Source organism: Ambystoma mexicanum, chromosome 14 (assembly GCF_040938575.1).
Source record: "Ambystoma mexicanum isolate Mex_15411 chromosome 14, UKY_AmexF1_1, whole genome shotgun sequence".
Classification (NCBI taxonomy): domain Eukaryota; kingdom Metazoa; phylum Chordata; class Amphibia; order Caudata; family Ambystomatidae; genus Ambystoma; species Ambystoma mexicanum.
Window position 1 is genome coordinate 237,899,709 of NC_090940.1, and position 72,089 is coordinate 237,971,797.

The 72,089-nt window shown below is 46.3% G+C and overlaps 1 long non-coding RNA gene across 1 annotated transcript; it reads right to left on the reverse strand.

Annotated features, from left to right (window-relative positions):
• Window positions 1-15,577: 15,577 nt before the first annotated feature.
• Window positions 15,578-36,697, reverse strand: LOC138527282 (uncharacterized). Its single transcript, XR_011283854.1, has 4 exons — window positions 36,614-36,697; window positions 31,364-31,449; window positions 30,062-30,246; window positions 15,578-15,926 (listed from the first exon to the last, which is right to left on the reverse strand). It is a non-coding gene; the product is annotated as an uncharacterized lncRNA (long non-coding RNA).
• Window positions 36,698-72,089: the final 35,392 nt, after the last annotated feature.

The following is a 72,089-nucleotide window of genomic DNA, read 5'->3' on the forward strand; positions in this document are numbered from 1 at the left end:
TGAGCTCTTGCTCCCTGTTTTAGTTTGTTTTATTATTGCATCTTTTAAAGACCATCTAATACCAGACTCATTGATAAATGTATTAGGGACACCGCTTATTAAAATAAACAGGATTGGATCCTAAGGTATGTACGAATTATAGGCTCATTACAAATGTGTCTTTCTTGATGAAAATCGTTGATAAGATGGCTAGGATTCAACTTCAAGAACATTTGGAAAGGACTGACGTATATCATCCTAGGCAATCAGGGTTCAGGTCTTTCCATGGGACAGAAAGTGCATTACTGGACCTGCAAACTGAAATGCTGAAAATCATGGACAATAGCAAGGCGGGGCTGCTGATACTATTAGATCTTTCGGCAGCCTTCGACCTTGTGGACCATGATAGGCTCTTGGATAGAATCAAGGATGTTGGCAATTGCTCTGGTGATGCAGTCTCTTGGTTTAAAACCTTTCTTCAAAATAGAATGTCCAAAGTTGTTTGGGGAGAAGATGGTTCTCAACCAGAGCGATTGGGATACGGAGTGCCGCGGGGTGCATGCCTATCACCGTCTCTTTTTAATATTGCTGTCCACTATGTGACCTCTTGACTAAACTGGGAGAGCGTTTTTCTAACTACGCTGATGACACCCAGCTCGTCATCGACCTAAGTGGCGATTATGAAAGTGATGACAAGAGGATCTCTCTGATCTACAAATCCATCCAAAATTGGATGACAAGTACTGGCATGGGCCTGAATACTGCAAAGACAGAGCTTTTAACACAAGCACGCTTAAAATAAGGCAGCATGCACTCTGGATTTCTCATTGTCAACCATTGCATTAGCACAGTTGCTAAAGTGAAAACCTTAGGGGTAGTTCTCGAAGCATCTCTGAGCTCAGATGCTCATGTGCCTAATGTCACCAGCAAAACTCAATATTACTTGAGATTACTCTGGTTGGTGAAACCTTACATTTCCGAAGCCAACTGCACCACACTAGTTTGTGCTTTAATCATGCCTAGGATCGATTATTGCACCACGTTGTTAGCTGGTGCAAGTAAGGGTATTCTGGGGAAACTTCAGATTGTGCAAAAAGATGCTGTACGCATCATGAAAAATGTACCCAGGGACGAGCCTATATCGATCCACAGGAAAAACCTGCATTGGTTCCCTGTTCAGGCAAGAGTTTGCTACGGGGTTAGCACTATTGTACACAAATGTCTTCATCGGCATGTACCTAGATATTTACAAGATGCTATTAATGTGTCCAAACCCAATAGAACCACCACGTCTACCGATGCTATACGGCTGATTGTCCCTAATAACAAATGGGTTAGAGGCATGGGTAGGTCCTTCGTGACATAGGCAGCTCTGGTACAGAATAATCTCTCGAATGAAGACAGTTTTGTTTGTTTAAAGAAATTCATGTTAGACTTTTCTTTCTGACATTAGATTCGCCCCCTTCCTTCTTCTCAGTGCCCTGATGCCTGTGGGCTCCGGCGCATTACAAACAAAGCAATAAATAGCCTGCCCTGTGCCTGCACTACCCTCTGAAGCAAACCGTTATGGTTGGTATCACTGCTTGTCTTATTAGTCATGGAGGGCTGAGCAGGAGATGTAGCCATTACTCATCCCTGTACTCCTGCACAGCAGTAGTCATTTTGTCACAATGATAACAGCGTTTTTGATAGATTGCTCATCTAGTTAGCCACTCAGCTCAAGTACAGGGCATGCCTGAAGTTTGCAAGTTGGAATCCAGACATGGCCACCTCAGCCCCCCTTTCTTCCAAGGTTGTAAAAACTGAGTACCATTAAATTGGGTAATCTTACAGTAACACCTATTATTACAGAGCTTAAAGGAAGCAGTAATCCAGCAATATACTTGTAATACCTTTATTATTAGCACCCGGGGCAGGGCTCGTTGGCAATCAGGTTGCTCTGATCACGTGCTGAATCCCATGGTTCAAGCCCATGTTCTGAACAACTTGTTGGTTGCTTCCCCCACCCCGCCATCTTCCCCCCCACACTTCCTTCCCTTAATATAATTTTTCCCATCCCTCCCAACCACACTTACCTAATGGCTGTGGCGGTGGCAGCCAGCCACCGCTGCTGCTCCGACTTCCTTCTTCCTGCTGCCATGGAAATGGAAAAGCGGCTCTGCTTGGAGCCCCTTCTTCCAGCTCTGTGGCGGGCATCTCTACACAGTGTTTTCTTTGAATGAACGGGACCCTGCAAGGGGTCCTGTACATTCATAGAAAAGACACCGCTATCAGCAACCCGGGTTACCGGATTGGCAACCTGGGGTGCTAATGGCATTAATAACTGGTTCCACAAGCTATAACGGGGTGTAACGTCCCGGAGGCCTCGTTAAAAGCCCTCGATTCGCTCAGGCATTTAACTCAGGCTGCTGGACCGTTATCCCACACTATAGCCTGTGAAATGGGTTACTAATGCCATATTAGTCCTGTTGTTTATATGTGAATGAGTGAATATGAGTGTGTATAGACACAATAATGTACATTTCTCCATTATTGTTATGTTATGTTATATAAATGTATAAAGTGCAAGTCCGCCCAAAGGCATCTTGACAATATGCAGAGTCCACCCAATCAACTCATACCCTCTGTTGCCCCTTAGACAAACAAAATCGTCTTTAGTGGTCTCCCAAAGGCAAACTGGAAGGGAATTACAACACCTAGTTGCAGCGACAGAGAATGTGCGCTCCCCCCCCAATTCGAGAGAGACATACACATTGAACTAAAATAGTGTATGACTAAAGGGAACGAAGCGGCCGATTGGGGATGTAAGGGTGAAAGGTACTCTGCAGATATTCTGCACCATGGTCATAGAAGCCTCGGTGCACAATGCACATGGGTTTAAATTTAACTCTCTGAGCCACAGAGAGCCAGTGAAGCTGCCGTAGAGCTGGAGAGATGGACATACGATAGAGAATGCCTACCACCTGTCTGGCTGGCACATTCTGCAATACTTGCAGGTGGTGGATAAAATATGATGGCTGAGCTAAATATAGTGAATTACAATAGTCCAGCAAACACAGTCCAGTGCAGCCACCTCCGGTGCATGGACTTCAAGGGGAGAAATCCCAACACCCTATGCAAAACGATCAACTTATAATGACCAGACTGACAAACAGAGGCCACCTGAGCCTCCAAGGAGAGCAAGGCAGAGATGTTTACCCCCAGATCCTTCACAACGGAAACCAGAGTGGGACAGGGACCAAGAGAAGATGGCCAAAAAGTGGAAGTCCACACAGAAGGTGTAGACAAGGGACCCAAGACCAGGATCTAAGTTTTGTCCCCATTCAGTTTAAACCTATTGCAGGTCATCCAACTCCCCATGTCTTCCAAGCAACTCTGTAGCTGAGACACAGATCAGGATTGGAGAGATCAAGCCACAAAATAATCTGGGTGTCATCAGCATAGGAGTAGCACTGGAGGCTGTGGGAGTGAATGAGCCTAACCAGCTGCTGGATGTAGACATTGAATAACATAAGGGACAGAGCTGAGCTCTGGGGGACCCCGTAAATCAAAGGAACAGACAGTGAGTGAAAAGGTAGAAGAGAAAGAGTTTGTGTGCCATCAGCAAGAAAAAGCAGAGAACCAAGACAATACTTGTCTGGATATCCCCGCCTTGGCCAGGCGAGCAAGCAGGATGGGGTGGTCAACAGTGTCAAACGCTGCTGCTAGATCTAATAAGACCAACACCCCCACTCACCCCTGATCGGAGAGACGTGCAAGGTCATCCACCACTGAAACCAGTATGCTCTCCATGCCCCGACCGGGACGGGAATCGGACTGAAAGGGATCAATGAAAGCAGAAGATTCCAGAAAAGAGCTAAGAAGAGGAGCAATTAAAGACTCTAGAAGCTTCATAAAGAAGGGGAGCAGAGATATAGGATGGAAATTAGAGGGACGGGCAAGATCCAGTAAAGGTTTTTTCAGAAGGGGGTTACCAGTACATGTTTCAGCTGCAAAGGAATAGTCCCCGACTGACAGGAATGATTAATAGGCTGGGCCACCCACAGAGTGATGGCCGGAATTATATCCTTGCACACCGCTAATTTAATAGCATCCAAAGCTGATGAAGATTTTAGCCCGAGATGTGGCCTTTAAGATCTCCTCCACTGAAAACACAGGAAAAGTAGGCCATGTCCTCAAGGAGGGGCAGCCAGATGCCACCAAGGAACCTCCAGCAGACCCCAGGTGAGATAACGCAATAGAGTTGCAAATGTTTACAATTTTCTCTGAGAAGAAGCTCGATAAGAATTACACAGCTCATGTGATGCTGCAGGGGAGGATAAAGAGCGTGTAAGTTCAAATAGCTCTCTAGGCTGATAAAGAGCATCTTCAACCTTGCCTGAATAGAACCAACTCTTAGCGGCCACAACATCATTAAGAAATGCAGCCGTGGCCTGGCACACAAACGCCGGTCAGACTGAGAGTACGCGCATCTCCATTTTTCCGCTCAGCCTGTCACCGCTTAAGGCGTAGAAGTTTTAAGGCATCATCAAACCCTGGTTTGAATTGCCGGGAACTCTGACTGGACAGTCAATTCACAAATGTATTTTTGGCAACTCGCAATCCAGGTGCTGCTAGTAGACAAAACAAGGTATTTGTACTTGACAGTGAAAAGAGAGGGGGTTTCAAATGATTATAGGAACACAGCAATAGTGCACCTACTGGAAGATAAACTCCCATACTCAGCAAGGGCAGACCTTTGACAGTTTAACAGGAATGGAATCTGTGATGAGTGCTTTGCCATGCCATGTACAGTAATTCTTCTGAAGTGTCCTACTGAATAATACGCATACATGATCATGAAGTGTTGGGTCACTTAGTATGCTTAATTGCCATTTTTCAAACAACACTGGTCCTTGTACACATCTGATAAACATGTGATCCTGTAGGCATGCCCAAACAGGAGGGTATGGTTCCCTTTCTCCTTCTCTAATATTGCTATTGTCACATTGTAACCATATTGCTATAATCTCAGTACTGCCATCAAGGGAGCAGGTATATGTGTCCCATGACCTTATCACTCCAGGGCCACAGAGTAACATATTGTCTGATGCCTGAAAGTGTACAAGAGTTTTTCCTATTCTAGTGCTCATTCAAGTGGGAAGAGGTATGTCAGTCTCTAGATTGTAGGTACTCCCAAAATGGGAGAATTAGTTCCTAGGACTTTGCTCACATGTGCAGTGGCCTTGAAAGTGGTGCGGAGTCAGGTGCAGAGTCCAGTCTGCCTCCAGTATTGCTGCTACCGGTGCTCTGTTTTCTGTGTGTTGAGGAGCTGCGCTACAGGATCAGTCCTCTTTCTATTACCATTGGCCTTACTTTCAAAAACTCTCCCAGCGCGCGGAGCGCGGCGCTGAGTCCGGTGCAGAGTCCAGTCTGTCTCCAGTATTGCTGCTACCGGTGCTCTGTTTTCTGTGTGTTGAGGAGCTGCACTACGGGATCAGTCCTCTTTCTATTACCATTGGCCTTACTTTCAAAAACTCTCCCAGCGCGCGGAGCACAGCACGGAGTCCGCTGCAGAGTCCAGTCTGCCTCCAGTATTGCTGCTACCGGTGCTCTGTTTTCTGTGTGTTGAGGAGCTGCTCTACGGGATCAGTCCTCTTTCTATTACCATTGGCCTTACTTTCAAAAACTCTCCCAGCGCGTGGAGCGCAGCGTGGAGTCCGGTGCAGAGTCCAGTCTGCCTCCAGGATTGCTACTACCGGTGCTCTGTTTTCTGTGTGTTGAGGAGCTGCACTACGGGATGAGTCCTCTTTCTATTACTATTGGCCTTACTTTCAAAAACTCTCCCAGCCCGCGGAGCGCGGCGCAGAGTCCGGTGCAGAGTCGAGTCTGCCTCCAGTCTGCCTTCGCCGCCGAGGCCACTGAAGCCGCAGAAGAATAAGAGCTTGTTGTGGGTAGCTGGTAAGAGATAAACATGGTAATTGACTCACATCCTCAAACTCGTCAAACGACAATGAACGCTCGCAATCGCGGCAAACTGTTAGCCATAATTGAGCCTGTAGCGGCAGGAGTGAATGTCCCCATTGAAACTTTTCCTCCCGCTCCTCCGGCTGTCTTCTTTGTTTCTGTTCCTGTACCTCCCTCCTCCCTTCTTTCCTCCCTTCCCCCAGTCCAAGATGTTGATGTTAGATTAGCCACCAGTCTGCCATTATCTGGTTTCGGCGATGAGGTTGGAAAAGTAACAAATATCTTAGCACTAACAATCGCCGTGTTGCCGTCCGATGTACACGTGCCGAATATGTTAAACCTAGTATCGACAAATGAAATGTGCACTAAGCGGGCGTCCTCGGCTGCGACTGCAATGTTAAATTGCAATAAAGGAACAGATTCATTGGCCGCACCATCAAGTGCTATTCAAACGTCAGCTGATGTGTGTATTGTAGAAACTGAAATGAGTGACACGGTTGACTGCATGACTGAGATCTCACAAATAAAGGTGTCTTCTAAAGCTGATATTGATACTTTAAAGGAGACGGAATCCATTTTACCATTACTTCAAATTGCAACGCATATACCTGTTACTAAGATAATTGGAGCTCAGATATTGGACTCAAGTGCGATGGTGGATATTGACACTGCATCTTTTTTATCGCCTTTCGATGTAACTGACGTTGAACTTTTGGCGTTAAAATTACCAAATGGAATAGGAGATCAGACGAACTTCTTCTTTGTGCCTCCAATAACAATTAGCAAAAAACAAACATCACTGAATGTAAATGGTAATTCATTGCAGCCGCCCATTCAAACGAGTTTTTTATCAGCAAGTTCAGGAGGGTGCTTATCTATAACACTAGCAATGGAAAAAGACAATCCCCTTCAAAGTCAATTTAGAATTGACACCGGATCTACTATGAACAATGAAGTAATTATATCTGACCCTCCAATTAGAAATGATGTTGTTGAAGGCACGGCCTTTGGAGATGTGTCAGATTTGAGCAGCAGAAATGCATTATGTTCATTACAAATCTCTGCAGCTCAGCCATCCATATTAACAAATGCTTGTAAACAAAATCTTAGAGTAGATTTAGCAGGGCGAGAAGCGCAGCTGACGGAGCGACTGACTGCTGACTACCAAATTGTGAAAAATAAACTGATTAACAGCTTCACAAAGACCACACAAAGTATGATTGTTACCGAAGAACCTCTACCCTACAATAATGAGAAAGGAGTAAAGTATCTGCAAAAACCAAGGAACGATATTTTTAAATCATGGACTAGCACACTTCATAAAAAGAAGTGCAGGGTCAGCAAAGCATGGTCAATACCCCAACAGCAATTTCCAATTCTAGTTCCACAAAGGAGCAAATTGGACATCATCGGAGCAATCGTAATTTAAAATCAGAGAACAACCTTTAACAAATGAACAGTCCTCAAGTCAACAAGATGAACCATCTATTCAGGATCTTGAGTCTGAAACTCTATATAAAGAGAATCTATCAGTGGCAGCCGGGATACAGATTCATAATAATGTATTAGCTGCCACCTCGTTAGCCCTGATACCGTTCATTAAGCTCTATGAAACATTAAGTGAAACTGTAAAGGACCAAAATGCCCTGCTGCATAACTTGACAACTAAAGTTTCGTCACTCGTAGCAAATAATACTCACTTATTAGCAAGAGTTGAACGTGAAGCCGAGATTTCTTTTCAGTGGCAAAATCGGCTGGGAGATCTGGCGATGAGAGACCATAAGGATAAAACTGATCAAATGGAAGCCATTCTAGATTTAATGAAGTGGTGCCGGCACTCTATTCCAGTGAGTTTAGTACCCAATGATGGCGTACTAAATGAAAGACATCTACAGCTTTCAGAAAGACAAGGTGTTAAAACAAAAAAATAAATCAAACAGTGGAAAACAATATTTCACTCAGGAGTAATATCGTTCATGACAAGTCAAATGGTAAACATCAAATTACTGAAGCAAGCAGCACGGCTATTGACACACCAGATCCAAAACTTGCAGTAACTGTTGACAACTCTTCTGAAAATACTCACCTAAATGAAGTTCAACTGTCAACTAACTATCTTTTACGATCAAATAAAGCGTTGATTGCCGTGCCTGTGAAAAAATTTAAAAAAGATGAGGTTGTTGATCCCTTTGCCAAAGGAAGTTTAAATACTTTTGGCATCTTTTTGGGGTCTGCAAAATCAATCATTCCTACGCTTCAGACTAAACAGTGTGGGAAAAACAAAAAAGCTTCTAGCAACACACAAATTTCGGACAAGAAGAAATCGAGTATGAATAAATCTCGAACAAAAACCAAACAGTTTATTAGGAATTTTTTGACTCCGCAAAAGCTTGGTCTTTTCTCTCGCTGAACAGGTAAGGCTCAGCAGGGTGATTCCAAAATTGCGACAGTAACTGAACCAACGACGAAAGTAATTACTAAAATAAACGTTGCGGAAAAAGCAAATCCAAACAAAAGACGAAGAATTGAGTCTGACTCTGGTTCAGAAAAAAGCGATTTAAGTATTACTGATTTATGTGATCTATCCACATATTCTGTGGAATCCGATGAGTTGATGCAGCCTGCACAGGTTGATGATAGTTCATGTCATGCTACGAAGAAGACTCAAGATGTGAAACAAATCCTCCAAGACACGAAACAATCACACCAAGCACAAAAAGCTAGACTATGCTCTTCAAACAATGGAGTACTGAGTGCGAAGAAAAGTCTTCCATGTGAAAAAGCAGAAAGCCATAAAGTGATGATGGACGATGTTAGTGATCCAAAAAAAATAAGATTGATCTCTGCAAAGCTAAATCCTAAGATGACAGCGGCTCAATGGAAAAAACAGAAATCAACAAATTTAAAAGAGCCACTGACTTCTCAACCGATACAGGCTTACAAGTTTTGGAGAATTAGGCTAGAGAATATTTTCTCAGATGAGAATGATGTTAACTTAAATTGTAGAAATGTGATGTGTCTGCTGCACAATTTTCCATCCCTAAGAACTATTAACTTCAAATGATATAGCCATTGTTGAATACATCACTGAAGACTCACTGGACAAGGTTTATTTGCACACAAACTCCCAGACAGTCGAAAATACATTAATTACAGCAAAATAGGAACTGCTGGCATATGGTTTCGACTTGCCAGTGGAACCTAAACAAATTGAAGAAGTAAGTGCAAAAGGAGTGCCAGAAGACCCATGAACAGAGACGAGAAGCTCTTAGGAAACAATTTAACATAAAGGAGAGAACAGATGTCGGGCGAAAAGCACTCCTTAAATCTGCTTCACATAATTGTTTACAAAGTGCTTAGCTACCCCAAACCATCAGAGATTAAGTAAATGTGCTAATATCATGGAATACTAGAGGTTTTTGAGATCTGTTTCAAAACTTTGAAGCATGCCTGGAAAACAATTTTGCAGTATGCCTCCAAGAAACGTGGCTGCGAGATGTGCCCTTAAGAGATGGTTACTCTATGATTTTGAATCCGGCAGGGAAAAATCAGTTTGGTCGGCCTTTTTCTGGGCTATTGACAATGATAAATAATGCAAATGGTTGGGAAATTCTGCAGTCCTTTTCTCCAAATTTGTTTGTGCAGGGGATAATTCTACAACATAAAATTGATGCTAACACAACACCAAAACATCTGCTTTTGATTAATACAGATTGGAATACAGCGATGATTTCCTCACGCACCTTCATACAATCAATAACAAAATTGATTGATGACAGCATGGAACTATACTTAGAGATCAAAGTGATCTTGTGTGGCGATTTGAGTTTTTCATGGTTTTCAGAAGCTCACTGTCTCTCGAGCCCTGGTTCTCTCGAAGCTTGACTACTGTAACAGCCTCTATCTAAATCTGCCTGTCTATACACTCCGCCCTTTACAACTCATCCAGAACAGGACTGCGAGACTTGTCCTTGGCCTCAAGCCCAGGGACCGTATCTCTCCAGGACTGTAATCGCTACACTGGCTCCCAGTGACTGCAAGGATCAAGTTCAAAACTCTCTGCATTGTCCACAAGGCCTTTTGGGGCCTTGGGCCAAAATATCTCCAACTCTCTCTTCCTAAATATCTTCCTTCTCAAGCTCTTCGCTCATCCGCTCATCCGCCTCCAACTCCCTCAGGGTCAGCCGCTTCTCCAAACAACAAGTTGGTGGCAGATCTCTCTCTGTTGCAGGGGCCTCCCTCTGGAACAGCCTTCCTGCCTCCCTGAAACTTGAGGAGAACCATCTCCGGTTCCGGAAGCACCTCAAAACCTTCCTCTTCGCCTCCGCTTTCTCTCCCCCTCTCCCTTGCTAAAGTTATTGAAACTGCACTGAATCTGCAACTGGGCCACTCGCCGTTCTCGGTCCTTGGCCCAGCCACTCTCCCCTGCACTGCCTCCCTGGCACCCCCTGCACTACGGGACTGTGTCTGTATCCCACAGCCCCCCCATCCCAGCACTTATCTGCACTTACTCGCACTGCCACTAGTTGGCCCTTGTTTTTTTTCTTCCTGTATGCTATTAACCCTGTAATGCACTTTCCCCTCTCCCTCCCCCCCTGCACTTCTCCCTTTCCCCTCTACCCTTGCACGATCTGAATGACACCTGGCCTAGTAGGATCGTTGTCTGTCTCCCCTTGTTTCCCCCCCTTGCCTCGTCGCGCCTTGAAACACTTGTGTATAGGCGCGTTACAAATGCCATATCATATCATATCATATCATAGGATTAGGACAAAACATAAGTATCAAACAAATATCTCCTGCAGAGGCTATCAATTTCAAGCAGCTATGATTGCCAGAAATTGTAAGATGTTGAATGGTCAAAAAACAGGTGGCTGTCCTCCGAGTCACACATGGCAGCGTGATAACAGTAAGAAAATGATTGACTATTTCTGGGCTTCTAACAGTTTGTCAACCGAGATTGTGTCTCTGAAGATCTTGAAATCTATGCTAAGCAACCATAATCCACTGGAATTAACTCTGAAGGCTCATCCGACAAGGTCTGTGGATGGATTGTGATTCAATCATCCTGTGGAAGTAAATCAAAGAGGCAACAGACTTAAAATAAACAGCAAACAAATGAGGATTCTAAAGAAAAGATGTCGTCGGAAGCAATTGCGGGAAAAAACAAATTAAACTATACTGCTCTGCTGATAGACTTTACTTTCAAAGAAAATCTAACTATCCAAACAACTGCACATATACAATAAAATATGAATTCAGTGCGCTGATGTCTCAAAAAAAACCAACAATTGCATCGAGAACTGAGAAAACTAAAAAAAAGCTCAGTTCCCAATATGCCAGCGCAAATGAAACCTCTTAAGATGAAGTATCATAACTGGCTGAAATGCTTTACAACCATGAGGGATCAGGAACGTGGAGAGTGAATCCTAAAGTTAATCACTGGTCATCAGTCAAAAGAAACATGGAATATAATAAACAACAAAGCTGTCTTCCAGAAAGTAAAGATTCATCATGGTATTTCAAAAGCCAGCTGGCAACAACATTTCGCAAAGGTTTTTAATACCAATGAAAATCGAACGACTGATGAAACGTCCACACCTATCCATTCGTGGGATGTAATCGAATCGAGAGAGGATATAATTAACAGCAATTAAACATCTAAAAAACTCTCAAGCTGCTGGACCCGATGGTCTTACAAATGTGATGCTAAAATCAAATAACGAACAATGGGCAACTTTTATGTATCACTTGTTTAGAGTGATAGCTATTACAAAGTTGATCCCGGAATCTTGGAACTCGGCCATAATAGTTCTGATTTTTAAAAAGGGCAGGGGGGATGATCCGTCAAACTATCGTCCCATTGCCCTTTTGGACACGTTGGTAAGATATTTGCAACGTTCTTACAGCAGAAGCTTTCAAAGTGGGCCACTACTGCGGGTAATTTCGATATACATCAGACTGGTTTTACCAAGGGTGTTGGAACTGAACTGAACTTGACCGAACTGAATCTGCTAAAATTAGAAGCCTTACAACATGGCAAAAATGTGTTTATCACATTCTTAGACATGAAACAAGCATTTGATTCACTTGACCGACCAAAATTATGGGAAAAATTGAAGAATTGGTCTTGTCCGCTTGAATTATTGCAGCCAATAATGGCCTTACACAAAGAAACTTCAATCAGAGTGTGAATAAACGAAGCCGGTGAACTCACTGATGAGATAATGAGTAATAAGTGAGTTAAACAGGGATGTCCCCTAGCTGCCCTTCTTTTCAAACTATTCATATCAGATGTCTCAGAAGCGCACCAATTGGCCTTCAAAGACTCTTACTGGCAGTAGAAAAGTATTTAAGTGATAATTTCCTCCAAATTAATGTAGAGAAGACAAAGATTATGTCAATTGGAAACTCTGCTAAAAGAATAATTCAAAACTTCCGATGGAAATTTGCCGATGTGCAGAGACAACATGTCTCGACGGTTCGATACCTAGGCATTCAATTTAATGCCTCAATTAGAGAACTCGAATGGATATGTTATCTGAAACAACGTATGGTGACTTTTTCTTTGCAAGGGGCAAAGCTCCACGCTGAATACAGGAAATTCACCCTGAAACCCGTATTCATTTTTTACACTCAAAAAGTGATTCCCTCGATCACATTTGGTGCTGAGGCTGGATGGAATTTAAACTATCATCTATGGTCAACCCTCGAAGGACTGTTTTGGAGACGTATTCTTAAGCTTCCAAAGGGTGTCTCAATGATTTTAATAAGACATGAACTAGGACTGGAATCCATGTACAACATAGTTGTTTGGAAATCGCTGGCTATGCTACGGAAGATGTCGTTAGAAGATCAGGCCCCTGCATATCACATCTTTTCAGCAGCTTGTCCAGACCAATATTGTGGTATTCTGTTAAAAAGGAGCACTAAATTAAAAGTGATCCTTGAATATGCAGATATAAAATGGGAAACACTTATAGCAATGCCTCAAATTGCGAAACAGAAACTAAGGCAATGTTATTGGATACAAGACTTGGAACAAAGAAATCTTTTGACTTCGGCGATTGATCTGGGGCCAGCAGTAAACAGTTTGGATAGACTACCCAGATAGCTTCAAAAATTCCCTTCGAGGAAACATTGCAACCAATTTATGAGACTGCGGTTGAATATATATAAAATAAAAGAGACTCAATGGAGGCGAAAGGATACTAACATCAGTAATAACCTGTGCAGGTTCTGTGAACAATCAGTTGAATCAGTGAAACATCTAATTACAGAATGTCACATATTAACGCAATCAAGAAATTGTCTCCTTGGAACTTTTGCTCCAGTAGACCGGGACATGGACAAATGGTGGCATTGGATACTGTCCAGTAATAATGTAGCTCTTACATGTACAGTATGTGATTTCTTGGAAAATAACTTGAAAGATGAAATGTTCTAGTTTCCAGATGTCATTGAGGTACATGATGATGCCATGTAAGGTTTGGATCGGCAAGTAATGTCTTGACTGTAGCTGTGCAATATTTTTGTGAAAAGTTAAGTTTTTTTGTAATTGAAGTTTGAATACAAGCTAATTGTTACAAATAAAATAAAAATAAATAAATAAATAAAGAAAGAAAGTGACCTCAACTCCCCTAAAATAAAGGGAATATTCATATTAGGGTATGCCAAGTTGCAGGACTTCGCATTTGTACACTTCATGAAGTAAAGTGTCAAACTTTGCAAACTTCACGAAATTGCAAATGTTTATGCTAGGGACATATTTCCAAAATTGGGTTGTGTGGGTATTTCAGTGTACATATGTTGTATGATCTGGTGCCGCTCCAGATTGAAAAGGCTGTTTTCTTCCTTCTCAAACAGTTTTAACCAAAGATAATCTCCACTACGCATGGTCACTCTTTTCATCGGATTTACATGAAAACATCGAGTTTTTTTCTGGAATAAGAAAGCTTTTATGACAAAAAATGTTTTAACACATTCTGCTGAAAATATATTCGTGTGGAACCTCCCTGCCCCCACATACTTCCTCCCAACATCCCACCTTCATGAAAACCAAAACACAACCATAAATATGTTCACCAAAAATCAATTTGATGTGATCTACCAATCTTTTCATCAGGAGATCTGTGTGGAGAATTATTCCCGCAAAACAATGCGTGCTGATATTTTTTTAAAGTTATTATCAATTGCTTCCAGGTCAAAAGGATAATAGAGGTGGGCATTGCATTCACTGCAGGAAGTGACCTGTCTACAGAATATATCACTTCCTCTTCTTGTTTATTTCTCGCCGCTGGATGGAACACCGTTAAGCAGGATTCATGGCAAGATCCCTGGAATCAGCCTTTGTCCTGCTGTGTGCACCACACATTTTTCATACTTAAAAACAGATACTTGCTCATTACGAGTATGGTGGTGCAGGAAAAAATTGGTAGTAATGGAATTACCACCACTTTTCCCACTCTGCCATACTATGAGTATGGCCCTGCAGTGGGGGCAATCCTTCCATTTTCTGCCATAAATTGGTGAAATAACTGCAGCAGTAATTCCGCCAAAAAAAATGCCCCATCGAGCCCAATGGACTCTCAAACAATGGGGTTTAAGTCCGCCACTGCCACTTGTCATCAAGCGGTAATTCCACCGGACCAAGTGGCGGTGACGCTAATCACGTTGGGTGGTATTCTGCCAGATTGACTGCCAGAATACCGCTCAACTCGTAATGAGCCTCGTGAACACTGTTACATTTTTCAGAAATATGTTGCAAAGGGAGCACCAAATTATTATTTTATTTTAAGTTCTCTTTAGAATATTTGATGTGTGTGTGAGTGAATGTTTAGCCAAAATCTTGCAAATGGTGTTATCCGTGTTTCATGCAACTTTGGCTGCAATGATGATAGGAGGGAGATTTAATCTTCTAAAAGCGTTTTTTTGTATGTCCTCTCACCATAATGGAAAAATAACCTTCTCAAATTAGCATATCTAGGAAGACAAGAACTTTTTGCAATGCCATGGGTGGGAAAATATGCCTACTGCTGGATAGATGGTCCCGAGCGTGGTTCTTCCAGGGAAAAAAAAAACAAACTTGACACCTCCTTTCCCATTGGCAAATGCATTCACTGATGTTGACTCCCACAAAGAAACCAGGGATGTCATTTATGGGTCGCCAGAGGTTGCAACTGCGACCTCTGATGTCTCCCTTGCGACCTCTGTGGTCCCCCTTGCGACCTCTACATTTTCTGTGTGTGTAATGCAAGCTCCTGGGCTGTGGCCAGCACTATGTGGCTCTTTACTTCTGGAGTGGCTGCCTTTCTTGTTCAGGCCCATTAAAAAAAAGAACAGGAGTGCCACAAGTCTAACACTTTCAGCAGTGACCCTAAATAACAAAGAATAGGAATACCAAATAATGTGTCTTTCTGGAATTCTATACAATAATTGCTAGACTCATTAAAGGTTTATTTCAGGCACACTTCAGGGGATGAGTCAGTGATTTAGTCTGTTCTTAAACACCTCAACTCAGCCTTTGATCCTTCTGAGGTCGATAAATGAGTACCAACACAGATTGGGTGATATTGGGTGCATGTTTCTTCTATATAAAGCCCTTAAGCGTAAGTGATATATTTTATTAACACATCATTATCATTTGGTCATGGACGCCTGCTTGCATTTACAGTAATTTGGTAATATGGGCCTATACACACTGATCTGAACGATACATATGGTGATCCATTCTTGTATGAAATGTACATCACATTATAATGATATCGTAACCATATTTTTCGTAGTATACAATGCTATGTGATGCCACTTCCTGTTTTATCAACGGGTGAAAGGTTGTGTTCCATCGCTTCCCGCGATATCACTTTGGGGTGGGGTCAAATGGCATCACTTCCTGTGATGTCACCAGGGGGTCAAGGGTCGTGTGATGTCACTTCCGCTACCCCTGGCATTTTGGTGAAATGACGTCCCTGAAAGAAACGTCGGCTTGTGTTCCTCGGTGCCATCTAGTACATAAAAGAAGAAAGGTTAAGGAACGTTGAGTCACTTGAAGTCATTCCAAATATTGTGAATCACAGACATTATACGATTTTGAACAACTTTGCATGTAAACTGGACGGGTTCATGGTGTATGGTATTGCAATGTTCACAAATACTGACACATATTACATTATTTGCTGCTGAAGAAAACGCTATTTTTATATCACGGGCAGATACAGAATGAACTGAAACATATGAGTGATGATTGCGTCTTATGGGGGAAGGAACACGTGACCAGCAGGCAATCTGTCATTCATAAGCCTTACAAAAGATGACAAAAAATACATTTCTGCATTGCTATTTATTTTTAGAAAGATTGCAATGAGATCCATGTGTTACGTTTCCTGCGGGATTAACTTGGTTGTCTTTAATCAGGGGGCTGGTGAAGCCTTTGTTCATAGAGGTAACCCAGATCCTTTGCTTGGCTCAACTTTGCATCGGGTGTTGCTAGGTCGGGAAAAGATCAGGGGCTAAGCTAATGTCGGGACTGGTGGGACTCGGGGCTAGCTAGCATTTTGGTTGTAGCACCTGAGCTTCCATCCGGGGCTACAACCAAAAGATCCGGGGCTATAGCCCCCTTAGCCCCCCCCCCAGCAACGCCTCTGACTGAACCATACGATTGGTCCATCTGAGAGCAGGAGTGAGTCCTCTTTCCGAAAACCATCCGCCCTCTATATCTAAATTACCTGCATAATAAACCCACATCAGAGGACTCTCAGGATCAAGTCCTTAAAATACAGGTACTATGTGAAAACGACGAAAGAAATGCGTTGAGTCCCAAAACATTTTGTTTCCCCGGATTTCAGCACAAAACGTAAATAAATGAAGGTGGTCCCCGCCTGCAACTCTCCCCTCTTCCCTCCACTTTAATGAATACCCCAGCCCAACCCCCATCTATATTTTAGTTATGTGCTAACATTCATTGAAAAAAGTCCCATGTTATGGGATTCGCAGTGTTTGTGTTGGATGCTTTGTAGCAATACCAATATACCTAAAGGTTCTGATCTGGACTTGATCTGACTGTTAAGCAGCACTCCTCACCCACCTGCTTTAGCTCTCTCAGTCCCCCGATGTCTGCCAGCGCTCTCATCTTCCTAAAGACCCTCAGCATTTCTGGCGTCTGCACCTGGTACTCGCTGTCCTGACGGGGATTGATTCTGGTGAAGCGGGCAATTGCAATGGACTGGAAATCGACTAGGCCCCCCTCTCTTTGACTCCTGGACAAGAGTAGTGAGGAAATGGGGCAAAGCAAAGGTAGACAGGCGGGAACATGTGCTAAGACTTGTTGCGGGGGTGGGGGGAGGGCCCGCTAGCGTGTATGGCATGACATCTGGGACACGTTGCACAGACATCTTCAGATCTAATGCCCGCCGAGGCAGGGGTAAGGGCAATGGGTTAATGGTGAGATAGGAACGCTGTCAGGGTCGGATAGTGGTAGGGACGCATGACTGGTGATGAGCTAGTGGGTGGAGGAGGGGCTAAAGGCTGTGCCAGGGGCTCTGAGTATATGGAAACGCATTGTCTTATGAAAGTGTCGCTCCCAGTTGACATTTATACTCTGTACCTCAAATGTATACAAAAGGAAGGGATTTTTGTATATCCAACATTGCACAAAGTGTGTGTATGAAAACCAAATAAACACATTTTAAAAAACAATTCTTCTCCCACAGTTCAAAATGAAATCTTCTCTTCACCGTCACCAGAAGACACAACTCACCAGGTTTTGACACAGCACCAGCCCTTTGGTATCAGAGTGATGCTGCACCCCTGCAAGGAATTCTTCATGATGAAACGAGGACCAGAAAAGATGGAAAGCGGAGTGTGGATTACTAAATCAAAATGCCAGCACCTTGGACTAAAAAAAGGGGCGGGGCGGTGCGATGGCTGCAGGATGGTGAAGTGCAGTGTGTTGTCGGTGACAGACATGGATTTGGGGGCTGCGAGATATCAACGACTTTCCAATAAGACTGGAATCTCTAATGTGCAGTCTCTCTGGCCTCTTGCCATATAAAAGTTTCAGGGACATGTCCTTACTTGTGCCACATGCAATAATGGGATCAGGTCAAAAACAGCCACGCTTTATTCATCCAGATTTTAAGGGCTGTCATTCCAAGGGTAGAGAGGGGCTCTGAGGGATTAGCATATGCATCAGGTGTGAGCTGTTTTCCCCACGGGTCTCCTGGAGCCAGAGAGACACTGCATCACCCAATTACAGCTATTTACACTGCAGGAGGGAGGAATGAGGAGAGAGGCTATTGGGCTGTCATTCCAAGGGTAGAGAGGGGCTCTGAGGGATTAGCATATGCATCAGGTGTGAGCTGTTTTCCCCACGGGTCTCCTGGAGCCAGAGAGACACTGCATCACCCAATTACAGCTATTTACACTGCAGGAGGGAGGAATGAGGAGAGAGGCTTTTGGGCTGTCATTCCAAGGGTAGAGAGGGGCTCTGAGGGATTAGCATATGCATCAGGTGTGAGCTGTTTTCCCCACGGGTCTCCTGGAGCCAGAGAGACACTGCATCACCCAATTACAGCTATTTACACTGCAGGAGGGAGGAATGAGGAGAGAGGCTTTTGGGCTGTCATTCCAAGGGTAGAGAGGGGCTCTGAGGGATTAGCATATGCATCAGGTGTGAGCTGTTTTCCCCACGGGTCTCCTGGAGCCAGAGAGACACTGCATCACCCAATTACAGCTATTTACACTGCAGGAGGGAGGAATGAGGAGAGAGGCTTTTGGGCTGTCATTCCAAGGGTAGAGAGGGGCTCTGAGGGATTAGCATATGCATCAGGTGTGAGCTGTTTTCCCCACGGGTCTCCTGGAGCCAGAGAGACACTGCATCACCCAATTACAGCTATTTACACTGCAGGAGGGAGGAATGAGGAGAGAGGCTATTGGGCTGTCATTCCAAGGGTAGAGAGGGGCTCTGAGGGATTAGCATATGCATCAGGTGTGAGCTGTTTTCCCCACGGGTCTCCTGGAGCCAGAGAGACACTGCATCACCCAATTACAGCTATTTACACTGCAGGAGGGAGGAATGAGGAGAGAGGCTATTGGGCTGTCATTCCAAGGGTAGAGAGGGGCTCTGAGGGATTAGCATATGCATCAGGTGTGAGCTGTTTTCCCCACGGGTCTCCTGGAGCCAGAGAGATACTGCATCACCCAATTACAGCTATTTACACTGCAGGAGGGAGGAATGAGGAGAGAGGCTTTTGGGCTGTCTCTCTGAAGTACAGGGGGTGTTGACTGAAAGGCGCTCATTTAATATATAATGTTTACACAAGTTTGTACGGTGTTATGTTATATTATGTTTCATGATTTTTGTATAACACCTACTACCATTGTTGTGGCTTCGAAGCGCTGTGGTGGAAGAAGGCCCTTCAGAAGAGCAGAGTCTGTACAAACATGAAAATAAAATAGTTTTACATTGCATGCCAATAGAAATGAGAAATATGGCGACTATTCAATTACTAGCAGATATGGCTAGTTTAAAACAAATATAAAAACCATGCAGCGCAGCGTGCTCATGTGCAGAGATGACTGCTATGCCAGTGACTATGTGACAGCTGGACCACATTTTTCATGGGACTCATCTGTATTCTACAGGTTGAAGCACAAAAGTAGGGAAGGACATGTATTATGAAATAGTCATTCAAACCCCAGGACAACTGTCTACAGTTGAGGGCTGTGCTGTATTTTTAAATGCAGAACACATGGACATTGAATAGCATGCAGTCACATGCAAGTTACATGCACAATGGTCAGATATATTAAAGATACTTTCAACTCATGTCCTCTTGGCTGAACCATCTGGTTAATGCAGTACAAATGCATTATGTTGCATACAATGCTGCAGAGTGGAATGAAGTGAAAAAAGCCAATTTTAGTAATGACGGTAATACATAGCCATCTATTGAGAAAATATAGCTTGAGCTATGCCTGCAGGCTGAGTTTATAGAATGTGCAAAAGGAGTTGTCTCCTAAGAAGTCTGAGGAAAATGTGAGAGAAGGCAGCAGAAGTATCTCACACCCGCTGCAAACTGGGCAGCTCCTGTGTGTGCCCTTTGTGACCACCACAGCAAGCAACAGTAAATTGCCCTCACCTTAGTCTATACTATGCCATCTGTGAAATGTAAACAGCAACATAAAGAAGAATCTTGCAGGTCCCTGAACATTTTGTAAAACGGCATCTGTGTGTATAGGATCAGCCATTTTATAAATGCCTGTGTTTACTCTGTAAACTGTGTCTCGAGTTGTGGAATGATGTCTATAAGATCTCCTTTAGTCTACACTGCCTAGTGTATAACCTACATACACATACACACATGTAACACAGAGAGGAAGCTTGTAGGGCCCTGAAAATTGAGAACAACTGCATGTATGTGGATAGGACCAGCCATTTTGTGAATGCCTAAGCTGCTGTGTAAGCTCGCCTAGGGGTGTAGAATGATGCTCTAAGAGCTCCTTTAGTCTACCCTGATAGGTGTATAGATTCCCACACGTGCGTGTGCGTGCACGTGCGCGCACACACATACACACACAAATAGGGAATTGTGAAGCAATGACATCACATCCCGAATAGTCGGTGCCGGAGTAATGATTTTCTTTCACACAGATGCAGTTATGCAGGGACATATGTATTGAATTAGGGGTGTAGCATAACGCATATTTAGTATTCAGACAAATAGCTACTAGTTTCTCAAGTGTACAGCTGAATAATGGTTTTATTGAATAAATCATCATACATACTTCAAAGATATACTTTTTTTTAAACGTTTCTCTATTTCAAAACTTTTCCAAAGTGTACTTTATTTAATTGAACAGATCAACCTTATTTAAATAATATAATTCAGAAACGAACTCATTTTAAAAAAGTAGGGACCAAATTTAAGCAAGGATGTTGCATATGCAAAGCAGTAATACTGAAAGTGGCAGATTTCAGGGATGTAAAGTGCTAGGTTGCAATGAGCAAAATGGATACTGCTATTTGCAAAAACCACTGTGAATCTCACACGTTGCAGTCTCTTGCGAGTTGTAAGTTCACTTAGATGGGAAGTGAGTTTCAAACCTAGGGTAATCACAGGATGAAAAGCTTGACAAGTGACTGAATCTTCCCAAACTCCAAAACCTCTAAAAAGGCACTTACCTGTTGGGCAGTCATGCAACTCTGCCAAATCTCAATCTATGCCCCCTTAGCCGACTCCTTCCCACCACACACGAGGATGAAAGGCTCTATGGCTTTTTCTATGCCTCTCATTCTTCAACCCTCCACCCCACAACAAAATCAGATGTCCACATGGAAGAATGCTCTCATCTCTGAACACTTATAGCAAGTTCGCGATCAATCGGAAATCAGACATATTTGAAAAATCACCCATGCTAGCATCAGTTTTTAAAAGAAAAAAACTGATTTTTTTTCAAAAATAAGTCAAGCTAAGAGGGAGAGACAGGAGGGAAAGGGAGAGAGTGGCTGATGGCTCAGAGAACAGAGAAGGAGTGGTTGCCAGAGAGCAGAGATGAAGCAGTGGGTGAGAGAGGGTGCACTGGTGGGCCAGAAAGGGAGCGAGTAGCAGATTCACTGGGATGAAGCAGACTAGATGCAGAAGGAGTGAGGGATTGAGGGAAATATATGCTGAGGAAGAATGAAGGACTGTACATTGCATGAAGTAACTGGAGAGTATAATGTGTGAGTTGGTAGCACAGTTGGAAGTTTGGTAGACGTTGAAGAGCGTGAGCTGCGACTTGGCCGTGTTGGTACTAAGGAGTGTGGACATGACTGCCAGGCTGAGAGTTTTGGGACTGCAAGTTGAGATAGAGAATTAGTGAGTGTGAGGGGGTATTGGTGAGTAGGAAGTGACTGGGGGATCGGAGAATGAAGCACAAGAATATTGTCACCATTACCAGTGATAATGATCAATAAAGATAACTAGCTGATATACCTGGCATTGGTCGGGCTTTCATTCCCTCATAGATATAGGTAACTGTGCAGAATGTGGTGCAGTTTGGTGAAACAGTGTGGAATTATATAAGGAACAAAGATTTGCCAAGCCACAAACCTACAAACAAATTTGGACTTTTGCTGAAAACCAGGGAAAGGGGTGGGCTGTCTAAATGTCATGTAGCCAGTAATGTCCGGAGGGACCTAACAGGTAACTGTGCACAATTTGGTGCAGATTGGTGAAACGGTGTAGAATTGTATAAGGAGCATATACAAAGCCGCAAAGCCACACACCCACACCCACACTTTCTCTTTTGCTGAAATCCAGGGAATGGGGTGGGATGTGAAAAATAACAAAATTTTGTCTTCTCAATTGAGAGCAGTGTAACACTCAAAGAGGCAAATCTGCACCAAATTCTGCATAGTCACCTGTAAGGACCCTCCGGACATTACTTGCTACATGACATATGGACACCCTACCCCTTTCCCTGGATTTCAACAAAAGTGAACATATGGGTGTGGGTTTGTGGCTTTGCGTATATGCCCTATACAATCCCACACCGTTTCACCAATCTGCACCAAATTTTGAACAGTCACCAGTTAGGACCCTCCGGACATTACTCACATAGTTACCCAAAGCAGAATTTTGGTACACCCCTAATTTGAATTAATGAACACTTAACACACACCACAATTATCCCGCTACAACGCTACAATTACATTTGGCCTGTACATGACAGGATCAACTTGTGTTATCAGACGCTGCCCGCCAGAAAGCCTCACCCTCACTCTCCTCCACAACAGTCAATAGCCTCCTTCTAAATCACCTTTTTCATTCACAGATTGGACTTGGAAACTCTGGCAATGACAAAATACACAAACCCTCGGACAAGCCTGGGTACTTTGAGAACACTACAGTGTTGATTTTGAAAAGTATAAAATCTCTATCTAAAACATATCATAGCATAACATAACATAAGAAGACACAATGTTTGGACTATGGCTGTCTTAACGAGGCACCTTAGAAAAAATATATTACAACGGATGCAAAAACGTGTATGTAGCTGTCCATCTCAGACAATTAGTATTTAAATACATGCTGTATTTTATTTTGCTGACATATCCTATTTCTCCACAGTAAATATGCGGTGGAGAGTTTGGGGGAAAGGACATAATCCAAATTATTGGCTGGCCTCATAGTTAATATCGTTTCACCTATTGAAGTTGGTACAGGAGCCCCACCTGATGTTGTCATTTGTAATGTTGGATAAAGGTAAGCACATTTCTGACCAGTTAGCCAATTAACCTTTGAAACCATGAACTTTAGATCTTTAAGTACTGGGTTGTTGAGCACTATGTCCTCTTCAACCACCAGACTGGTGATCCGTGTTGAATTGCCAAGATAAATAGCACATGTACACTTTTCTTGCTGATACATCTTTGCAAGGCAAATAAACATCAATTACCCTCTAGAAATTGTCTGCATGCAATCCAGAGTACTCAGGACCTCATTACGAGTTGGACACTGATGATGGCGGTAATTTTGTCAGACAGAATTACCACTATCTTCATGGTGTCCGGCAGAATTACCGCTGCATTACAATGTGACAGGAACATGCACACACCATCTGCAATAACAGAAAATCTGTCTGGCGGCATTAAAGCCGTAAATGGCTGAATTAGTGGAATTACCATTACTGCCGCCCAACTCAGTACTATTTCCACTGACGGTTTTACCGCGAGGCAGAAATAGCATCATTGCATGAACGGGAAGCCTGGCAGTGACCATCTTTAAAAATCGAATCCACCATGACTCTGCCATTTCCTAGTGCCATCTCAAACCAAAAGTCTTGTGGAACATGTCACAGGTAAAGGGGAAAGGTAAGGCGCCAGAGATGAGGCTGCGAAAGCAGACATTCAGCGAGGGGGACCTGCAGGTCCTGGCAGATGAGGCGGTTGCTCATGCAAATGAGCTGTATTGCTCCAGACAGTGGAGGTCCTCTGACCAAACGAAGGCAGACATCTGGGCCAGGATCTGGGACAAGGTCGTGGCAGTGGGCATTGTTCCAGAGAGGACTGCTGCAAAAGATGGAACGATCTCAAGGTCAGGGTCCGCTGCCTCATTGTCAACCACAGCCGTGAGAGTTCTGCTCAGGAGGCGGCACCGTCGAGCCACTCGTCCTGACCCCATGGGCGGAAAAGGCCAGCAGAATCCTCCCCATGGAAGGGATAGAGGGTGTTGGCAGTGCCGAAGTGGGAGCAAGCAGCCAAGGAGATGCTGGCGGGCCTTTATGTTCCCTCTTCCATGAGAATGCACAGTGCAATAGCATATGTCCCCCAGCAAAGATGGGCCCAGTGGTCAAGGGCATGGACAACTACATGACTGTTACATCCGCCCTGCGCCCCGCAACGCGGTGACGCAGGCGTCTCAATGAAGACTCCCAGCTGATCGAAGATGAACTCACCAACTTTCAGGGTGAAGAAGATGCAGGTGACAGAGCGTGGGAGCAGTGGAGTGAACCGGACATGGGTGAGCCGGAGATGGAAGGTGAGAGACCAAATGAGACTGTGGGGCAAGCTCCCAGGGTGGGAGATATGGACTAAGAACTGCTGGTAGTAGTTTGCCTCCCGAGAACTGTTGAAGCGGAAAGTACCTGGTTTGTTGTGTTTTCAAGCATTAGCATATCTGTTGTGTGCGTGGGTTTTATTGTTACGTTAATTTATAATAAAGGAGGATTGGTACATCCGCCCTGCGCCCCGCAACGCAGTGACGCAGGGTGTCTCAATAAAAGGCCGGCCCCCGCGCAAGGGAGGCAGTTCCAGGCCAAGACTCTAACAACGTGTGGCGTGTTTCATTTCGCTCCGGCCGGAGCTGCGCCACTGCAGCCTACTTCAGAGGCCCTCAACGTTCTGTCTCTGCGCGGAGCCAGAACCTAACAATGACAATCCGTAAAAAGGAACTTTAACTACATGCATGTGCAAGGAAGGGGAAAACCGTTTAAATACACATGCACCATAGGGGAAATGTGCATGTGAAGCCATGAAGCCATGAGAAACACCCATGTGTGCTATGAAAGTCTATTTAGAATGTGACGTCCCTGCGCCACAACATTAACAAGTCATATTGGCATGTCAACAGTCAAAAAGCCCAAGCATGTGCCAAGTATACCCTCAGCAGACACTCCTCACACCTTGCATGACTTGCACCCATTGGCCTGCAAATTACCCTGCCCATCAGACAAAATGTGTCTAGAATGGCCATTCATCATCTGGCATGAGTGTCTTGCTGGCTCGCGTACTAGTATGCGCGATTACTGACAGCATGCATTTATCCACTAAACAGGTTCACAGTCGACTCAGGCTGATGAGGCAAGGCCCTCCACTTCCCAGAATACCTACACTGGTGACAACCCACCAACCTCAACCCCTGCACAGGCCAGTCATGGGAACAGCAGGAGAAATAGTAAGAGTGAAGAACCAGGGCCCCAGCACAGCAGCAGCATGTCAGCCGTGCCAAGTGGCGAGACAGCCATGTCCCCACAAGTGTGCCCAGTGGCCCCTCCACCAGCACTCCACATGCATCTGCCGGTGTGGCACCCTCAACAGCTGAGACCACCACACCACAGCCTGCCACTGTGGTAATCCCTGAGGTCAGTGTTACAAATGGTATTTATAATAGATAATACAGCCTTTATGCAACTGCTGGTGAGTCCCCTTTGTTGGTAAATTATAGGTTGCTAGTTAGTTTCTGATTTCTAGGCTGCAAGGACTAGATTCTCCAATATTGAGGCTGCCCAATATACAATGACTGAATATGAAAATAAAAAAGATGACGAGTATCCCAAGTTATGCGCCATAATTTAATGTGTTATAAATTTATACATTTCTTATTTAACTTGTTTGTCAATTGCATGATATTTTCCTCGACACGTGTTTCTCCACCTCTTTACAGTGGTTCATCAGGAGGGTACAATATTTGAATCCGGGTAGTAGACAGAAAACAAATAAGAATATATATATATATATATATATATATATATATATATATATATATATATATATATATATATATATATGTATGTATATATATATATATATATATATATGTTATTTATGGTTTTTCCATCATACCTTACTGGTTTATGCATTATTCTTATTCTATTTTGTTAATTTATACATCTCAGACTCAACATTTCAAAGGATTCATTGTACTACTCACTTTTTCACTTATAGTGTTGTGGGTCTAAATCTTGATTTTGTACCCGGCGAAAGTCAAGCAGAATGCAACACGCATTCTGATTGGCTCTCGCTGGGTCCTTACCCGGCTGAGAATCCTTTGATTCTCAGCTGGGATTCCAGCCGCCTTGTCCTCGGCGGGGGCGTGGCAGCCCCTCAGCCAATGAGCTTCTCCGTGGCTGAGAGGCTGCCTTCGCCCCCCACCGGGGACTCGGGTAAGGCTTTTTTTTACAATTACTTTTCCTCCCTCCTCCCCCCCACTTACATTCTTGCTCCTGCGTCCCCGGCGGGGGACGATGGCAGCCTCCAGCTGTGTGGAGACTCGGAGCGGGGCCATCCCCGCTCCGCGTCTCCACACGGCTGGAGGCCTCCCTCGTCCCTCGCCGGGGACACAGGTACGTTTTATTTTTTTTATATATATTTTTTACTTTTTTCCCGTCCCACTCCCGCCCTCCCAGCCCCACTTATCTTCGTTTTGATCCTTTTTCAGGAGCGGACGCGCTGGAACGCGTCCACTCCCGATGGCTGCCATGGAAAGGGAAAACGGACTCCGTTTTCCCTTTCCCGGCGGCCATTTCCTTGGTCGTTTCTTTTTCTTTTTTTTCTGTTCTGAAACGCTGCAGCGTTTCGGGACAGAAAAAAATGCTTTTAGTGCCCCGGTCACGCACATAATGCGGGCCGGGGTACTAAAACCAATATGACCCTTGCGGTGGGGGCATTACCGACTCAGGTAATGCCCGGGGGCCTTTGTTAAGGCCCTCGCTTCCCTCAGGCCTATAACTATGGGCCCCAGGGCATTACCTGAGTCGGTAATGACCCCGCCGCGAGGGTCATATTGCTTAAATAATGCACCAAATGTGTTGGTCAGGATAAGGTAAAGACCGTTTTCCTAATATTTTTGTGCCGTTCTTCCTTCTAAGGATGGTACCTTGTGAGATAGAATTTTGTGTTTCTCAATTGCTATATTTTTGGAAAAATATTTTTGTGCAAGAACAATATGCTAAACTGTTTTCCAAAATGTGTCTGATTTCCCACGGCTATATTTCTCTTCGCGGCATGTTAACACCGTTGTAAACAAAATGACCGTTAATTATAATGAACGGTCGCGTTCCTATTTACACGCTCACGTCATCACGCTCTCCACCATCTTGCTTTGGGTCTAGTGTAACAAGGAAAGATGCGCTCATGTTTAAATGACGCGATCGTGACTCCTGGCCGGTGGCCATATAAGTACAGATATTTACAAATATTTGTACTTACAATTTTGTTTGTGTATTCATAACTCTTGCATGTATATGTTTAACACTGCAGTCTTAAATTACTACTCATCTAAAATCCATGAACCAGTAGTCATGATGATCAGTTTCACTTACAATTATAAATTTTTTCCTCTACTCTTAAATCGGACTGTTACTAGAATACATAAACCAGTAGAGGTAATACTTGTCTCTTCATGGTAGTAGTGGCTGAACTTTAAGAAATGTATTAATGCACTTACAATGTTACCTGAACAACTATTAGTTACAAAATTACTTTGAAATATTTACAAAAAATGACTAATTTCCATATCAAAGTTTAATCCTGAGATACAGCTGTCCATTAGACATATCCATAATGATTCTCTGCGTCTCAGTAATATCTCCATGTTTCCTCCTCTGGGTAGCAATCTTTTCTATACCAAAATACTTGATATCATCCATTTTTTCCTGTCCATGTTCTTTTTGAAAATGGTACGCCAAGGGGTACCAAAGGTCTTTATTCTTAATTGATCATAGATGTTCCGCAATTCTATTTTTTAAAGGACGAATTGTGCTGCCAATTAATAAATTAGAACAGATGCATTTCATCCCATGAATCACAAACTGCCCAGGCATGTGCCAAGTACACCCTCAGCAGACACTACTCCCACCTTGCATGAGCTGTACTCATTGGCCTGCAAATGACCCTCCCATCAGACAAAATGTGTCTAGAATGGCCATTCATCATCTGGCATGAGTGTCTTGCTAGCCCACGTAGTAGTATGCGTGATTACAGACAGCATGTCATTATCCACTTAACATGTTCACAGTCGACCCTGCGCAGGCTAGCCATGGGAAGAGCAGGAGAAAGAGTATGAGTGAGGTACCAGGGACCCAGCACAGCAGCAGCATGTCAGCCGTGCAAGCTGCGGTACAGCTGCAGTCCCCACAAGTGTGCCCAGTGGCCCCTCCACCAGCACTCCACATGCATCAGAAGATGGGGCACCCTCAGCAGCTGAGACCGCCCCACCACAGCCTGCCCCTGTGGTGATCCCTGAGGTCTGTGTCACAAATGGCACATCATCTGCACCCACCCAGCATCCCTCTTGCTCCCCCTTGTCACCTGAGGCAGACAGCCTTTCCCATTGCCAGTGTGAGCCGGTACAGGGAGTCATGGTAGTGGTGCACCTGATTAGGAAGACACAGGCTTCATGTCACCCTGTTTCAGCCCTGGCCCACTCCATAGTCCACAGGCTGTGTAACAGCATTAATTGGATGCCATGTGGGGGAGGCTGGACACCATGGAGTGGCGCCAGGTCACCATCGAAAACCTGGCAGAGATGCAGGTGCAGAATCTGCAGACAATACTGGACAGTGTGCAGGGCCCCTCACAGAAAATAACAAGGTCACTGGACCGCCAGGGCCCACAGTTGTCCATGGTGGACCACAGGATGAGGGATCCCATAGAGGGCATGTCAGTGTTTTTCCGGATCTATGCACGCTCTCATTCTCCCGACCCGGCAATGATTTTGGGTGGTAAAATCGCAGCTGAAATGTTTGAGAGAGAAAAGATCGAAAGTTATTTTAGTGAAAATATCTTTTGGTTTTCTCTCCCCTGAAAATGTCAGACTATGCCGTTGCCCTCCACCCCCTGACTTACCTGTGGGTGGCACACGTCTTTGTAGACCACTGTCTCCAGCATCCCGCTGCGACGCCGATTTTCCTTCACTTACGTGTATGTGAACCGGTGCCGCAGGTTGCGCTTTTCCTTTTTTTTTTTTTGTAAACCTTTATTGAGTGGGGAGCGGGGGACACCCCTGCAACCCCTGCCACCCCTGCTCACATTACAGTGTAGAAGGGTGCAGAGGGAAACCCTCACAGCCCCTCTTCACTGTAATGGATTGTATGGCATATTTGATCCAATTTTTAGGTTATGCAAGATTTTCCTACAGCCTAAATTCGCTCAAATATGCCATACTTCTTTTTTTGGTCTTTTGGGGTATTTACCCCTGCAACACATCCGGAGCCAGGAATCAAAACCTTCCACCTCCATCACCCCCACAGAGGGATCACTGGCTCTGAGCCCGCCATGCTGCTACGTCCACAATGTGACCCATTCACTTCCCGGGAAGGCTTTCAAGGGCTAGAGGCCACGTAAATTACTTGTATATACATGATAATGTTTCACTGGGCACACGGGAGGTGGGTGGGAACAGCTGTTCGGGATTTGGAAGGTGGGTGACAAATCCTGCTTAGGATTGGGACAGTGGGTGGGAAGAGCTGTTGGGGATTGTAGAGGTGGGTGAGAAGGGCTGCTGGTAATTGGGGAAGTGGGTGGTAAGGACTTTTGGGCAAGGATGCTCACCACAGTTGTAAAGTTCCCTGAAACTAATGCGAGAACAATACTTTTTGTGTGAAGGTGATATATTCAAAATGTGCATATATTAAAAAGTGTGATGCATGTCTGGGATGCATGTGAAAAGTGATGTGTCTAGAAAAAAATGTAATTCGGGTCATGCTGCACTAGACATTCGTCCCTGGTCTCCGCACACTCAATGTGCATCAGCACTGCATCTACGGACAGCGCATCATTGTCTGAAGGGGCAGGAATGTGTGGCTCAGGAGGCAGGGGCACATTTCTCCTGAGGCAGATGTTGTGCAGCATGGCAAAAGCAACAAATAATCTGCTAACCTTCTCTGGCCTGCACATCAGGGCCCCTCCAGTTTGGTCCAGGCAGGGAAATGTGCCTTCAGCAGGTCAAAGGTCCGCTTAATGCAGAGTCTTGTCTGTGTGCCTCATTGTAGGCCCCTCCTGTGATGTACGTGGATTGCACACAGGCATCATCAGCCATGGGAGCTGGGGGTAACCAGCGTCGCCTGCAAGAGAATAGGACACTGATGTCAGTCACAGTTCATTGAGGATGCATAGCATGTTACATGACTTGCTTGTGGACAATCTCTTGATGCAGTTATGTTTCACTAACACTATGGGCCTCATTACGACCCTGGCGCTAAGTGTTTAACGGCGCTGTAAAAGGCTGTGGCGCCGTTAAACACTTAGCGCCTTACTACGAGGTCCCTTTGCGGGACCCGACCTTAACGGCTGGTCTAGACCAGCCGTTAAAGTAGGGACCCGCAAAGGGACCTTGGTGCTAAGTACGGTACCGCAATTTGCGGTACCGTACTTAGCGCCTTCCCCATTCCCATAGAGCCCTATGGGGCGAAAATGGGAATGGGGAAGGGCCATGGTTCAATGGGGAATTACCGCCCGCCAACCTTGGTATGGGGTGGTAATTCCCCATTGAACCATGGCGGACCCGTTACAACACCGGCACAAACCATGGTGCTAATAGCGCCATGGTTTAGCACCGGTGTTGTAATGAGGGCCTATGTTTTTTCCCAGAAATTCAATGATGTGTGATATACTATGGGAGTGCATGTGCATAATCACTTAGAGATACACTGTGCGCACAGATCACAAACAAGTTGTGCCAGACATGGTCTGTCATAGTATTTCAAATGTGCATGCTGTCTGTGTTGGGCTTGTGCTGTGTTGTCAAGCAGTGCCCTGCAGGGTGATTTGTTGTTCCTGTGCATGTTTGTGGTTTCTGCATTCCTACCATAATGGATTCACATATATGGTTTGAAGTGTGCATGCCATCAATGTCTGGCAGTGTTGCATTGTCATTGTACAGTGTTGCACTGTTACATTGGCTGTTTAGGTATGTGTGTTCTATGCATTGTGGTTCTTGTAGTCTTCTTTTTGTGCATGAGTTACTTGTTGGGGCAATATGCATTGCTGTCATACTAGCGCAAAATCCTCATGGGCCTAGTACCGGTGTGCTGGTGGGTGTCATGTGTGACGTGAGAGGGTCTTGCATGGACGGCGGCTTGACAGGGCAAGCATTATTCGGTAGTAGTAATGTTCCACCTCCGTCACATGGCATTCAACTGGTGCTGCAAAATTGTATTGTGTGATGGCACTTGTACTCACCCAGCATCCAGGTCCATTGTCCTCTGTGGCTCCCCATGTACGCAGGCAGCATGCTGTTACGCAGGACCATGTCATCATAGGTGGATCTAGGAAAGCGGGCACAGCAGTGTGTTATTGTCAGGTCAGCGTCACAGTTAACCTGCACATTCATGGAGTGGAACTGCTTCCTGTTGCGGTATGCCTCTTCGGATGTCTAGGGGTCAACCAGCGCCACATGGGGGAAGTCAAGCATGGCAGTTACGTTTGTGTGTGGCATGCAGGGTAGAAACATGCCTTTGTGGTATTTATCTCTGCCAGGGTGGTGGGCAGGGAGATGTACTGGGAGGCATGGTACAGAAAGGCCTCCAGCACCTGCCTGAGCACAGGAAAAAAAAAAGATTTTGAACATTCCATGCAGCATGCCCACAGCATGCTGGAAGGTGCCACTGAAAGGAAGATGCAGCACTGACACAAGCTTTAGCAGAAAAGGCAGCTTTACTGATATTAATACTGCTATGATGTTGTCATGGATCATAGCCAATACTTCTGCAATGGTATCCCTGTTCAGCCGGTACAGAGTGATGAGCTGGGCCTCAGTCAATGGCCAGGGTGGCGGCCTGACCCAGGAAATGGGCGCTCATCTTGCATGACGTCTCCTCCTACTACTCCACCTCCTCGTTTCTGCGACATGTGCCATGTGCACAGGAGGTGCTGCATGTCCAGTTAGCGACAGCTAGTGGCAGCATGGTGTTGGAAAGTGTGTTTAGGTCAGGTGCAGGCCTTATGTACTCTCTCTGAGCGGATTGGGTGCACCAGTGATTTGATTTCCATCACCTTTATGCATTTACCTCCACCTTTTAGGTGGCCGCAATTGCACTGTGTTTTTGGCGAAATTACCGCCCATTTTCTGTGGTATTGTGATGGTATTTCAACTTGTCCTGCGAGGGAAATACTATTTTGCTTCTTGGCGGTAATTCTGCCAGCAGAATTAGTGCCATTTTCATGTACACCTGATTCAGCGGGGCAGTAAAAGTGGCAGTTATTCCATTACCGCCACTTTTACCACATTCCTCCCAACTCACAAGGACTAACTTTGCCCTATGGAGGGTTCAGTGTCATGGGTCTGTGGCCCAGTTTATCTTTTCCATATGAAATTTCTATTTCTGAATCCAGCTAAGCAATGCTCTATTAAAGAACAGACAGCTCTTCAAACATCTGCTATTGTTCATTGAGCAATAAAAAAGACACTTCTGCTCCACGTGTGCGCCTGCGCTACCATCTGCTCGTCGTGACTATTTTAACATCAGTTTTGATCACACCTTCACTGCTCGTTAATGTTAAGAGGAGTTGCTCAGCCATTCCCGCTCCTTGAAAATCATCAATGGCCATTCCTGTCACTGGCAGTGGATGACCACACGCAATCCATGCCTTTGCATTTTTATAGGTGTTTAGGGAGTGTAATAAGACCTGAAATTAAGTCAGTGAAGCCCAGCCCATAATTCCTGAAAGGCATATAGGTTATTCAATGCAAATACTGTTTAATGAGGGAGATTTTGAGGCTGCGTAAATAGCAAATAAGTCATCCATCACGAAACCAATACTGAATCAGCAGTACACAAGCAGCAATCTACTTTTGTTTTAGGTCAGGGGTCTATAACCTTTGACCCGCTTGATGTTGTGGTCTTCCACTCCCATCAGCCCTAGCCGGCATAGTCAATAAAGAAGGATCATGGGAGTTGTAGTCCAAACATCATTAGAGACACAGGTTGCAGACCACTCTTTCAGAGGAAGGAGGATGGAAAGCCTGTGTTTATGTAATATTGCCAACATATAAAATGATACACCGCTTGATGAAATGGAAGTTAATCAAATCATCTGACAAAGAGGGAATTGAGCGAACCTTTTCAAAGGGTACATCCTACGCACGGCATTGGTATTGATTTAGCAGACAGAAAATACGCTAGACAAATAGGCTTTATTTATTTGGCCGGCTAAACTGGATATTTGATCAGATCATATCTTTTGAGGTTGTCCACTTAGATTTCAAGTAAGCCTTTGACTACATTTTATACAGAAGACTCATGAACAAACAGAACAGACTGGTGATTCGAGCTAAGGTATCAAACTGATCAGAGAACTATCTAAATAAGGGCCAAGGTTGGCCCGGATCGCAGTGAAAGCAATGAAAATGGGCCCCCATCCCACCAGCGACATTTCTCACCCCAAACCCCACATTCCTCGACTATCTCCAGTGGTGGAGGCGACATTTGGTGCCAGGGTGGGTTCCATTATAGGATGCCAGTGGGAGGCTGGGGAGCGCACTGGGTACCAGCGGGAGCTAGTGGGGGCGGCTGCCCTCTCTGCCCCCATGACTCCACCACTGTACCCACCTTCCTCTACTTTTGTGACACTTCTGTTCCAACTGCCTGTCCATCTGGGTCTCTTTTCCGTTTAGTTGCTCCATATTCCTACCCAATGCACGCTTATAGCTTCCCTGAAAGGTTTGTGCTTGAATAACCCGAGGGAAAAATGTTCGAGGGAGAAAAGACCGAAGATTATTTTATCGAAAAAACCTTTGGTCTTTTCTCCCCTGAAAATGTCAGACTTGGCCACACCCACACCCCCACCCACACCCCCAACACAACCCCAACACAACCTCACCCCCACAGCCCTCTTTTTTTCAGGTCAGCTGCGGGGGTGTCCCCTGCAACCCCCTCTCACTAGAGCGGGGGCTTGCGGGGGACATCCCTGCAGCCCCCGTAGCCCTTTTCTTTGGTGTGGGACTGTGGGACAGCTGCGGGGGACGCCCCCGCTCCCCGCTCACAGTATAGTAAGCAGGGGTTGGGGGGAGGTCCCACAGCCCTAGACCGAATTGAAAAGACCTACCTAACCAAAAGTCAAACTTTTAGAAGGTAGAACATTTGGTAGTACCTTATTTCGGAATTTTGGTTGGGTAGGTCTTTTCAATACGGTCTTTTTGGATGAAACCTCCTTGAAAGCATGATTGCTTTCCCTATTGCGTCCGTCCAAATCTATGTGCACGCTTGCCACTTTTTTACCACATGCAAAACCCTTAGTCTCCCAGTAACATCCACTCCCTGCCATTATATAGCCAGAGCGCTCCACTATGGGATCCCCCTCCTAAATCTTCCTTCTCTTAATTGCATGCGCCACCTCCCCAACCACGACTCTCAATCCCACTCTCTCCCGTCCAGAGATGGCGCATTGGCTACCTTTAACTGGGTCGTTTTCTCTACCTCCTCTATACAAGGTCAGGTGCTGTAAGACCACTCCGGTGGTGGTGGGCGCAGTATAAATGATGAATAACATAACATATGCCTATGGCTTCACTGATGGCAGGCCATCCCTCTGCCGAACCACTTCTCCTAGCTAAAGCACTGAACTCTTGCTCTAATTTACCGCATCTATAGTACACCTGAACCGTGGGCAGCGATGCAGAATGGCTCGTGGCCTGCGGTTGCATTGCAGAAGGGCAAAGGACTTCAGACTGCAATGCAGAATGGCACGTGGACTCAGGATGCAGTACAGAATGACCTGAACTGTGGGGCTCATTGCACAATTGCCTGTGATCTGCATGCTGCTGTGCAATATTGTCTATGGATTCTGTGATGCAGTGGGCTGTGTCACATGGTTGGAGCTGCCATAAAGCACAAATCATGCCTTTTGCACTGCAGTGTAGAATGGGTCTTGCACTTTGCATAGCCGTGCACCATGGAGCATGGACTGGGAGCTGCAATGAAGCATGCATGACGAACCTTGCGCTGCAGGGCGGAAGGGAACATATACTATGAGCTGATTTGCCACGTTGCATTTGGACTGTGGCCTGCATCAGCCAAAGGTTCCCGGACTGTGGGCTTGAGTGCTAAATAGCTTGTGTGCTGGTGTTGTGCCACGCTACACAAAAGGGCACAATGATCGTGTGCTGCAGTGCAGGATCGTATGTCAATTTGCTGTTTCAGCGCTTGTCATTTCAAAGGCTCTTGCCGAGTTCTGTAAGTAAACAACTAATCGCCAGGATGTCAAACAACACCCGTACAGCATTAAAGACAGTGAATAATATCGAGACAGGGAAGTAAATACAGCATCAGTTGATATGCATATATGGGCTATGATGCATAAAGTAGGGGGCACATTCCCATGTATATTAAGAAATGTCCCTCTCCTAAACATACTTTGCACGAAGTTCTTGAGGTTCCACCTGAACCAAATAACAACAACTAGCACTAATGGGCCCTAGAAGTGCAGACAAGTACACCCTGGGTTACATGTTCTAGGTAATAAGCCACAGAGTATAGACATTCAGGAGAAAGGAGTTGTACATTTAGGACTCGAACTTGGTAAGGCCCGGCTTCGGGCGCTAGATGAACACAAGACTGGGGGCAAGCAGCCCCATCTCTGCTCACCTAAAGTACAGCTGTACGTGCATGTTCCAAACATGGGCCCATTGGGTAAGGTAACACGGACTCCAAAACATGCAGGCCAGGGGGAGCTGCTGAAATAGAGGGTGACCGAAGAATGTTAGCCAATGTAGAAAGCGGAATGCACTCAGAGACATTCAGCCTCGCAACTGGTAAGGCCACATCCTGCACTAGCTGTTGGACAGACCTGGTCCATCAGGAAGGCACAGAACCAGGTGCTCCTACTGATAAGCAAGGGTTAGGGAATGAGTGCATGGTTGTAAGGGAGCAGTGAATAACATTTGTCAATGCACACCAAAGGTATGCAAACACCTTCAGATATTTCAACATGTGAAGTGTGTGTATATAATACCTTCCACAGTTCAATATAACTTTAATCTCAAGATTTAGAACAGGAGGACTGGACTCAGCTACAGAGTGCCATGTGGCTATCACATAACTTTGGAAATATCACTTTTCCTTTATTTACTGCAATCCATCTATTTTTATGGTGGGCAACTGTGTCATTTCCAGGCACGGTTCAGTTCTAGATCCTATACTGTGCTTACATAGTACCGTACCTGTGTTGTAACGTACTTGGAACAGATTATATCTCAAGACATGGAGGAGCTGTAGACTCGAGTGTTGAAAACAATGTTTTATAGGACCTCACGTGCAAAGCTCTCGAGAGCCACAGCCAAGTATTATGATGAACCTAAAAAAAGCACTATTAGCGCCTACTCCGTATGCACATTTAGTCAGACTCAAATATGAAAGTTGAGCAGCATGAGCATGGCTTTGGTGCCTGCGAGCGCCTACCTGTGTTTATGTCGAAATGGCACGCATGCCTTACCTTGACGTGTTTGTCGTAGTTCCGAGAGCTGTCCTCGCAGCTCTGTGCCATGGACATTGTTTTCGTGAGAGCGATCTATTCTCTCTGTCGTCTCGTGGAGGGAAGTGAATTGCTGCTTAAATTCTGTCTCTTAAATACAGAGTCCTGTCAGTGTGTTTTTTCGCTGTATATCCACTCGTCTCATTCTGGCTTGGCCCTCTTCTCTGGCAGCCAGTCTTTCTCTCACACTACCTGGACTACTGCTTCCAGCAGGCAGGCTACTTGTTTTTGGGCTGGGTGGCGGGCTGCGCCTGCACGAATAATTGCAACATTGTAGCAAATGTGTCTGGATTCCCTTCCCTCGTGCCTGCCAGCCCATATGGTGGCTCCAGATAGTCTGAACCTGGGCCGGGTTAGCCAGGGAAATGGAAACTTGGATGAGTTTGCCATGACATTCGCAGCATAGTGCGATTTTCATGATGAATGAAAGTCGCACTATGCTCATCACCCAGGCTGCCAACGCCCAGCAGTGCACCTAACACCAAACGCTGGATGATCATGATGATCCCGTCCATTTTGTCATCATTCCCAGGCAGGCAAAGAAGGCAAGGGGGTGGGTAGAGAGTGCTGATGGGCCGCTACCGCCCGCAGTATGCGACCATGATTTAATTAATTGAAATAAATGGCGGGTGCTCCGAATGGAGCGTTGCCGGCCACCAGACCATCGGGAGCCAACTGGAGGGGCACACCGGGCACCAGGGTGGAGCCAGAGGGCGTAAGCGCCCCCTTTACGCCCCCTGGCTCCGCCACTGACTATACCTTTTGTTTGTACAAGACACTGAGACAAGGCAGTGGGTGATGCCACCTGACATCAATTAGAGCCTTCCTTCTCTACAATACCTGAGGCACTAAAGATATATTTCTCTGAGCAAATAGCCTATGCATGTACAGGATGCAATCATCACGATTCTGCCCTGACATGTTGCAGGAGGCAAGTAGCTTGCAGACAAACATCATTCAAAAATGGTCCTGTCCTGTGTGAGGCTTGTGTAATGAATGCATGCATATTAGAGTGCATGAATTCATTCATTGGTAATTTAGATCAAAAGGACTTGTGCCGTCAGCAATAAAATATAAACATGGCAAATATTGAATTTCCCACTTTAGTAGAAATGCATTATTTAGCATCAGAATAAAAACGTGTGTTCCATTGTAGAACATAGTGAAACAGTTTTAAACAGACTTGGAAAATGTAACAGAGCAAAGAGTTTTGACTCTTACTAACAATTTCAAAGAATCTGTTCTAGGCATTAGGGTTAAGTGGATGTCAAAGAAACCCAATATGACTCAAACTATGATAGAGCTCCATCATATAGAGGAGGCTTGGTGCAGTCAGAGATATTGGTTAGAATTCAGTTATAAAGAAATGAAAAAGACCTAAAACAATACATTATTTAGTTTGTTGCATGTTTAGAATCCACTCCTAGACGTTTGCGTTACTGTGAAAAAGGGGGTTGCTTTTAAAACTCTAACGGAAGGCAATGTACTGAAAAGTGCCAGCGATAACTTTCAGGACACATTAAATGACTGCAAATCAGTTTCAACTGTTTCCGGATCATTTTTCATTGCCACCTGTGCCTGCTGGCACGCGAAACGGAAAGTGCAGAATCCGCAGTGAATTATGCGCCCAGTTTTGTGTGGTTTTACGCAGGGAATGGTTGTTTCCTTCCCATGTTAGTTTCATGTTGCGCTAGGCGACACTTCACACAGGTCTATTTTATTATCCAGGTTAGTTTTGCGCAGCAACACGAGACAATTCATACAGGTTTTTTTTACAAACGTTGCTAGTTTCGCGCAGTGCCACAAGAAACTTTGTGCAGGTCTTTTTTTGATCTGTGCTAATTTCATACAGCGGCACTAGAAACTCTGTGCAGGTCTTTTTCAATGCATAGTAGTTTCATGCAGCTTCACAAGAAACTTTGCATGGTTTTCCATGATCTCTGCTAGTTTTATGCAGCAACTTTTGAAACTTCAAGTAGCTTTTTGTTTTAGTTGTGCTAGGTTCGTGCAGCGTCATGAGAAATTTCATACAGCTTTTTGTTCATTTCGCGATAGGTTCGCACAACAGTACAAGAAACATTGTGATATTCTTTTTGATTTGTTTTAGGTTCGCGCAGCCTCTCTCTTCGATTCCTGCTAGGATTGCACAGCTGCACGAGAAACTTTGTACCGCTCTTTTCAATGCATGCTAGGTTCACGCAAAGGCATGGAAAACTTGTCGCAGCTCGTTCGGGCTCACCCGAAAACAAGAGAAACTTTGCACCGCTCTTTTCAATACATGCTAGGTTCACGCAAAGGCATGGAAAACTTGTCGCAGCTCGTTCGGGCTCACCCGAAAACAAGAGAAACTTTGCACCGCTCTTTTCAATACATGCTAGGTTCACGCAAAGGCATGGAAAACTTGTCGCAGCTCGTTCGGGCTCACCCGAAAACAAGAGAAACTTTGCACCGCTCTTTTCAATACATGCTAGGTTCACGCAAAGGCATGGAAAACTTGTCGCAGCTCGTTCGGGCTCACCCGAAAACAAGAGAAACTTTGCACCGCTCTTTTCAATACATGCTAGGTTCACGCAAAGGCATGGAAAACTTGTCGCAGCTCGTTCGGGCTCACCCGAAAACAAGAGAAACTTTGCACCGCTCTTTTCAATGCATGCTAGGTTCACGCAAAGGCATGGAAAACTTGTCGCAGCTCGTTCGGGCTCACCCGAAAACAAGAGAAACTTTGCACCGCTCTTTTCGATAACACAGGGTTAGCAGACTGACAAATTGCAGTGAAATGGATTGAAATCTGTACGATTTCGCTTCCGCAGCTGGTGGAACGAATTCCACAATTTCGATAAGCCCTACCACTGACAAGCAAATGTACAGAGCTTGTTCCTGGCCCATCAGAGAGTAAAGGTTAGGTTACACAATATGTATGTATATATAATGCTATGTTATATTTGTATAGCGCCTCCTGTCACATGTAATAGCCTCAAACCACCACTGTAGGATGCAATGCTCTTCAGCAGAATGTAGTCTGAAAAGGCAAGAGTATAAGCGACTGGCCTTACCTATGGACTTTGGTGATACTTTGACGTGAAGAGATAAGGCTGATCCCTTCGGCAGCCATCACTCGTCCTGGATTTATATAGGAGTTAGGCATGCCCTAATGGATTTCACACCTCCTCGGTTCCTGGGGACTCATGGGAAGTCACTAGTTTGCAAACAGGTACGAAGCAGCCTCTTAGGCTGGCAGAAACTACTTGCCCAAATCTACCTGCAACCATTTTCGAAGGGACGTGGTAAAGTGACCCATGGCAGCCCTTGCTTTGTTGGGAACTAGGGTCTAAAGATGTTTTTTTTAGATTTGCAGGATGTGGTCATGGCTAACTTTGTTGTTGTATTTATGATCACCGGGATTGACAGACATGATGACATGAACACAGAGGAAGGACTCAATTAGATAAGAAGCACATACATTCATTCACAATCGGGATGTTCTTTTCCTTCGTCAATTCATCATTTTCAACAAGTAATCCCAGTTATCACAGTTCTTTGTTCGGTTCATGTTCACCCTCAGCCTGTAAAAACGTGCGCATTTTCTGAATGGTGTTGACACCACATTTCCGACCAAATAGTGTCACTTTTATTTTTTGCTGCTGTTGCACTAGTAAATCATTTCTTCAAATATGTTCAGGTTGTGTTAAGGGAATTGGTATTCAGTTTCCAGAGCTTCAAAGTTTCATTGACTGCATGCTTGCTTACATCGCTACACCACTGGTACTCAGTGCTGTAACACCCAGTTTCCCACAATTAGGCATTTCAATGTTCATATTCTCTACCATTGGCATTAGTTATCAGTTTCCCACAATATGGCTATTTGTATGCTTAACAATTTCTTTTTTTATTTTGGTTAATGATTAGTCCCCAGTTCTCCACATCTCAACATTTCAATGTTCAATTGGTTTACAAAGGTACTCGACAAGGTGCTTTGGCTTGTCTTGAATGTCCGCTCTGGTTAGATGTTCTCCTTGGGTTTATGGTACTGCTTTCTGTTTGCTCGTCTCCACTTGTTTCCTTCTCCTCATAGGCATTGGTGGTCTGTATGCCCCACTTCTGCACCCACGGTGGACCTTCTGGGATGATTGTGCTGCTCTCTTTCCACTTCTTCTCAAGATCTCGCTCACACAACAGCAAAATGTATTCTGTGGATTCCACTTTCACATGTGTGCCTTTTGTCGAGGCTCACTCTTTCCTTGGCATTATCCTCTCGCCGGGGCTCCTGACTCTGGGTGGCGTCATCAGTTTCCAACCCCTTAATTGCGACGGGTTCTGCATCCCCACCCTCTGGAGCTTCACCTGTCTGGCGAGGCTCTGGTTACACTTGTCTCACTGGCAGATGGTTTCATAAACCAGCTTTCCAATTTGATATCTCCATCTCAAACCTCACTCCCAGGTGATCACTGCCACAGAATGCACTGCACAGATTGAAAACTATTACAATGCACTTCCCTCTTCACTTTGCAGCCAATCTCAGTCCATGAGCAAAGTCACGTGATCAACAAGATAGAAAACAAACTCTGGTCACACGTCTCAGTGGTCATGTGCTGAGCAAGATTCATCACGGAGAGAGAGAGAGATGACCCATTGCACAGTGCTCTGGTCTGACCAGCAGCATAGGGCTGGATCCGCCATTCAGTAGTCCATCAGAAGGAGGTGACAGTTGTGGAGTCCATCGCAATGTCTCCCTAAATGCTCACTGAGGTTGTTTTGCTGTTCATCCCCAGTTGATTGTGTATTGTGGCTCTCCCTTGAGGTGGTGTTTATTTCTGGCAGCACTTCTTCTAATACTTTAGGCCAGATGTATTTTAAATTTCGAAGCAGTGTAAAGCCATTGTTACGAACGGTGCCTGACTTTACCATTGAATTATCAATGACCGTCCAATAGTCGCTCACTTCATTAGGCCAAAAGGAATTACAGAAAACACAGTCACAAACCTTGCTCTAGCAATCCCTGGCTAAACGCTAATGGCAAACATTTCAATAGATTAGTGGTCATGCCACAATCATATCACTTTAGGGGCATCACCCTTAAAACACTGAGGTCGAAGGTACTGATGATATTGTTGACCCATAAGTATGTTGCAGCTTCTCATAGTTAATAGGTAGAGTTTCCATTGGAGTGGATGTGTCCCACATGCTAATTCCTCTGCAGGCCCTGACGGCTGAGCAGCTGACAAATAGGATGGGAACATGTGGTGTGATGCAACCCTAGGATAATGATCGCCCCATGTTCAAGGAAACGCATTTTAGCAACACGCGCTGGGATAGTTTGTGCAGTGGCAGTTTTGCGCACCACACACTACACAAAGCAAATGCTCTGGTGTCTACGGGCGGGGGTGGGGGCGCTCTATCCTATGACATCCTCATCATCCTCCACAAGACTATGGACAAGATGTGACAAGACACCCAAAGACCCTTCTTGGGCCCCAGGAGGAAAGTTTGGAAGTTGCCACCACTACCGACAAAGATCATGTTCCTTGATGAGAAACCCTCAGCCACAGCGGTGCTTCCATCCGATTCTCATTCTTCCCAGAGCAGCAAGTTCATAATGACCATCGCACAATCCCACAGAGCATAGTATCAGGAGAAAGAATATGAAACAGTGTATTCTTGAAAGTAGTGCTGACTTCGCACTACAGTACTTTTCCCTCGGGTGCTGTTCCAGACCTTTATTCTCATCAAAACAACAGCTGCAAGAACTCCAGCTGCCTTTTCCTCCGGGGAAGCTAAACCGCAGGAACACGAATCCCAGCCACCACAATACATTTGAAGACCAACTTATACAGCAAATCACTAGATGTGGAGCTCATCACTGGGTGTGATAAATGAGACAAATAGTCCAACTGGGAAGAAAAAGCAAGGTATTATCAAGACACCTGGACTTCACCTCTCATCAAGGGCAAGCTACCCTGGACTCAGCATTAGAAGCAGGGTGGTCATGTGGACAGCAGGCCTTTCTATTTCTAAGCACTGCCTGGCTGCCACTCTTGGACACCACATACACTTTCCGGGCATTGGTTCCTATCCTGTGCCCCCTCCAATCAGCTTTAGGCATTTGTCAGATACCAAATTAGAGACGGGACACAGTCAGGAGTGTTGCTTGGTCTGGAAAAGATTCGGGGCTATGCTAATTTTGGGACTGTCGGGACTGCGGGCTAGCAAGCCTTTTTTGTTGTAACCCCAGAGCTTCTATCCGGGGCTACAACCAAAAGACCCCCCAGGCCCCTCAGCCGCCCCCTAGCAACGCTTCCGGACAGTGTTCAAAGAAGTAGAGACAGCACACACCCTCATACCAAGCTAACGTTATGTTATTATAGGACAATAGATCCGATGGAATTGTTGCTGGGATTAACATTCTATTCCCAGGATGAGAGATGTTCCATCATATTTGTGGGGCACCTGTCATCAGAGGTGGACTAACATATCGAAAACCGGAAGTTATTTCAAAGTCGACTCTAATGGGTCTTGCAACCAACTGTCATGGAATGTGTTGCAATGTGGGTATTCTGGCTCGCCTTTTCAGTAGTTTGGGCCAGACCATACTATGAAGCTTTATTTTAAAATAGTGCCTGCCCGGAAATGCTGGCTGTGTGACGAGTCTTTCACTGCTGAAAGCGCAGGTTCACCCCTGACCGCTGCGAGTGGCTGTTCCCATAAGCAACTGCAATGCGTTTGGTGATTTTAGTCTGACTCCTAGTGGTAGGGTTGTGCGACACTGCTTTGGGTACGAGAATGTCTGCTCTCACAAAAAGACATACTACCACTTTGGCCCAGATGACAACATTAATTGTGGTGTGCTTCAATAGGGCAGCTACAGAATGCTGTCGCTGGCAGAGCAGTGTCCTCTTTACCCCTTATACCGGTCTCACTGACGTTCTCCTTTCCACAGGGAGCTCAGGCAGTCTTGACTTTGGTGATAGCACCCATAGATTATGCAACCAATATTTGCGGGAGTGTCCCGGAGTGCAGGATGAAACATGGGGTTGGTCCTAACACTGAACTAGAGAGATCACAACACACCAGGGCTGGTCAGTTCAGCAGGAAATGCTGCTTTTTAAGCAACCTGATATTGCCCCAACCAATCAAGTTACTGTGAACAAAGATGTTACTATTTTCCAAGCTGGCTGTTGACTACTTTCCCAGCACCATTCGCCGTCAAGCCACCACTCCTTTCAAAACATAAATATTCACCCGTGCTGGGTTCTCTTGCTGCTTTGACTACTCTGCCCCTTGCTGCTGAGTGTGTATCCTCCTCGTTTCCTTTGCTGCCATAAAAAGAGAAAAAGGGCTTTATGTAGTGCTATCATTGCTATTGTCTTTGTGGCCATCTTTGAAGACCTTTTTCTTTTTTGGCAAAGAGGTTTCACTCTCTAGGTGAACCTCTTCAGAAATTGAAAAACGCCATTAAGGCCGAACATGCTAATGGCAATAATGTCCTGGGTAGCAGTCCTTCCTGGGTTCCAATGACACAATTATTCTAAGTAATGGCCCTGGCTTTGCTCAGACTCTTATCTTGACTAGGTGGGATATTAGCCTTCATGTGGACCACTATCCAGTTCTCCCTCTGTATTGTTCTCTGGTCATTCTACAACTCTCTCTAGTGAGATGCCAGTTCAGGTTTTCACCACTAGGCCACCTGGTATGGTTCTATGAAAGAGGAGAAAGAACACTGGCGAGCATTGTGCAAAAAGGTATGGAGCAAGAGCCAGTGGTACTTGACCTGTTCAGCCAGGCACACGTAGACGGGGCAGAGACTAGATCCTCCCAACTACCACACCCTACCTCTGTGCGGGACTGGCTCTTGCAAACCCTGCGGAAGACCTCCTGTACATTCAAAAAGTTGTCTTTAATACTTTGAAGTTATTCTTTTTATTTAATGCATTCAATTAAATCATTCTTAAATCATGTGTCTCCTAAATTATTTTCAAATTGTCTGTAATCCGGCCATTTTGTTTTTTCATTTAAAAGCATTGCATTCTATGGGGTCATTACGATCATGCCGGTCTGGAAATAATGTGCTGGTAACAATGTGTCTGAGTCTGCCGGTAGGGGCAGTGAACTACCGGCAGGCTCCACCTAGCAGTAGTTCAGGCCTCTACAGGCAGTGAATTCACTAAATTACCGGCACCGATAACAACAGTGGTGGTGCTTCAGTAGTTCATATTCCCATGGAGTTCCATGGGAATGGGAACTTACTGTTACTCCTCCACCCCTAATATCCTGGTAATAAGGGGATATTGAGTGGCAGAGTCGGTAATGCAGCTTTCCCGGTATCCTGCCGCAATACTGGCAAAGCTTTGATGACCCCCTATGCTTTCAAACAAATCACCTTATACCACAAAACATACTGCAATACAACACTGGAGGCTTGGAAAAAAGTTAAGCCTGAGCAAACGTGCCCAGTGGTGGAAAATTGAAGGAGCAGGACTCAGGCTCATTCCCTTCTATTGATCGGAATGGGAAGATCACACATCTCTGTATGTTGATGACCTCCTCATATTCCTCTGGGCTCCAAGGAGCTCAGAGTCTAGGACAATGGATGTCATAAGGGAGGTTGGCATATATAGCGGGCTGAGATCCAACTCTGAGATGTTGATACTCTTCCCAGTGAAGGACTGAGTCGAAGCAATCCCAGTCCGTTGCCCTTTACGGATTGAAAATGAGTCCTTTAAATACTTGGGGTTTAAAATGTGTGCAGATATGTGGCATTTCTTGAGGAAGAATCTACATATGTTGCTGAATAGATTATCGGAATATGTGGGTCATTGATAGTCCCTCCCTGTTTGAATTATGAGGCTTGCTAATATGTTCCAGGTGATCTCAAGGCTTAGGTTCTTCTATGACCTGCAACATATTCCAGTTGACATTTCTCAATCTGACAAAATAAAGCAATCTGAACAGATGGGATGCCATGTGTGGCATTGAAACTTTATTTTGATGGGTCTGGGAGGGTGGAATTGGGTACTGGGTGTCTTCCAGTATGTCTAGGCCTTCCAATTACTGGTAGCTTATGAATGGTTGTTTGGAATTTTGATTTGATTTTGATTTTGAGTAATTTATTATGTGCACCAGACAGAGTAAACCGTATTCGGGCGCAGATGGCAACTAATTAAAGTCCAGATAAAAGAGTAACAGGAATTGTTCTATTAACTTTCATCTTTTATTTGAATAAGAACCGTGGTCGAAGTGAGCAGGAGCGGCTGGGAGCGCTGCTCCTATACTTATTGTAATTAAGTTTTACTGTTCCTATACTTTTATTTTAAAAAGAAACCATTTCGGAACGGTTTCGTTTTAAAATAAAAGTGTAGGAAGAAGTTGAAACTTGCACTTTCAGTGCACTGCACCGGACATCTCCTTGAAGAGCAGGAACATGTTTTTTGGTTTTTTATTGTGCATGGGAGGGGGCGCAGTGATGGGGTCTGTGGAGAGCGGTCCAGGCCAGTAGGGAACATAGTTCCACTACTTCTTTTTGTACACATCGACAACTGAATAAGAACGTTTTCCGTCTCTTTCTGAAGAGGTCCAGAGTTTCACACTCTCTAATTTCCAGTGGAAGTTCATTCCAAACTGTAGGGCCATACGCTCCAAAGCTTCTGTCTCCTCTCGAGACACATTTTGTTTGTGGAGTGGAGATCAAGAATTTATCCTCTGAACGTAGATTCCTTCTTGGATGGTATAATAGGATTTTGTCAGTCAGGTATGCGGGTGCAAGCCCTTTCAGGTATTTCAAAACTAGGCATTCCATCTTAAATTTAATTCTGTCCTCCACCATCAACCAGGGGAGGGATCTCCACATTGATGATATATGATCCCGTTTCCTCAGATTTCCAATTACTCTGACTGCCGCATTCTGTGCTCTTTGGAGTCTATCCATTTGTTTTTGAGAGATTCCTGCTAGCAAACTATTGCAGTAGTCCAGGTGGGGGTTAGTCATTGCCCCCACCACACCTGCCCTGTCTTCCATCGGGATATAAGGGAGTATACTTCCCAGTGATCGCAATGCAAAATTGATTGTTTTCACTTTTGCTCCTTCCTGAGTCTCACTGCTCAGATTCTCCTGCCACCAGCAGCCCAGATTTTTTACTTTTTTGGCATAATGCAATAGTTCACCTAAAATCAGTGGAGGGGGATTATGTCTTTCCAATAACATTTTATTCTTTGGGCCGAACAATATGATTTCCATCTTAGCTGCATTTAGTTGTAAATAATTATTGTTCATCCACTCGTTAAGTTCTTTCATACATTGGTTGATTCTCTCAAAGGCACCCTCACTATTCTCGACTTCAATGTATAGCTGTGTATCATCTGCATATGAGTGAAATAGCAGGCCAAAAATTGGAAGTGGCTCTAAACCCCATCTAAGACTCGAGATTGCCTTGATGGGCAATATATCTCCACTACATGTCCTATATGTGGCCCCACAAAGATCTGACCTCCCAAATACCACTAATAGAATTACAAAGATTAGAAGGGAGGTCTCAAAAGCTATGCGATAGAGAGGGAGGGTGATACAGTCGGCTTAGAGCTGCAACCCAGGCATTCTAAGCAGAAGGATCGGGTGCCCACGTGGACAGGCAGCAGAATGGGCAATAGTAACACACAAAACATCAAGAAAAGTACTGCTGCCAGGTGTTGACATCGGTTTGGTTATTAATGTAAGCCCTTCTGGTATCAACAACTAATAAGGAATGTATCAATCAAAAACACTTTTTAATAATTGCATCTGGCATAATTATACAGATTGCTCAAATGTATGCATAGAGCATGAAGCGGGTTTACTAACATTTCAAGATAAAACAATGACACAATTGTTGCTTTTACCACATAAAACAATGGCACAATTTTTGCTGGCTAGTGAAAAACAGAAGCAAAAAACTTCAGTATAGTATAAATACTTTGTATGCAATAAGCTTCACACAGCAATGTACAAGTACGTTATAATCTTGAAAGAAACAAAAGCAATGTGAAAAGTAGGTTATAGTCGGTGAAGATGTCCCAGTGATAATAGTGTGCAAGACCAGAGCCGAGAGTCAAGAAAAAAGAAGAGAAAAAGAAAGAAACACATACAAGTAATGGAGATAAAACATTCCTTAAAAAAATGGAAAATTCTGGTAAACCATGAACACTTATTGATGGGAAAGAGCCAACATAAACCCATTTCAGCGCTGTATCAAGTCAACTCAAACTTTAGCTTCTGACAAATTGAGAACTAATAGTGAAACTAATATTGGGGGCTGGAAGGAGGAGAATGGGCAGAAGCTCTGATGTCTGCCAGGGAAGTGGGCATCTGTGGCAGACTCTGACTCATTCAGTTTCAGATTCTTTGCAGGGTCTGTTACTCTGGGGAGTTTTTGCATATTGGGATTGGGCATTTCCATCGCTCGCCAAGATCCTGTCCACCCCACAGGAGAGATGTTCTTAATTGACGCTGCTGAACATTTGGCCTGAGGAGTAACTGAGTAAATATGATTTTAAAACATTCTGAACCCCACCTTCATGGTGGCTAAGAGAGGCATTGGGGGTCATTCCGAGGTTGGAGGTAATGGAAAAACAATGCTGGTAAAGGATTACCGGCATCGCATACCGCTCTGGGCTATTCCAACCTAAGACCCTGCTATTAGAGGTACCGTTAATAACAGGGCCTCTAATAGCGGCATGGGCGTGGACACGTGGCTCATCATACCAGCAATACCGGCATGCCGCTTATGGGAGGAAATCACAAGTCAGGCGGACAAGCAAATACCGGCATCATGAAGGCGCTAAAAGTGGATACCAGCATGCCGGTAATACCAGTATCTCGAACCAAACGTAAAATGCTAGGTGCAGTGTTCCCAACTGCCACAGGTGCACACAATCAGCACAGGTTGAGGAAATGGAGTCTGGGCCAGCACAAAAGGAGAACACCCACACACCACACCCCTTCCCACATCAAGATGATTCCAGTAGTAGCAGCAATACTGGGGATGGAGGACATGCTTGCATTGCTACACCAGCAACAGCAACAGCAGGCACCACAGAGGAGACGCAGGAGGAGAAGGAGGGTGAGACAGGCCCAGCATGCCCCACCAGTGCAGCCAGTGGTACCACGCAGGCAGCTCCCTATCCCTCGCTTCATAGGCAGTCCATTCAACCTAACCCCTGAGCAGATCCATACCCTGTACGTCTGGACCGGGACACCATCACCACCATCGTGGACATGATACACGACAACATTGTCAGCCTCATTGAAATACGCAACCGCCATACCCCTCTACTGAAGGTAGTGCCGGTGCTCCACTTCCTTGCCACATGCACCTACCAGCACACAGTGGGGCACATGCATGGCATATCACAACCCTTATATTCTCGCATTCTGAACCAAGTGCTGGATGCCCTTCTCAAGCACACAAGGTACTACATATCCCTACCACGGACTCCCCAGGAGATATTTGACACAAAAGTTGGCTTCCATGCACTGACACGCATGCCAAATTGTATAGGTGCCCTCGGCTGCACCCACGTGGAGTTGGTGGTCCTGCATGCCATGGAGGTGGTGTACCGCAACCGCAAGCAATACCACTCCATCAATGTGCAGATGGTATTTGATGCCAGCAAGATCACACATTTTTGTGCCCAATATCCCGGATCAACTCATGACTCAATGGTCCTGCGGAACTCCACGCTACCACGCTACAAGGATCGACATGCAGGACGACGTGCCTGGCTGCTTGGTAAATTTCATGACAGGCACATGCCAGTGAAATGGGGGGAGAGATGCACACACCACCATGGTGTCAATGTTGATGTGACAGCACGATATGCACATCACTAAACACTGTGCCCCAAAGCATCCCAAACAGACCATGACAATCAAATCCCATAGGACTGAAGTAAGGTGGACACCTATCACAACATGCCAAACAGTAAATCACCCCACATCCCACAACACGTGCACCACTCATCAGCGGACCTCACCCTCTATAACACCATCCAGCAACATGCAGTGAATATGTACTATGTTGCTGTCTCCAGCAAATCACCACACAGGGCCGCCACAACCACAGGAGTGCAGCATATCACTGTGGGAAAAATCTGCGCTGAATGCCTAATATTGCAGAGCCTACTGCCAACGCTGCCAGTCAGAAAATCTTAGACAACACAACACATCACAAATTTGACACAAATACAGCTGTATGCGTCCACAATGCATGAGCAACATCAAGGCAGTGCACACCGTGTATGGTCTTGGAGATGTAACCCACACCATTAGTCCATGGCACAGGACACATTGAGGGCATTAAAATGGCTTGCATACAACCAGGGACATGTGCATGTGACCAACGATAAAACGCAGGCATTTGTGACTAGTACAGCTGTCCATCATTAATCGACTGACATATACCTTTTTTTGCCTCCCTTGCAGGTGATAGTGGTTATCCATTGAAGCCGTGGCTCCTCACCCCTGTCCGGAACCCACAGAACAGGCACGAGGAGGACTACAATCGTTCCCACACCCGTACCCGTGTGGTCATTGAGCAGGCCTTTGGCCTGTTGAAGGCACAGTTTTGCTGCCTTAGTCAGTCGGGTGGGGCACTCCTCTACAGACATAAGAAGGTGGCCAAGATCATCATGGCATGTGTCATGCTGCACAACATGTGTATCCGACGGAACATGCCCCTGCACCCTGATATTGAAATGCTACCACATGGTGATGATCAAGGGGATGAAGAAGATGTGGCTGCACATCATCGTGGTGGCGATGGTGTTGTGCGTCAGTCAGTGATTGCACAATATTTCTGACACACATGGCTGCAGAGGCTGACATGATAGTTGGACAGAGGGCACTGGGTGTGGGAGTGCATGTACACTATGCACTGTATTTCAATAAATGACACATGCGCAATGAGGAATGTCCACTCAAGATAATTTTTTTCACACAGCGGGTGTATTAAACTGTACAATAAAGATAACCCTCCGCCACCCTCCCTCCTCCCCCTCCCCCCACAACTCCCCCACACACCCTTATCCCCCTCCCCCCACAACTCCCCCACACACACACTCACCCCACTCCCCCTCACCCTCCTCTCACAACTCCCCCACACATGGTGTGCACTTCAGTGCAGCATTAGTCCACAAGAGTTCCCATTATCAGGCTGCCCCTACTTCCCATGTCCTCTACCAGCATCGGGTGGCTGCATGTTTGACCACCGTACGGTCCGCGCGGACCTGCACAGGCTGCTGGTCTGCCTGGAGCTGGCAGAGGAGGAGGTGCCTGGTTGCTCCAGTCCCTGTGCGGGACTCTGGTTCTCCATGGCATCCGCAATTTGGCTGAGGACCTGCCTCACAGCAGCCAACTCATCAGAGATGCGTGTGGTACTCACTTCTATTGCGACTTTAATGGCCGTAGCATATTCACGGCACTCCTCCCTCATCAGGGCACCTTCGCTCATGTGCTGGCTGACCAGCGCTGTGAGCTCCTCCTGGCGCTGTTGGATGAGGGCGACTCCCTGGTCTCTGTCCCTGATACCGGTGGATGTTGATGCAGCGTGCGGCATGGGTCCCCCATCATGTGTGCTCTGCGTGGGGCTCCATCTCCCTGGCAATGACTCACCTCCAGACAGCTCATGACTGCAGGCATTGGCTGTGGGGTGTGGGGTGAGGTGGTGTGACTGCTGCGGGCTGGGTGTGCATTGTCTTCTGGGTGTTTGCCAGTGTCCCTCCTCATCTGACACGGGTGCCGTGGCAGCTGCTTCTCCAACCGAACTGTTGACAGCGGACAGTGAGCCATCAGCCACTGGCTCCTCTGCGGTGTTACCAGCTGGTGTGGGTGCTATCACGGTGTCATTGCCCCTTTCACGCCTCGGTGCCATTGCATCCTGAGCTGCTTTGGGCTGTACCCCTTGATGTGGTAGGCCTGTTGCCTCCTTCCGTGCCCCTGCCCTTCTTCATGGGTGTTGTGGCCTGCGCCGCGGATTCCTGGTCCTCGCTGTCAGTTTGTGAGCCTGTGAGAGACCAGGAGTGGGACAGCATCAGTGATGGTTCTACGTGCATCTTGCATATATTGGTATTCTTGCAGTTCTCTACATTTGAGAGTATTCAGACTTGGAGTTGTGACATACAGGTTGCTTGCCATATGGGTGGGTTATGAAGGCATACGTCTGGGTGACACATGGATGAGGTGCTGCATGTATGTGGAAGTGATGGTGCTGTGGACAGCCTATAGACAGGGTTGTGTACATGTGTGTGTGATGGGCCATGCATTGGCTGATTTCACTGTCACATTTGGGGGACATCATCATGCTTTGCATTACAGTGGTTTGTGTGGACACTCACCTCCATCAGCCGATGACGGCACTCCACGCTCCATTACCCCCACTCCCTCAATTGTCTCCATGCCAATTGTGCTGGCACATGTCTCCTCCCAGTGAGTCATCTTGATCGGTGAGCCTCCTCCGCCACCTGTTCCCATGCCCTGGCTCTAATTGGCTGCAAGAATGCTCCTGACGTGTAGGCGCAGGTCATCCAGCGCTTGCGCATGTCCTTTACAGTGCGGGGGTGGTACCAACCGCACTGCCTTTGCGTGCCACCTCCTCCCAGATCTCCTTCTTTCTCATCTGGGCAGCTCGCCGCATATCTGGCACAAACACAACCTCTGCATTTTCGGCAAGGGTGTCCACGAGCAGGTTTAGCTCCTCCACCGAGAAACGGACCTTGCGCTGGTGCGCAGCACCTTTCTTCCGGGCCTTGAGCATGGTGATGGAGTGGTAGGTGAAGTTGTTACTGTTGTGCTGATGCAGGTTTTGGGTGCTGAGGATTTCAATGGATTGTGTTTTTCAAGATGGCTGCCGTGCTCTTTCCCGTTCCTGTGCGATGACGCTACTTCCAGTTCTGCTTATTTACGGTCACCGTTATTAGCGGTGCCCGCTAATAGCGGTGACTTCTAATGCCTCCTTGAATCATGCCGGTAGTGCAATCTGCGCTTTACTTGATACCGCTAAGGGCAATTTTCGGGACTTTAGCGGCATACCGGTAATGTCCTTACCGGCATGGCGCAAAGCTCGTGCCCACAAGGTCGTAATAGCCCTCTATTAGCAGGCTCTTACCTACACGGATACAGTATTTGCTCCATGCCGGTAAGGGCAGTTACTTACCTCCAAACTTGGAATGACCCCCATTGTCTTCAAGTAGGGACCAGTGATGATCCAAACATCATGACATGGAAATTGGAGGTTGATAATGCTGTTTCCTACAAATGAGAGTTCACAGAGCAAGAGGTTGTCCTCAGAAACATCCGAAGATTTAGGATAAGTCTGAGGATTATGTTTCAGTTTATGGGATTCAGAGTTGTTGGTTACCTGTAGCGTTAAAGGGTAGGCGTTTTGAGAGGGGCATGATTTGAGGATCAGCGCCAATTTATGATTTCTTGTTTTGTTGTGGTTATGGTGATTTGGGCATACGGTTTGGATTGTTTCAGTAACATATTATGTGCGGTTTTCAAGTCGTTGTAATTGGGCAAAGATGGGCAGGGGATGTAGGTGTTTCAATTTTAAAACTGCAATAAAAGGTTTTGGAAGCAAAATGAATACTCATGCAACTTGAATTACTGGAACGGCCAAGATTGTGCATTATTACCCGTGACTATTAGTTGACTGCAATCTTAGAATTTGCCATTATGACTGAAATTTGCAGTAACCTTGATGCGTTTTGCAATAAGCTACTGCACTGTTTGTGTTTACTTCCCATATATATATATAGAAGCTTGCATGCTGCTACTGGACAGATGGATACACCCACAAATACGTTCCATTGATGGATACACCCTCAAGTACTTTCCAGTACCTGGAAGTAGGTGGCTCTGATCCCAGGGGGCTAGATAATCTTCTGCAGCTGGGTGGGGCTTTATGTAGTATCATGTAAACTCATTTTCGGCCCACTCTGTACCTTTTCACTAGCTAGACAGTTCAGTCTAACACAATACAGCACTGGTAAACATTAAGTGGTCACTGATAAAGAGACAGAGGCAATCCACGAAATCATAGCACAGCTTCGGCAAATGGATAGCAGATGTTGCCCACATGTCGATCCTGACTGTGGGAAACCGACCAGATGCAGTGGGAAGTGGAAATTACTGTAGTATCAGGATTCTCACTTTAAGATGCTTTAGCCACAGGGAGAACGTTGCTCGCCCTCTCTACTGATACTATGAATGATTAAAAAATATGCAGCACTATGAAAAAAAATAAAGGAACAGGAGTAGCCTCCACTGTTGAGGGGCTAGAATCCTCAACGTAAACTTTACAAAATTGGTTACTGAACTGTTCATACGTGTCACCTAAACCAAATCACCCGATCTAGGGCCCACTTTGTAAACTCCAGCGCAGAAGCAGCGCAAGCACCGCGCACCGAGAAGGGGCATGCGCCACGCGTGCACTAGCCGTGGCACAAACCAGCAATTGCGCGGCATGGGAATTCATGGATTTCCCGAGGCATCAGAAGCCGTGGCACAATGAACAGCAAGCAGCGCCAGTAACACACCCCAACACGGCTCCATGCTCAGTAAAAAGCCAGAGAAATGGCCAATACGGTGCTAGGCCCCGTGCCATCCGTGGCCCAGCACACAGACCCCCCATCGTAAACGCATGAAAACTAGGAGTGTACCCCGCTCGCACCAGCCAAATCATGTGGGGAGGCCCACGTGTACCCCGTCTGCACCCCAGCAAAATCACGTACACCGCTCACACCAGCCAAATCGCATGGCAAGGCCTGCACATACCCCGTCTGCACCACTGCAAAATTGTGTACCCCGCTCGCACCAGCAAATCACGTGGCAAGGGCCGCGCGTACCCCATTCGCACCCGAGCGAAATCACATACCCCGCTCGCACCAGCCAAATCACGTGGAAAGGGCTGCACGCACCCCAGTGAAATCGCATACCGTGGTCGCACCAGCCAAATTGCATAGCAAGGCCCGCACATACCCCATCCGCACCCCAGTGAAATCGCCTACCCCACTCGCACCAGCCAAATCACGTGGAAAGGCCCGGACGTACCCCGTCCACATCCCAGCAAAATCGCGTACACCGCTCGCACCAGCCAAATCAAGTGGCAAGGCCTGCGCGTACCCCGTCCGCACCACAGCGAAATCGTGTACCCCGCTCGCACCAGGGTGCGCATAGACAGTAAAGAGTTTGTAAATACGTTTTTCCATGCCTTACCCAAATACAGAATGACCCAGCTAGTGAGTGATTTTCACGAGAAAAGGTCACTAGACCGGGTCATTGAACAGGCTACCCAGATCTATGAGGTGCAGAAGCCCATAGAAAATAAAAATAACGCCCAGAAAAGACCCAAATCAACCAGCAGCCCTGCTGCTGCCAAGGTGGCAGAGGTAAAGGTTGCCCCAGTTTTAGATTTGGAGATGGGGGGCCTAAAAACCTGCCTGCACCGAATAATTCTCAGCCCAGAAGGCCCTCGGGCCAGTCACAGACAGGGAGTCAAGGAGGTAGTCCCACAAATGGGGTCCCTCGCTCCCCTGACTATGAAAGTCCCCGCTACAAGGGAAACCGACCCATCCTGGGGTATATGTGGACTCCTCTGGCCCAAGGGTGGGACCCAGCCAAGCACCTAACCCAGGGAACTCCCCTCCTAACTTCCCACAGGAGGGCAGAAGTTCCCCAAATACTGGGCAGAACTTTTTTCCCAGGTCTCCCCCCAATTTCCAACCCCAAAATCATCCATCCTTCTTTCCCCAATTCCCTGAGCCCAGACCACTTAATCCAGGAGAGGGGAGGCTAAGGGTGGAGGGGTACCCAAATCTTCCCAACCCGGGGTACTACCAGAGAAGGGATAGCTACCCTTCCCGGGATCAGCCCCGGGGAGAAAACCGAACCCCGTATCAGCCTGAGCGGGTTTCACAGTTAGAGCGCCAGGTCCAAAATCTGGCATGGGATCTGGGTCACATGCGGAGGGCTCAACAGAACCCTCAGATGAGCATGCCGGTGCAGAATGTCCCAAACTCTGGGCCTGGTGCTCCAGAACAATGACGGGGGCAGCACCCTGATAACCCACCGGTTCCCAGGGAGGAGGCACAAGGGGAATGGGGCTGTAAAGCCTTGGAGGAAGCTTCCTTCCCCACTTGTAAACAGCCCCTGGAAACCCATGAACCGGAAACAACATCTCCCACCCCTGAAAGTCTGCCACCCAAGGAGCAGGGAGGAGGTAGGAGAAACAAAAGACCCAAACAGACCCAGTTTGTGGAGGAACTACAGATCTTCCAATTTGAGGGAGAGGGATCCTCAGAGGATCATGGGAAAAGGATCTTCTCTTTCAGAGATGGGGGAACTCCTCCCAAAGAAAGATGGGTCCCAAGGGATTCACATCCCGACTGGGGAGATGTGGGGACTGAGCTAGCGCTGCCCATCATCTCATCCCAGAACCAACCGCATCAAAATCCCCTGGTTCAAACCCATCCTGGTGACTGTCTCCAAAAAGGGGGGGATGGCACAGAAACGGAACCAGGGGAACCCACAATGGCTCTGATTTCCAGTTGCCAACCTTTTCTTGCAGATTCCCATGACTCTCCACAGAATTCTGCCCAAATCTCTTCTTTCGCAATGTCCAAAACTAAACAATTAGCCCACCAGTTGTCCAAAAATGTGCATTATCTGTGCCCCCTTGAGGAGAAGGAGGGAAGATACTATGCCCCGGTACAGTTGCAAGGGCAGGGTACAATTTTGGCACTGGTGGACACTGGATCCCAAGCTACTCTTCTGTCCAGAAGGGCCTTTGATGAACTAAATGCAGGAAGGGGGGAGAATTACCGTATTCCTCTCACCTCTCTTCCTGGACAACTTCAGAACTTTAACGGGAAGGAAATTCCCATCGAGGGGACTGCGGATTTGGACATTAAAATTGGGCGACACAAGGTAAAATACCCGGTCATAGTAGTGACTCCAGAGGACACCCCTTGTTTACTAGGGAATGACCTCCTGAGAAGGTTGTCACCCCTAATAGATTGCATAAACAAGGTCCTCTGGACCCAGACTAGCCAACCAATAAAATAAAAACAGAGTGTCAAACATGTTAGTTTAAACGGCACATGCCACATGGTTGAACAAAAATCTGACCAAGTAGAATTTCACTTCCAGAACAACCAAATTCCAGACGTGGCAGTGATAGCAGTAGGACAACAGACTGGTGACGGGGGGTCCTCTCTATTTCTGAAAATCAACCTTCCTTCCAGTATAAGGTGGTATTCCACACTGGAAGGAAACACTCTGAAATTCTTTACTAATCCACAATCAGACATTCCCACTCCAATAGTCCAGAAAGATGTGAAATCAGCTGAGAGCCTGGCTGATATTCAGCAAATTGGAGAGCAGTTGTTCATCCCTGTTCAGTTAAATGATGGGAAGGACTCTGTTCTCGCCCGAGTGTGTGTGAACAACGGTAAAAGCTTCATAAGCGAAGCCATGTTCTGCCAACTCCCAAAAGATCCAGCTATTGCCACATTCAAACTGATAGACAAATGGGAAATGGATCTGGAAACACCCAATACCAAACATCTCCTGCCAAGCAGGTGTATGCTCAAAATTTCCATTGGCAACAAGAGCAAAGTCCATAATTGTTGGGTCGTGCGAGACGTCACTTGCACCTTTTACTTAGGCAGTGGAATTCTCAATCGCTTTGCCATTAGTTTGGACCTAATAAACTTCAAAGCTTGGTCCCGATTAGCGCATAATCCCATGGGCTTTGATGATCCAGAAAAAGCATTTAGGTCAGCTCAATTGCTACCTTATGCAGTTGAAATTTAGAATAAAGAGGAAGTCACCATCCCAGAAAGGACCCGACAATTCTACCTGGAAGTGAAAGTTAAAAGAGGACAATAATTGAAAAACCCTGATGCTTATATTCATCTAAATGCTTCTCTCCAACAGCAAGGGTTGGGGGTAAACCCAACACCATTAGTCAACATAGAACATGGCACGATTCCAATAGAGGTGGATAACAGCGACTTAAAGTGTATTACTCTAGCCGCAGGCACCATTATTGGAATGGCGGTTGATGACCGACATTTTTCCATTGATTTAGGAAATTAACTGTTAGGACCAATCCCCAAGGACTGTTTTGACAGTGACAGTGATGACAACACAACACCAGACAGGATATTTACCCGGCATGGGAGGAACTTCCTGGTGTATACTTCCTGCCCTTATGTCAAGGAAGATGTGACTGGTGACTTCAGAAGGGATGAGGTGATTTTCCAGGTCCATGAGGGCTGCCTTTCCCACCTGAAGCCTCCAGTCCAAATCAGCACTCTGACCTGGGACTTCTCCACCCAGCTGGAGGAGGCCGCTGAGATAGCAAAACCAGAAGTCTTTCCAGGCTTCAGGCATATGGTGGAAGAGAGCGTCCACCTAGCTGATGCCTGTGTGACTCTGGAACAGAAGCAAAAGTTGAAACAAGTTTTCTTGGATTTTCAAGATCTCTTTGCGGTAGACTCATATGACTGTGGTCGCACCGACATCAACACAACAACAATTCCCACAGACCCTGGCATGAATCCAGTGTTTGTGAAGCAATATCGCTTGCCTCTCACATCAATGGAGGTCCTTACTGAAATAATTAAGAACCTTGAATCCCGGGAATAATCCGTCCAGTCCACAGCACCTTCAATAATCCGGTGCTGGGAATATTGAAGCCAAACAGCCAGTGGAGACTCTGCGCCGACCTCAGGGAGTTCAACAAACGGGTCCATACTTCCTGATGGCCTCTTCCCTACATTGACCAAGGGCTGGCCCAGATCCAGGGGTCACAGCTATTCACTGCAATAGACCTGACCATTGGATACTGGACTGTGCCTGTCATTAGGGAGGACCAATACAAGCTGGCTTTTACCTTTGGGGGCCAGCAGTAGACATGGACCCGGACTCTCTTCGGATACCTCAACTCCGGCAATGAATTCAACATTTTCCTACACAAGGCCATGCCCGACCTGGGTGCAAGGGGTAACCTGGCTTATGTATATGAAGTCCTCATCAAAAGTTCATCTGTGGAGGAACACATAGCGGAGATTCGTTATGTTCTGACACAGTTGAGAGCCGCCAGAGTAAAACTAAACTTTCAGAAAGCACAGTGGTGTAGAACCTGTGTTAATTTCTTGGGGCATGAGATTACTCCTCAGGGTCTCTGTCCCCAGGAAAATAAAGTGGAAGCACTTCAGAAACTAAAAGACCCCACAACTCTGCGGGAACTAAGGAGCCTCCTTGGACTGACTAATTACAGCAGGAAGTTCATTGAGGGCTACGCAGAGATCACCAGACCCCTGATTCATCTCTTGAAGGGGGGGTCAAGTGGAAATGGGGTCCAGAACAATCCGAGGCAGTAAAACAGCTCAGAAGAAGCCTCTCAAAAGCGCCTTGCCTAGCTTACCCTGTCAGAAACAAGGAGTTTTTCTTGGAGACAGGGTTCTCTAATACATGCTTGACTGCAGTATTATAGCAAAAGCATGACAAGGTCAATAAGGTAATCTCCTATGCGAGCAAAACTTTATCTTCTGTGGAGGAAAAATTCAACGATTGTGAGAAGGCACTCCTGGCAACGGTGTGGGCATTGAAGAATTACCGCCTATTTATCTAGGGGGAACACATCATAGTGGAGACTCCACACCAGCCTCTGCAATATCTCCAAAGTGACAGAATCCTGGCCGGAAATGTGAGTACTTCCCGAATTACTTCCTGGATTCTGTCAATGCAAGGCTTTCCTGTGGAGGTCAGATATGGCCAAAACAGGAGGAGTCCCCTCGCGCAAGGTCTGGCTGACTTGCATGATTGTGCCAGAGAAAACTGTCTCGAGGACGAAAGTCTAAAAATCAAGGACAACATGGAGGCATACCTTAATTCCCCACACAAAGTCTTTGAAGAAGACAAGTGTGAGTGAATGCCCACTGTCTATGTGGATGGATGCTCTTACCATATTGACAACAACGGGGAAAAAGAACTTGTGGCCGGCGTAGGGAATGCATGGGTGAATGAGTCCCCAGAACACTCCGCTGGGTACAGAATTGGTCCCTGAAGTAGTCAGGTGGCAGAGTTGATGGCTGTGCACCAGGCCATCCTCACTACTGTCCAACATCAACTCCACAAACTGGTCATAATCACAGACTCGGATTATGTACAGAACGGGTTCGTGGAGCACCTGGTTAATTGGAAAACCAGAGGCATGTTATGTGCTAATAACAAACCCTTGAAACATGGGAAGTTAATTCAAAACATTGATGATCTGGTCACCGTGAATGGGATGACCATCTACTGGAAGAAGATCAAGGGTCATTCCAAAGTAGAGGGACCAGACAACACTGGAAATGACTTAGCTGATCAGCTGGCCAAAACCGGGGCCATTCAAGGGAATCTAATAGAGATTGAGTCCCTGTTGGGGGAAATCCAGGTCACTGCTATCACTAGGTCCCAGACAAATGCTCACAATTATCTTTCGACTGCACAATGGAGTAAGGAGACCCCAGATGCTGATTTGATTACGGCTCAGAAGGGGGATCCAATAATTGGTAAGTTTTACCAACACATTGAGGATCCTGAGAACTTTCCCCTGATGGATACCGATTACATTGGAAAAGAGGACCTCAGATGAAATGTCCAAAAAAATGTTCTGAATCCAAGAAGGTTTGTTGGTAAGTAGATCCCAAGCTGGCCATGATCAGTGGGTGGTTCCTACCTCATTCCGAAGCCTGATGTTAAGTCACGCCCATGATGCAGCCACCACCGGTCATAGGGGGTTTCATACAACACTTGAGATCTTAAGAGAGGTTGCTTACTGGCCACACATGGGGCAGGACCTCGACCAATACTTGAAGGAGTGTCTTGTGTGTGCACAATTTCAGCCAACATCCATCACACGCTGCGCGCCTCTCCAAAATAGGTGGATGACACTGCCATGGTCAGATTTGCAAGCCGACTTCATAGGGCCTGTGATTCGCTCCTCTAGGGGGAATAAGTACATGTTGACAGTGACTTGCTTATTTACTAAATGGGTGGAATGTCTCCCGGCCCAAAACTGCAAGGCAGAAACCGCAGCTGCCCTGATGATCAATCACATCTTTTCGCGTTTTGGTCTACCCCAAAGGATTGATTCAGACAGAGGGAGCCATTTCACCAGCAAAGTAATGACAAAGTTGTGGGAGATACTGGGGGTTAAAAGGAAGCTACATATTGCTTACCGGCCAGCCTCTTCTGGTGCAATAGAGAGATACAACAGAACCATTGTGAGCATCTTAAAAAAGTTTGTGGCAGATTCTGGGCCAAGTTGGGATATTCGATTACCTCTTGTCCTAATGGCCATCAGATCTACCCCTTCATCTGCAACTAAAATGTCACCATTTGAGCTGATGACTGGACGCAAGATGGTGCTTTCCCAGCATTTGCTCTACAGGACCCAAGAGCAGACATTGATCAATGCTTCCACAACTCATGTTTATGTTGAGAATTTAAGGAAACACCTCCAACATGCTTTTGCCAATGCTCGGCGAAATCTAGAAAGATCAGCCGAGAGTATGAAGACTCATTATAATTTGAAGACTACTAGGAAAGACTACAATGTGGGAGACTGGGTCTATCTATACAATTTCCAAAGGAACCAGGCCAAACAGCGGAAATTTCTGCCTACATGGAAGGGACCTTTTGAAATTGTAGACAACATCTCCCCAGTCGCTTACAAGATCTGCATCCCCAAGGGTAGTTTGGTGGAAGGGGAAGACAAGTGGGTCCATATAAATCAGCTAAATTGTTGGCATTCCAGGTACACTGTGCAGCAACTGGAGGAGTCCTCTGCAATCCCTTGGGCCGCCCCAGATTAATACGAGTTCAACCTTAAAATATTCCACATATAGCCTATAAAATTCTATGATTCTTGAATGCAAATGTCTCCTAATGTATAAAATGTATATGTTCGCCCCAACATTAATAGTGGTGGGGAAATGTCTACGAATATGTTTCTGCCACTTTGCTTTGTCATCCTAGGAGAGATAAACCATGGAGATTGACCAAGAAGGACGACCCGGGGAATGGGAGCAAAGATCCGAGGGGCCCGAGGTACCGCCCGAAACTCCCATCAGTACCGGCGAGGAGAACCGATCGATCCACCCCAATGGAGATAAAGATGCTGTACTGTGCCATCTGCGGAATCGGAAGAAGATGACACGGACATCCCAGCGCGTGGGTCAAAACATCCTTTGCACCCGACTCCCCCTCGACTCGAAATCAAAGTACAGTCGGGCGGGGGGGCTTGTCAGGTGTATCAACCCACGTTCAAGTTATTATGCTGCAACATTTGGTGCTGGGGCTTAGAAAATCCAAGACGGCCGAAAAGCCCACATATTTGCGCCAGAATCCAGGAAAACCGCGCAGTTTTTGTGCACACTAAAATGGTCTCCTGACCTGCCACCCACCAGTGCAAGCGTGATGGGCCAGAAGCGCCATGAGTGAAACGTGGTGCCAAAGGAAAAACAGCAGTGCCTGTTAGCTCAAAAAGCGCTTTGAAATCACCTTTGTTTCTCTGAATGCAAGCTCAAAATGCCTTTTTCAAACATCGCAAGAAATTCAAAAATCTTACTGAACACCAGCAGACGTCTGGTAGAATGAAGTCTTGTGCGCATACCAAATCTGGAAGGATGAAGAGCCTAAAATAATGTTCATAACAAAACTTGCTGAGCTGTGGATGTCATCAGCTAAAGTGAAATTGGACTTAAAGCCACTAAAATCGAAATTTTAAAAATAAATGAGTGATTTACTTTGGAGTATCAGATAGGTTGCAACTGTTTAGATGTCATAGTTTTGAACTTAGAATCAGCGTTCTAGCTGTAAGTGTAAAAATTGTAAGTTTGATTTGAATGAAGAAAAACTGGAACAAAAGTGACATTTGGCTGAAGCCTGGCTTAAAGAGATTGAATTTTGCCCGGTAACTACCCCAGACAGGAGTTGAAACTTGCCCAGCAACTGCATTCACAGGCCTGGCTGCATTCTGCTTCCCCACCAAAAGGAGATCACACCTCTCTGATTGAATCAGGGGAGGAGTACCTGGGACTGCAGGAAACAGAACAATGAACTTTCCTTGGCTCAGGCAAATATTAAATCAGGGGGTCGTAAATGGCTTCCTCCCGGAAGGAAATGGGAGGGGCGCTGCCTCTGTGAGCCAGCTGAGTTTGGAGGCGGGGACGAACAAGGAATTCCCCATGTGCTTTGGGACCTAAACCACACCCATCTGGGCCAGAGCATAATTTTAGAAAGATGGATAATTCATAGTACATAATTGTCAAAATTAAATCAATAATATCATCATTCCTGTGATTTTTATGTGCACATTTTAAGAGGTGTTAGGACTCTGTGGTATGTTCTGGGGGGGTAGAAGCGGAAAAAAGGGTATTACTCCAAACGTATGTATGTTAAAAATCTGACCCTTCATCATCTGATGGCCATATTCCTTGTGCACATTTGTGTAAATTCTGGACAAGTGTAGAGGTTGTGTTCTGGATGAAAAGGCCAGAATTCTGTCAGAAGTGAACACAACATCTTACAAAGACAGGGATCGGATGGTTTGGCGCTACAGAAGATATGTTAACTGGACATGTAATATTAGAAAAATTGTACATAGATAAATATGCATTTAAGTCAGAAATAGATTTGTGTGCAAAGAGACAAGGGGAGTGTTCTTTCTGTATGCCATAAAAATGATGCCTGATGACAATGGATGACTCACAATTTAGTTCCCCAGTCAGGCGGCGACAGAGAATCCTTTAGCCTATCAGGATCCTCAGAGGGTTGGGCATAGAAAGTCAGCCTTCCCACCCACTTTCAAAAGACATAAAAAGAACCACTGAAAGCCAGATAGGGACTGCTCTTTCCACTTTCTTGCGAAGCACTTTGCCGGACCAGACAATATCCAGAAGGACCATATCCCATATCCAGAATTAGACTCCAGATAGATTCCAGAACTTTGAAGCAGAAGGCCTACTGCAAACTAAAAGTATTCTCAGCTGTCATTACAATTTTGCAAACTGATTTACCCCAGACTTCCAAGGGGAGCATCAGAATAAAACAGACGGGCTGTGCTCTTTGATTCTAGCCAAAAACTCTGTGCCAGAACCAGACCGCTGTGCAGTGTCAAGAACTTTTGCCAGAACCCTGTGCTAGACCCAGAAAGCAGAGCTGTATCCCAACCGCAGACCAGACCCAGACCCGACCGCTGCGCAGTGCCAAGAACTTTTGCCAGAACCAGAGATCCAGACCAGCAGAGCAGTTGACCAGATTTGTGACGAGGCCCATTCCTTCCAAAATTGCGAGTGAGTATCCAGCCAGAGCTGTGCAGAACCAATCTCTTAGTTTAAAATAATCTAATTCAAACCATTTCCACCTATCTAGAACTGCATAGAAATTTTTTGTCCACTCTGTGATTTCAAACCTGTGAAAGTGTAATTTGTCATTTGAATCTTACTTTATTTCTGAGAATCTACCTCCATTAAATCGTCCGTATCTTTTGAACCATATGTGCTAGGAACGAGGTTTAACTTTCATTTTAAAGCTAAGAACCTAAGCTTTCCAACAGGCCCAAACCTACCTTATAGTTGTTCCGTAATCGCGATTGACGCACTCGGAAAAAGTGTCGCAAATTGCAATTTGACTCAATTTCTTCACCTGTCAAAAATAGCTGTCTTTTGTTTCCATTGCTGAAATTCATTTTCAACCTGATAATCCCTCATGAATCATTGCTAGTGTTGACCTGAACTAATTCAAAGTAGCTGTCACATACCCTGAATCTCCTATAGGGAATTAAAATCATTTTTAGCATATTTTCACTTCATTGCAAATCACATTAAAAGTATTTCTGCATGTTTTAAAAGCATACCGGTTGCTCTAAGCTTGCTAGGGGGGAACTAGAATTTGTATTGCATTTGATTATATTCCTGAAAATTGTGTGCTCTTCTTACATCTCTTTATATTGCATAGGGAGGGGAGTGAATTGTCAAAAGAAAAAGTGATCATATTATCTCTTGTTGAAACCATATCAGTTTATTTCTGTGCTGCATTCTTTCCATCATTGCTTATCCTTGAAACCATAAAAGTATTCTCAGCTACCTTATCCTTTCTATACCAACTCCTAAGTGATTAAAAAAGTGTGCTAGTGTAATATTATCCCTTGTTGATCACTGTCATATTCATAAGTGTGCTCTCAAATATTAATGTATTCATAAAAGTGTGATATATATATATATATATATATAGATATATATATATATATATATATATATATATATATATATATATATATATAGTTTAATTTTTCAAATACATCTTTTAATTTGCAAAACAAACCTACTTCTTGGCTCAGTGAGGTCAGGGGGATTCAAAGAGAGGGGCGTTATACAAGGGTTTATCATCCAGATCTATGAACTTATCATAAAAATATATAAATAAGGGCTTCCCTTGGGCATCCCAGACTAGGCATTGACTTAGTTGGAGTGCTGAATTGAAGTCACTTAACAGTACCCCGTGATACACACACACAACTCCCCCCTGGAAGTAGACGCCTCCTCACGGGACAGCCAGACCCCAGCAGTGGACCATACCCCACACGTACCCCTGAAACACTTGTGTATGGGCGTGTTATAAATGCCATATCATATCATATCATATCATATCACCACATGGGACCCCCACCATCACCCGTGACCATACCCCACAGGCAGACCACACCACATGGCCACCCCATCACCCGTGACCATACCCCTCAGGCAGCCCACACCACATGAGACCCCCACCATCACCCGTGAACATAACCTGCAGGCAGATTACACCACATGGCGCCCCATTTCCCGTGACCATACCCCACAGATAGCCCACTCCACATGGCCACACCATCACCCGTGAACATAGCCTGCAGGCAGACCACACCACATGGGACCCCCACCATCACCCGTGACCATACCCTGCAGGCAGCCCACACCACATGGCCCCCCATCACCTGTGACCATACCCATACAGGTAGCCCACTCCACATGGCCACACCATCACCCGTGAACATAGCCCACAGGCAGCCCACACCACATGGGACCCCCACCATCAACCGTGGCCATACCCCGCAGGCAGACCACACCACATGGGACCCCCACCATCACCCATGACCATACCCTGCAGGCAGCCCACACCACATGGCCCCCCATCACCTGTGACCATACCCCACAGGCAGCCCACACCACATGGGACCCCCACCATCACCCGTGATCATACCGCGCAGGCAGCCCACACCACATGGCCACCCCATCACCTGTGACCATACCCTGTAGGCAGCCCACACCGTATGGAACCCCCACCATCACCAAAGACCATACCCCGCAGGCAGCCCACACCACATGGCCTCCCCATCACCTTTGACCATACCCTGCAGGCATTCCACACCACGTGGCACCCCCACCATCACCCGTGAACATACCCCGCAGGCAGCCCACACCACATGCCCCCCCATCAGCCGTGACCATACCCCACAGGCAGCCCACACCACATGGCCACCCCATCACCCACAACCATACCCCGCAGGCAGCCCACACCACATGGGACCCCCACCATCACCCATGACCATACCCCGCAGGCAGCCCACACCACATGGGACCCCGACCATTACCTGTGACCATACCACACAGGCAGCCCAGGCCACATGGCCACCCCATCACCCGGGACCATACCCTGCAGGCGGCCCACACCACATGGGACCCCCACCATCACCCATGACCATACCCTGCATGCAAGGCCCGACTCATGATCCCCACCAGTGACAGCAACCTGCAAGCAGGCCCTGACTCATGTCCCCCACCCCCACCAGTGACGTCAACCTGTAGGCAGGCCCTGACTCATGTCCCCCAGCCCCACCAGTGACAGCAACCTGTAGGTAGGCCCGACTCATGTTCCCCACCCCCACCAGTGATGGCAAACCTGCAGGCAGGCCCCGACTCATGTACCCCACCCCTCAACACATTGGCCTAACATGCAATCATGTGGCATATGTCCACTAAAATGCCACCACACGCTGCACCCCCACGGCGCACCCCAACACCCATCCATTGGTCCTGCTCCCCAGTACATGCCCCATGACATGGGAATTACCAAATCACACATGCATGCATGTTTGCACACACATGAACAACATTGCTCAACAGCAGGGACACGTAACAGAGTCAAGGAAGAGTGAAACATTCAACAAACCATTGAGAGCAGACACCACTTGGATTAGAAGTTATAAAAATGTATTAATGAACATTGATAAAAGTCAAACTCAGTAAAATTAAACCAGCAACAACATCTTGATTCAAATCCCAAAAAATTCCAAAAATGTAGTCCATATACATTGATGTCTCTCAAATTGCAAACACAAATCATATGAAAACCATTCCTCCAAAAATCCAACTATATACAAAGATCCAGTGTCCGTGATCCCAAAACACCAACAAACATCCCTAAGAACTCCATGAAGAAATAACAATATAAAAGATGTGGAGCAAAGTCCATGAACTCCAAAAAAAAGGGAATAAACAAATGAACCATGCTCCTAAATAACTATATACAAAGACAGCGGGCTAGTCCTACGACTCACCATTTCCCCCAAGAGTTTCGGCCAGGGTATCATTGAACTCTGCGTCAATTTCCCTGAGGTTGGCCTGTGCTCTCCCCTCCAGGGACTCCATTGTGCTCCTCTCAAACTCCCTGCAACACTCCTTGAGGTACTCGGCCCGCCTCCCCGCCCAACGCAGGGTGTTCTCTGCCCTGGCTATGGTGAGTCATGCCCCCTGTGCCCGCTGCCGCTCTGCTCCGATCTGCTGGCCTGTTCACACCAACACGGAAGACATTCTTGTGGTAAGGTCCACATTTCCCTCCTGCCCGATGGCCAATACCTGCCCCTCTGATGTTGAAAGCCCTGTCACCTCCTACTTCGAGCCTGCTGCTGCCGAAAAGCCTGGTGCCTGCACCTCCAGACTGCCTCTGGGAAAATGGCAACCCACGGGGCTGTTGTGCATGTGCCCTGCTGCTTGGTGCCTGCACTTCCTCCATTGCCATTGGTCCTGTTGCTGCTGTGACCACCTCTGCTGATCCTCCTTCGACTGTGGCATGGATGTGGTCACCACCAGACTGGCCGCCTGGGTTGGGACAGGTACACAGGAGCCCCTGGTGGTATCTGGGCCTGAAGACGGCAGGGAGGACAACTGGCGCACAGTGGTGGAAGAGGAGGAGGGGGTCACAGAAGTGGCCAGCGCACGTAGGAAATCCATGACCAGGAACGGAGCTAGCCAGTTAATGAGGTGACAGACCTCATTGTGATGATGTGCAAGGCCCCAATTGGAAGCCTGCACATCATCACAAATGCTCGCTGTTTGCCTTGCAATACCGGCTAGCAGCGGTTCCACCCTGTCACAAATTGCCTCATCAGCAGGTAGAGGAAGATCAGTTTCCGTGGATACATCCTCCACCTGTGGATGGGTACAGCATGGGGCATGCCTGCAGGTGCATACTGTTGCAGTCGCAGTACCAGGGAAAGGATTAGGCACAGGACTCTCCACGGCAACCTGTACTGCCTCTGGCCCCTGAAACTGGAGTGCAGCAGTCACACCTACATCATCACCCGCGCTGTGCCCCATGGGCTGGGCTGATGTGCCCTCCTCCTCCTCATCCACTACCACCAACCTGGATGACTCCCCACTGTCTTCCGCATCGGATTGCCCCTGTGTGGGCACACCTGTCCCTCCAACTGCTGAGGATCCGATGACCAACTTCACCCTCTTGTGCCCACCCTCAGCAGCTGCGGCCATTGTCTCAGTTGCGGCACCAGTATCCTCGCTCCCAGAAGATGACAGTGCCTGGGAAGATGACTGAGCCTTGTGTCTACGTCCGGTGGAGGCATCCCTGCTGCCAGGCTCCAAAGCACCTTCTCCGCCCTCTTCTTCCATCGTCGCTGAAACATAGAACACATACATCAGTGTAGTGGACATATGTGTGTTTGGCACAATACAAAAGTATATAATTGCCACTGTCAAAGGTCACAACCATCATCACTGCCCACTACAGACAGGGAAGTGCATTCACACACAAAATCATGTCCGTCATTCACACCAGACATTCGCATGCTTGGACAATCCACTGCCAGCACATCCAAATTGTGCATGCACCTCACACACATCATGGCACATACACATCTCACTCACACACATCACCTGACAGTCATGAAGCAGGCCATGGATACATCACGTCAGAGAGCACTTGCAGTGAAATTGGCAGCATGAGGCAATCACACATGCAAAATCGAAGAGTCACAAACATCCTGGAGTGTTTGCCACTCACACACTCACTTCTCATACACATGCACATGTACACCATGCATGTCCATGATGTTGCCGAATGCACACATGTGTGACACCTGTGGCATGACAGAATCCACAAACAGGTATGCAAACATGTGCACATTGTGACATACATGCACACATCACGCATTTCCACACAGACACCATTGATGTCGCACATGCATCAATGAACTCACATGCAGCTGTGCCTGGAACATGCACACGGACATCTGTACAGTACACATGCCAAACTTAAGAGCAGGGAGCACACACCAACCACACGTCTCCATGCACATTCACTATGGTGGACAAGAACACATGGACACTTACCAATTGACTCAGGACGGAGTTCCAACTCCAAGACCTGGGTGTGCAGTGCTGGGTCGATGCGCTCCAGGACCCTCTTCTCGTCTGTGGTCAACCGGCCCCGGCACCCCACTTGGACAGCCCCAAGCTTGAGGAGGCGCTGGGCCTTGTTGAGGGTCCTGGACCTGAAGTCCTCCCAGCACTTGCGGATATGTCGGTAGTCGTGGGGTGTCACCCCTTCTGCATTTATGACACTCATGATGTCCACCCAGATCTTCCTCCGTCCTCCTTGCTGACTTGCGATAGTCCATCATAATGCCCCAGGACTTGCTCCACCAGGATGCCAACTTCTGTGGAAAAGAAGCTAACAGACCTCTGCCTCTCTGCCGGGGGTTGCCACTTGCCTCAGATGGTGTGGTGTCAGGCATGCCAACCCCAGAGGCAGGTGTGGGTGGGCAAGGCGGTCTTGGGGCTGGGGTGTGGAGTGGTGGTATGGCAGTCGGGACTCTTCAGGATCAGCAGAGGTGGTCAAAACGACAGGATCACTGGCAATGGCTTCAGAGCAGGCACCAAAATACAGGGCACATGGGCAACAGGCACACAGAGTGGGCTGACAGCAGCAGATGGCTCTAGGAGGCAGCTCGGGGCAGTTGGAGGCAGGTAAATGGCCTTGTAGGCAGGAGAGTGGTTCTTCCATGTTTTTTCCCGTGGCCAGCCAGAAACAGAGTGACTGCGCACCTGCGGAAACAGCGCATTAGGGTGTAATTGGAAGAAAAGGCCTAAGCACATAAGTTATGTGATGCGCGCTGGAAGTTGGGCGTTGCCGTTCAGTATCAGGTTAAAGGTCTGCGTAGGACAACAGTGCACTGTAAGTGCTTTTCGTGGGGACGGACGCATGAATTTCATATTTTTGTGGGTTCACACGTTAATAGTTCACTACTGTGGCAGTGCATACTTCTTGTATTAGTGGGAGAGTTGCCTACGTGTGTGATTTTTTTCATTCTACGAGGCAGACGGTGAGTCGTGCATGCATTTTTCCCACTGCGGTTGCTCCTGTGTATCGCGTACCACAATTCTGATTATGATTCCAGCCACGGCTACACATTTTAGTGTTGTGGATTTGAAAAACACTTTCTTTAGTATCCCTGTGCATGTTGATAGCAGATACTTGTTCGCGTTCACCCTAGGGGGACGCTCGTTCACATTCACTAGTGTGCCGCAAGGGTACACTGAGAGTTCAAGCACATATAGTAGAGCGTTGAAAGAACAGCTTGATACGCTTGAGTTACCTCCCACTTGCACGTTGTTGCAATATGCTGATGATCTACTTCTAGCTGCTGATTCTGAAGCTGCTTGCAAAGAAGGCACAGTGTTGCTGCTTATTCATTTAGCAGGGCATGGGCATAAGGCTTTGTTGAAGAAGTTTCAGTATTGTCGACAGGTGGTTGCCTATTTGGGGTATCTCCTGTCGAAGTAGGTAAGAAGACTGACACCTGAATGGATACAAAGCATCTCTGATATGTCTGTTCCAAATACACAGAAAGAGGTCAGAGCTTTAATAGGCATGGCCTCAAATTGTAGACAGTGGATCCCGAATGTTTCTTTGTTGATAAAACCTATGTTGGCACTGACAAAGAATGACATTTCTTTGCCTTTACCGTGGAACATGGATTGCCAGAACGCTTTTGATTTGCTTAAGGCTGCCCTGTGTTCAGCACCAGATTTAGGCCCTGACATGGCTGACCTCTTTCCTCTCTGATCGACCCTCCCAGGTCCAACTTGGGTCCTTTCTCTATCTCTATCTCTACCTATGGTGTCCCCCAGGGGTTTAACCTCCCTCCCTGGCTTTTCAACCAATACTTGGCACTTCTTTCCCACCGCATTGCCACCCTCTGCCCCAACTTCCAGTGCTATGCTGATGACACTCAGCTCATTTTCAGGCTTAATTCGGCCACCTCTTCTCCGTCTCTCATCTCTGACTGTCTGTCTGCTATCCAGGATTGGTATGCTGCCAATGATCTCTGCCTTCATGCTAGCAAGACTGAGATTCTCCTCATCGGCACACCCACTCCCTCCTTTCCTGTCACTCTCTGGCCGGCCTCTCTTGGCCCTCTTCCTGCTCCCACCTGCGATGTAAAAAACCATGGTGTCATCTTCGACTCCACACTCTCCTTCTCTCCTCACATCTCTGATGTCTCTAAAAAGTCACACTACCAGCTGCACCTCCTCAGAGGTATTCTTCCTTTCCTCAAATTCCCCCAGAAGCTCACTGTCTCCAGAGCTCTGGTTTTCTCTAGGCTGGACTACTGCAACAGCCTCTTTCTAAATCTGCCTGCTTCTACTTTCCACCCTCTGCAACTCATCCAGAACAGGACCGCGAGACTTGTCCTTGGCCTCAAGCCCAGGGATCATATCTCTCCAGGACTGAAATCTCTGCACTGGCTCCCAGTTGCTGCGAGGATTAAGTTCAAAACCATCTGCATTGTCCACAAGGTCTCAATACCTCCAACTCTCTCTTCCTAAATATCTTCCTTCTCGACCTCTTCACTCATCCACCTACAACTCCCTCAGGGTCAGTCGCTACTCCAAGCAACGAGTTGGTGGCAGATCTCTTTCTTCGGCTGGGGCCTCCCTCTTGAACAGACTCTCTGCCTCCCTGAAACTTGAGGAGAACCATCTCCGGTTCTGGAAGCACCTCAAAACCTTCCTCTTTGATTCT